This window comes from Perca fluviatilis, chromosome 8 (assembly GCF_010015445.1).
Source record: "Perca fluviatilis chromosome 8, GENO_Pfluv_1.0, whole genome shotgun sequence".
NCBI lineage: Eukaryota > Metazoa > Chordata > Actinopteri > Perciformes > Percidae > Perca > Perca fluviatilis.
In genome coordinates this window covers 20,724,191-20,775,616 of record NC_053119.1, presented here as the reverse complement: position 1 = coordinate 20,775,616, position 51,426 = coordinate 20,724,191, and the positions used below count along the sequence as shown (strand labels likewise).

Below are 51,426 nucleotides of genomic sequence, written 5' to 3'. Positions count from 1 at the left end.
AATCACTTCACATGGGTAGGCACTTGAAAATGACATTTCAAACATGTTAAGAGGCTGAAAGCACGTTTAAAACTTGCCCAGTTTCAGTCTCCTGGGTGCTAATGCTAGCAGGAAGATAACATGGTGTAGGCACACCGATTGTTTTCGTTTTTCTCGCTACTGACAGCATTTCAAATTTACAAACAACAGAGCTACGTGTTGAAATTGACCGGAATTCTCATTTAATGCAAGCAGTAGAGCCATAGCTAGTTTTGTCAAAGTTTGATTATAATACAGTCACTCCCTTTTGAATGTACCAACTAAACACTGGGCTGTCTGTAAGATTGAAAGATGAGAGGAATCACAATAAATGTGCTGCTGGGAATGTCATTTTTGACTGCTGTATGAGAAAATATAATATAATGCATCATTGCCGTGTGCGAATGTCACAAAGTGTACATAGATTAAAACACCCACACAGATGGACACCCACACACACACGCACGCACGCACACACAACAAAACCACACACACACACACACACACACACACACACACACACACACACACACACACACACACACACACACACACACACACACACACACACACACACACACACACACATTTCAAAATGCATTTGTTGCAGGCACTCTGTCTTCTAGATGTGCTCTCAGCTAGTGATTAATTATGTGTTGCTTACATTATTTAGAATCTTTAAACTAGATGCCTCTTTATTAACATGCATATTACATTATCATGTAGGTTCAGGCCACATTAGTGTCATGTATAAGCCCATCTCGGGCCCCATGAATTTAATCAAGCATGTTATCTTTAGTGTGTGTGGGTTTGCTGCAGGCTGTAAGGGCATAATTTCCAAGAATATCATTAACATTTTATGTACATCAGACAACCTATCCCATTAGATACATACAGTAGACTTGTCATTACTTAAGAGTGGAAAGATAAGGATGTAAAGTTTGTCTTTTTGGAAAAATTGGAAGACAAATGCAGTCACAGAAATGCTCATGACGGATCACAGAAAAATAAATAAATCCATGATCCATCCATTTTAAATCTATTTAATGAAAGCAAGTTCTGTTCCATATAAAGGATCCTATAGTTAGCATCAAATATCACAGGTCGACATTTAAATAGAAGATATGAGACGATACTGCGCCTATAAGAATTATTAGTTCCAGGGGCCCAGTATAATATGTCAGTGTTGTGATTACAGATTGTTCCGATTTGCCCCCAAGTCGCAAAAAACAGCAATCAATTTTGCTTTATGTATCAGTATTAATTTAATGTCAGAATAGAGAGATCAGTCATATTTTGTCTAACTGATGCCAACTACTCCGGTTTATCCTGTCACAGTAGCCAACTTTATAACACATAATAACATGGGTCAAGGTGGTAATGTGATGTGGATCAATCTTTTTTTTATTTATTTTACAACATCAGAAGCCTCATCGTCATGTGCATACATAGGCCCTGTCCCTATAAGAAGGGGATAGGGAGAGCTTACAATAATGCTATTATTCTCAGTGTGTCCTTTTAGGCTAAATACTTCAAATCCAGCAGAAAAGACATTAATTAATCTGGTTCATTTGAATGGGACAATAAACCCTGTGTAATTAACATTTTATATACAGTATGAGTGAGTGGCAGCTTGTCTCCTGGCCTCTAGGTGTGTGTTGGAGAGAAAAAGAAAGAGAGAGAAGGGGGACATATGTGCTTGTGTGCTGATGTGTATGCCCATGTGTACATGTGTTGTCTGTTTATGTGTTTATGGATTTGTAACTCCAATGGGGGGTGCAATTTTGTCTGTTGTGATCCAGTCCCAGCTGTGTCTCATTAACTGCTGGCATTTTAATCCTCTTAGTCAAATCCCATAATTTTGTCCATCAACAAAAACACAAGCAACAGGGCAACGATTAAACTACCGAGCTTCAGCCATTCAAAATGGAGAAAGTCTAGATGGGGTAAACCCTAGTTCAGTTACATCCACCCTGGTGTTATGTAAAACAATGGGGAGGACTTTCCTTTAAATCTTCATCGACTATTTGGTGCAAAGCTAATGTTAATCTGGTTTGGACTCTGCAGAATTCTGGGAGCTGAAAGGATTTGTTGCTTGTAGCTTCACTCTGCTCATCTGCAGATTCTCTGGGGAGAATGAGCAGTTTGGTTACGTTACGTACCACTCTGGATTCCTGCAGTCAAATTCTTGTTTACCCATGTGAATTTATTTGAAAATGTATGACTGATTCAGTCTCTGCCTTCCGTTGCCCGACAGTCCTCTTCCCTCTGTGATGAAAGCTATTTTCTTCTCTTTCCCCACACTGGCAGCTGGTGTGTGCTCTTCACCAGCAACACTTCAGCTCAGACAGCTCTATGTATAGATCGCCATCATAGATAAACCCTATTTCAGTGGTTCTTGCTGCTATGAATATATGTGCAACATTCTGCAGTGCTTTATTTTCAATGCAATTACCTCTTTCTCTCCAAATGAGTCCAATAATGCTGCAATGCGCAAGCTCTTCAGGGTACATAAAATCCAACTTCTTTCGTGATGAGAAACTCGACATGATTGTCCAAATGTCAAGCTGTCCCCCGAGAGGTATTGTAATGTACACAGAGCTTGTGGTTGGTTTTAATTGTGACATTTATGAGATGTGGGTGAGCAACATTTGTGCCGAATCTACCCAGAGGATTCTTTTTTCATTGAGAGTGAATCGTCCATTAATCGTGGGTACAATTGGTAAATTGATCTGTCGGGTAGTTTTTTCCCAAGCTGCAAATTAGTTTCCCTGGAAGCTGTTAGACTAACTATGAGAAGGTTGCAGTGTCTTTGCCCAGTGTATGTTAATACCACAGTGTTGCCATAGCTTCCCATGATGCCCATAAAGTTCAAATCAACACATTGCAATTCCCATCTATTCTTCGGTGTACGGCTGCCCGTAGTGACTGCCTCCACCAGGAGAGTTAGGACAAGCTTCACTGCTTTATTCTCCCGTATGTCATCCTGGGCTGAAAAACAAGATTAAATTGGTTCTGCTCAACTATTTGCTGTCAGCTAAAAGTAGATGGTTCAGCCTCAGAGAAAAAGGTATCCTGCGAATCTGCGACCAAACACTCACTCAAACAGACAATAGAGGTGTGCATGCACATATGCACGTGGAAGCAGATGCACGCGCACAACCTCGCACACAAACACACCAAAGAATTCAAAGGCAGATTCAGAAAGCACTCACGGAGAGATGCTTGCACACACTCATATACAAACCGTAAAACACATACAGACCGCAGAGTGAAATATAAGTGGTGTGTCAGAAGTCTGTCATTTCTTGTTTGGAAGATGTGAAGGCGTGGGCCATATTTGTGACCTTTGTTGTGACTGTGAGGCGTGCTTCTCCCTCTTTGGAGAAGATGATTAATTTCCGTTATTTACATTACTGCCCTGAAGGCTCCTCAATAGGCTTCACACATTTGTCATTTCCACTGCACTGTTTTTCAAATGGAAATGAAATAGAATGTACAGCCTCCTGGGTCTGCCTCACCAAGACTCTTTTAAGTAGAGAAGGAGCAGGAAAAAACTGTATTTGCTCATAATAAAACAGTCGTGTCAACATGGCGCTGCAGCAGTCACACAGTGTAAAGTCTTTTGGCTCTAGTAAACAACAAAATAATCTTGAGGGCTATTAAGTGCTATGCTCTCACCATTCCCACACTGCTCTTGCTTAATTAGAGCTCTGATTGGATGGGCACAGTTCATAAAACAGCCATAACACTGGTTCAATCCAGCTGCGGATCTGCACTGCTTTTTTAACGTTGGTTTATAGCCTGCAGGAACCATGACATCCACAGATGTCTGTCTGTGTATCCCCACACCCATGCAGCAAGCACACAAATGTCTTAGTGAAACACCTAGTGTATTAATATTCACCCTGTTCTCAGTTCCTCCTCTTCCTCTCTTCCAACTATTCAGGGCTGGTTTCTTTCACCTCCTGGGAGTGTGGCGATGGAGTAAAAGAAAAGTGAGAAGAAGAAACAGGGAGTTAAAAGGAAAGTGAGAAAGACTTGAAGGTGTCCTGAGAGCGCTTTATGGAAAACGCGGCAGCTAATCCTCTGAGTGTCTCTGCGCTCTCCACATCCTAAATGAGAACCTTTTTGTACGCTAAGTACAGACACTTCCTAAGACTTGAATATCCCTGTCCCTCACTCCTGTTTTCCGTTGTGTTCTTGGAACGACACTAACAATCAACTGCATGAGCTTTGCTTCATCATGACCATCATTGGCTTTCACCAAAACAATTAGAATTTTTATGCAGAAGCACAAAGTCACTGTTTTCATTATCAATGATTTTAACTGAATGGTCTGATTGGGAAACAGCAGCCACTGGTGAGCCACAAATGAGTTATGGTCATTTATGCTAATCGAAGCTACACACTACACACACCTCGTTCTATGCTAAACAAACACTTTATTTCCCCAATGAGAAGGGCTGGCATTTGTTCCCCGGGGTTGTTCTACTACAGCTGGCCTACAGCTGTGATCATAACTTAATGTCTCCATAATGGGCTTGGCCCTCTAAGCAAGATGACCTGTTAGGCCTGGGACTGCTTGACGGCGGTAATTACACATGTGAGCCATTTAAATGAGCATGATTAGCCAGTAACAAGCTGAAAGAGTGAAAGGAGGTGATTAGACAACTGCGCACTGATTCATCCGTCAGTGAGAAAAACCAAACCGCTGCAGGTGGATATTTGTGTTGCTTTATGCAATAATAGTTGCTCTAATGATGTTTATACTCGTGGTGGTAAGCCCAACCATGATGAGAATCTTAAATTGTTATAAAATGTGGTTTTACTACTATAATTTAGACAGAAGGCACAATAAAATGGAAGTGCTTTAATGTAGCCGTGTGTGCTCAGGCAGATCAGAAAGTCAAAATATATTTAATATCAGCAGTTCAATTTTGGTTGTTCACCTTGTGTTTATTTCAGTCTCCTGTTTAATTTATCCACCAGCTTGTGCTGTCAGTGTAGCCCCAGACTTAAGCTCAAAGCCCCAGCATTGCCCTCTGGCATTGTTTTCCCTTTGCAGATAAAGGAACCCCTGGCTTAGCATATCAAAATATTGCACTTTAATGTGGCAGGTTTATTTATAGAAGGACACATTTATAATTATTTTAGCATCAAAAGATATGCTGGATTGTGTCATTCTAAAGCGTGTATGTGCAACTCGCCATCATATCTGACAAGCAGCTCCAGGCCCTTCACTGTGTACTGTGAGTCCAATTCTGACAGTGTGCTTGTAAGATTTCAATAATGCTCCCTGTCCAAACTTTTTGCCATTTAGATATTCATGAGTTTAAAAAAAACAACAACAACATACCTTTGTAATCACTTTTACAGCCCTCACAGTTGCTCCTATGGGTGCACAAATCTTTAATTACCCATGAAACATAAATAGATTTTTACCATTTTACCATTTTAAAGGGAGTAGGCTGCATCACAGCAGCAGAACCAAAGAAAAAAAGAGCAAGAGAAAACCAGGCACATAACATCTTGAATGCTTTGGGGGGGGGGGGGTGGGGGGGGGGGGGGGGGGGGGGGGGGGGGGGGGCTTTTTTTTTTTTTTGGGGGGGACCAAATAAGATCAAATGTTGTATTAAGTACAACATGACATCAAATTAGACTCACTGATTAGGGGCCTTACTATAGGTCAGTAATAAAGCAGGACACATCTTCAGTAAACGCTTACAAATGCACATATCCATGCCCAAACATACGATCGATAATGATCCTTCACTCAACTTGAAAAACCTCTACAGCAGCAGGACAGTTCCAGCAGCCATTGCCATTAATAACATATTAACAATGTATGTCTTCTTTAAAATTATAATATTTTTGCAGGGCTCAATTTGAAATCCATCACGGGTGTGGGGGGCTCATTACTAGTATGTAGCCGCGGAATTATCATAGTAAGGCCCTTTGCTGCCTGTCTGTCATTACAACACTGTCAGATGTGCTTTGGCTAGGGGGGTGTTAAAGGGAGCAAAGGGACTTATCTGCTCAGCTGTAAAATGATTTTCTGTCTCCTCAAGAGATACCGTAAGTGTCTGTGTGGGGGGGTGTATCAGTGATCTGAGAGTAATTAAGATATGGGCTCACATCACACAAGGGCTTTGCACGTAGGAGACGAGAAGATAAAATTGAACGTGAAATAGTTGAGTTTAAAAGGGGGACTTTGATTAATTACAAAACTCTCAAAGTACGGTCCATCCCCTCTTAAATTGAACTGCCATCCAATAGCAGCTGCTCTGAAGCTGATGACCTCAACACCTCCCTTTTATCTTTAATAGGCAGGTTATCTCGTTATTCATTGCAGCTCACCAGTTCATTTGCTATATTGCTCTTTCTGCAAGACTGAAATACATAATTATCTTTGTATCAAGCTGTTCCATGTAAAGATTTTCTTTTAAGGGTAAGACAATTGTGTGCTTAAAGGAATTTCAATTGAGTTGATAGCAAATATCCATATCTACACTGGTCTTTTCACTTTTACTGCACACACTCTCATCACTAAAGATGGCGATTATAAAGTTTCGTCATTATTACATTACTCTAAAATAGCTGCTGCTGTAATTCTTAGACCTCAATACATTTAAAGGAATAGTTGGGCATTTGGGGAATTACGGGAGTTAGATGAGAAGATTAATACCACTCTCATATCTGTCCATTGACTAGTCAGCAGCTGCTTATCTTAGCTTAGCACAAAGACTGGAAACAGAGACAAACAGCTGGCATGGCTCTGTCCGACGGTAGCAAAATCTGTCTACCAGCACCTCTGGAGCTCAAAAAAGAATACGTCATAAATCATTTGTTTAATCCATACAAAAACTGAATTGTAAAAACGAAAATTCTTTGTTCCACGGGGGTTATGTGCCAAAACAAATTTGGGCTCTGTGTAGTTGCCAGGCAACCAGCAGCGACTACAGGAAGTTATTGCTCCCAGCCAAGAAATAGTCTGCTACATGATCTTTTTTTACACTTCAGTTTTTGTATGGATTAAACAAACATGTAATGTGTCAATTAATGAGCCTTAGAGGTGCTGGTAGCAGATTCTGGACAGAGCCAGGCTAGCTGTTTCCCTTTGTGTCAAATTTTTATGCTAAGCTAAGCTAAATGGCTGCTGGCTGTAGCCTTATATTAAACAGAAAGATATGAACTTCTCATCTAATTCTCTGCCCGAAAGCATATTTCCCAAAATGTCGAACCATTCCTTTAATTGTCACTGGTGAAAACATCAGCTTACAATGTGATGCCGTGTGCATTCATTTGGTGAAATTCAGGGGATGCTTGGGCTCAGTTCCCCACAGAAAATAATTGTTCATTTATAGTCTGGTGGGTTACAAAACAAAAGCAGTGGGAAGCAAATGTGGAAATAATGAAATATGCAAAGAGAAGCAGGTTGCACTGGGCTTTCTTATGGAATGATCACCATGTGCATTCCCTGTCATCGTCTATCTGCCCATATGATGTCCTGTGACTCTGTGGTTTGTGTTCTTTCTAGTACAGTAAAGCACATGACAAATGCAGCTCAAAGAAGCTTTTGATTAAAGTGCTGATGCTTATCGCAGTTTACTGATATGATGTATTTAGAGAAAGCCCTCCTTCATTTAGTCTTCCTCAAAGCTGCGATGCTCATGATTGAAAAAAACTTTCAAAGGGAGTAAATTGATTTGCCTCCTCCCAGCAGGATTAATAGGCCACACTTATATACACCTACAAAGTGTTGAGTTTTGCTTTTCAACCCTGGGCCTCTGGACTACATCACAAGATATCTGGTTCAATGACAAATCTCAGTTCCCTGGTTTTTCCACTGAATACTATTCACAGATGACTGACGATTCCTTCACATGGGACTAAGGAACACAAGCAAAAAAGGAGGGGACATGAGACAGAGAGCAGAAGAGAAACTAATTTTGCAGTCCAGATAAAGGAGAGGCGGAAGTGCTGTGTGCTGTGCCTTTAATGATGATATTTCAACCTAAACAAACAAGCTGAGCCTCACAGAGAGAGGAACACATCGATCTACCCGAGTCCAATCATAATACATCCACTTTTCACCAAGTTTACTTTCTGGCATTCTATCAGGACTTTATAAATTATTTTGGGTGACGAATCGATCTGTTGCTTTGCCCCTCTCTCTGCTGAGTGAAGGGAAACTAGATTGCAGTGTGTGTGTGCTTATGTAAATGTGTGTGTGTGTGTGTGTGTGTGTGTGTGTGTGTGTGTGTGTGTGTGTGTGTGCATGTTTGTGTGTGTGCGGATAGGCCCACATGACTGTTTGTGTGTCGTCTGCTTTGGAGGCATCATCTGCCATCTGGCCTCAAAGTACAGGGGCCACATGGTGGGAAAGCAAATGCCACTGGTCAGGCTAGCCAACGCCAAGTCCCGACAAATGACGTCAGGAGAAGCCCTCAGTGCCACTGCCCAAACAAACAACCCTGCATCAAGTCAAGTCTGATCCCCTCCTGACCCTTTGTCTCACTGTCTGTGGCTTGTAATGATGGCGATGGTTTTCTAGGAATTAAAGCTTATCCTAGCGTGGCACTTAGTGGCAGTCTCTATGGAAAAAAGCTGAATGCCTTAAAACAAGTATAATATAGCTTTAGGGATTAGAGAGAAGTTTAGGGAGTGTGGAGAAAACACTGATGGCCTGAACTGAATGGGCATTCATGGACTGTCACCCCACTAAGACAATCAAAAAAGACAACAAATTGAATATCTACATCTGAGCCAACTGTATTGAAGCCAGTGACACTTATGTATCAATCAGCTGAAATGGCAATAAAATTCTGAACACGATCCAATGAAGTGGCACCTCACATCTGCAACAAATATGATTTCAATGCTGAAGCAGATTAGATCATATTTTTTCTATCTGTGCTCCAACATAACTGTCATACAAATCTAGGTGCACCAATGATGGGCAATGAACTCTGAATGTGCTGGTTAATGTCTGTGCTGATCCTGAGCTGCACTTTACAGCTAATTTCTGCATTTTAGCCATCACTTCAGTGATTAGAACCAGCTGGAACATAAAGGTTTCAACACTGTTGAAAAAAAGAAGCGTCCTTTCAATTTGGGGGTGTGACTGCACAGACTGTGTGAACCTGTTAAAAGCGTTGTGTTTAGAAGTTCACATAGCATCTGCTCAACACCTCTGCAGTACATGGGGATTGTTTTCAACAGATGAGGCCAGTAAACAATACAATGTCCTTGGAAAATAATTACTATTTCAATAAGGGTTTGCCAGTTGGGCGCCATGCTGTCTTTGGTTTTTAATTACACACCATGAGATAAACTTACATCTGTATTTTTCTGTACTGCTACAAGGCCAAAATAAATACTACAAGGTTGAACTGACAAGGCAAGGTGAGGAAAAGTATGGTTCGGTTTAGTTTCATGGCTGCACTTTACATTTTTCAGCCGATGTGCCCGTGTGCAGAGTTAAGGGACTCATGGCTGATCATTCACTGATGTACTGTACTTGAGGAGTTCTCAAAGCCCCAGACAGATGCTGCAGTGTATGTGCTTTAGCTATAGGCACAAGCACTCACAGTGACAGACACCTCCCTTTCTGTTCTAATCCCTTCTACACCTCTTCACCAGATGACAAGAGCTACTTTCCCTATAGACACAGTGTGAACGAGCTAGGTGAAAAATAATTAAAAAGGCACTAGTGGGTGGAACACTTGTCCCCATCTCATTGTTCTCCATCCAGGATGTAATGTACATAAATGATAGAATGATTTAATGAGTAGGACCATATTTAAACAACACTTTTGTGTTTTTGCCAGCCTGTAATGGTGCTAATAACACAGGCTTTAACATTTGGCTCATCTCTGAGTTACAATAATGAATATGCTTTTAAGGCTAAAAAAACAAACACAGGTAACATTACGAGTGCTATGAACTGCACCCATATGGCCCATTTGAAGCTTTCTGACAAGGAGCAGTTGTTAAGTTACAGATTATCCCAGCAATCCTGACAGGGATAAAACTAGTCATACAGTCCTCAAGCACAAACATCAGCCTCCCACTCCTGGCTACTCCCTTCCCTGCAGTACATACAGTAGCCCACACACACACACACACACACACACACACACACACACACACACACACACACACACACACACACACACACACACACACACACACACACACACACACACACATGGACTCAGAGATGCAGACACACAAATACACCAGCTGCTATGTGCAATAAAAAACCAAGAGGACCTAGTCTATTTTACACATCCGCAGGGGTCAATAACTCATTAGGGTGGAGGAAAGGCAGAGGCAGCTGAGGAAGATGACGTGGTGGGAGATGGGCTGTGTGGCTGTGGGCTGTTCACCTGAGGGTATCAGCATGTCATTGTGCCCAGAGGTCACTAGGACAATTCATGACTTCATTAGCAACATATCATAAAACATGTCCGGGTGTTCGCAGGCCTGAAATAGGGTACTGTGTGTAATTTGCCTGTTTTATTCGTCTCTAACCTTTTTCTGCCTTTCTGGGATTTTTATTGCTCATCCTATTGGCTTTTTATTTATTACCCTTTTATCGCTTGTCATGAACTTTGCATCTCGTTGTAATGCTCCATAAAAATGAAGTTTATTATGAGGTTAAACCAGACCTATGTCCTACTACCAACACAGTGCAGAGCATTGGCCTATATGATTGTCTTTAAAGGCATTGTAGGCATTGAAGCAAATATTTGTACTGCAGATGATTCATCCTGTTGTTATTTCTGCCTTAAACTTACAAAATCGCTTCAATAGTTTCAAATGTTTTGAGTTTCTTTTTCTTGACCCGAATCAAATGGCGGCTGGCCCTTCACTTCTACCTTAACAAGCCCTGGCATGTCTCCACTGAAGGGGACTCATCTGTTTAATCATCTCAATCAGTGAGCTGGACCAGACTAAATATAGAATACAGAAAACAGGCGGCAGTGTGGGCTGCACCAGTGTACTACAGTGGACAGACTGTTACTGTCAATGGATCAAATGCAAAAAATATGTTTGTGTGTGTGTTGTGAGAGCCTGCATGAAAGTCTGAAGGTTTATCATACCGTCTGTGTGTGCTGTTTTGAATGCTTGCCTGTGAGTTACAACACTAAGCACACTTAAGGACCTGTTTGCAAAATGTATCCTGTTACACAACCTAATCCCAAAGGCTTCAACGTCACTTCAGTGCTACAAGTTCAAAATGTTGACAGTTGCTATCTGGCTGTACAGATCAAGAGCCTGGTTATGTATTATTATTACTGGAAAACACTGAAAACCATGTCTTGCTTTTTGAGATGTATGCATTTATCATCTCTACATCCAGATCAGTAGTTTCCATCTTTGAACTGATGTCCACGCAAAATACCACAAAAATGCCAGATGAGTTGTTCAACCTTGTTGAGGACACATGCTAATTACTTGATCCAAAGAGTAAATCCATAAACACACAGACGATGTAATTAAAACATCTGCACAGCTCTGTGTCAACACCAATCATCTGAAATGACCTTGGAACTTCTTGGAATGGAGCGGCGTATTCATGAAGTATGTCAGCACCTTGAATGGAGTCATTCTGACCATCCCATTACACCTTAGACCACAACCATACAAAATGACTAGCCCTATATAATGTATCTGTCAATGTACTATGAGAAAAACAAGATAAAACTGTGTTTTTTACTTGTAGAAAGATCAAATAATAATGTAGAATTAAAATTTTAGATGGCCAAATGGATGAAGAACAAAAGATAAAAAAAAAACATGTATTTTTTTCTGCCACACACCCACACTCATTTTCTAAAGCAAATATTACCATGTTTTGTAGAAAAATCTGAAATTCAGATCGTTTTTAACAAATTGCTTTTTACATTATAGGATATGTTAAGGCTCAATAACCACTTTGACTACCTTTTAAATCAAAACACTGTGGCTATCTGTGCTCTGACAAGCTTGCAACTAGTCTGGCATCCAACTCAGCTGGGACGCCTGTGTTTGGTGCCATTTGGCAACCGCTGGAATATTTAAATGCCCTGATGAATACATAGCCCCTGGGCCTGACTGCTCAAACTGAACACTGGGTGTGCTCTGACATGCTCAGCATACACTAATGGGACTTCTGACAGTCCTGTGCATTCATCCTACAAAAACTCAGCATTGTGCCAGAGGGGGCCAGAGGCTGGGTGTGAATGTAATGCACTGGCTGAAGATCTGCACAACGAAAGGCCACAGGTCTGACTCTTACAACATTTAATGTGTCCATCAGCAACCACTTATAGTGTCAAACTGTCCTTGAACAAGACACCGGGCCACTTCCTTCTCTCTTGTTGCAAATGACAGTATTTTGAATAAGATTTGTTTTTAAGAGAATGAATCTACGCCTAATTTCTGTTAGGATTGGATACTGTGTCAATGGTCAAAAAGAACGTCCATTTTCTAGAAGTTCAGCAGCTGTGTGTACTTAACCATGACTCTGAACCCATGTCTGCTCAGCTGAAGCTGAAGAAGTTCTACAGCTAAGTGACTACAGTTTAAAAGATACCAGAAAACTGTAACCTGCACGCACACAGGGGCTTAGGAAAGTGATGTATGCCAAGATGTTGAAAGCTTTGGTGCTCTCCGTGGTGCTGAAAACTTAACTGTTTAAAACGGGACCGAAAAAGGCTCAGTGGGAACGTGCTCTGCATGTCCTAATAAGTAGATCTGAAGCCAAATTCGGTCCCCGCAGCAACACATGCTTCACAGTGTACGCATCTGTCTCAAATCCCCTCGGAGATGTGTTGTGTTATAGAACAAAAGAGACATTTCATTGATTATGGTTATTTTGGAAAATGTCAGTATACAGTGCTCAATGATGTTGACCTTTCAAGCTGTGTAACTCCGTTGAGCAGCATCACGATGCAATTGAAGAAACAATATTCATCACGATTTGTTGCAGATCTGAAATCCGTATTTATGTCTCTTAAAAAAACTAATAAGCACAAATATTAAAATTAAAATACATATAGCCAAGCAACCACGCGCATGGCATCCTGTAAGAGTTTAAATAGCAAAGCAAACAACGATATTGCTCTTAACTCCCCAAACTTAGACTTGTTTTTTGTTCTCTGTATTATGGATTTTCGAAAGAAAAAATGAGGAAAACTTCAAAGGATTGTGTGCATTAATGAGGCCAGAGAAATCCCACATTCATTACGACCTCCACAGAAAACAAGACACCTTATTTATTTCATGATTTGTATCATATACAGGGATATACATTTGGGGTAAATCGAACTGTGAGGGTTCACGGTGTGTAGCGAGAGGAAACACAAACATAAGCGTTAACTTGAGGCTCAGGAGATGCCGCCTACTTGGACTACTATTACGCATTGATTAGTTTCCCCACAGTGAAGCAGCAGAGGAATTTCTGGGTGCAGATAGGACCACTCCTCTCTCTGCATATGATTTTCTCTCTTCTCTCCACAGTCGGGGCTCGGTGATGAGGAGGGGGAGGGTGGTCTTGCAGTCGACGAGAGGAACAGGAGTTTATTGAGGAGTAGCTGCAACGCGAGGAAAAACGCATGCAACTGAGCACCGTTGCCTTGCGGATGGAAAGAAGAGAGAAAAAAGATCGCACTTGGACGACTGACCACTTCGCTGAGAAACTGCTGCTCGAATTGTTTAACTTGTTGATGCGACGTTATTCTACTGTTTTTCCTCTATCGTCTGGCTGCAGTATTCTCTTCCGAGGATAGGTATTTTATTAAAATCACCGTGGATGCAGTTTAAATAGCAGCCTTTCCTAAGGTGGGTGGTTTTCTTTTACTTTCAATCCTGCTTATTGATGGGTGATGTTTTCGAAAACCAATTCATATTCTGCCGCAATTCCATAACTGAACAGTTACAATGAGGAAAAGGCTTGAGAGTGATATACTCAACAGTGCTATGCGCAGTGGCAGTATAAGTAAATGGGTTTGTGTGTTTTCTTCACATTTTGTTTAGCCTTGGAGCTTCAGAAGCCTAACCACCAGTGTCTCTATCTGCTGTTCTTCCTGCAGATGCAATTCATCTCTGAACCATAGCACTGTAATAACCGGAGCAGGGTTGTATTAAACACTATAGGCCAGCATGGCAGCAGGTGTAGCGGCATGGCTCCCATTCGCCCGAGCGGCGGCCATAGGATGGATGCCCGTGGCGAGCACCCCGATGCCCATCCCTCCGCAAGAAAAGACGAAAGGCAAGGACGGGCTCATCATCCTCAACGTGAGTGGGACCAAGTTTCAGACGTGGCGAACTACTTTAGAGAGGTACCCGGACACTTTGCTGGGGAGCACGGAGAGAGACTTCTTTTTCCACGAAGAGACAAACGAGTACTTCTTCGACCGTGACCCTGACATCTTTAGACATATCCTCAATTTTTTCCGCACAGGGAAACTACACTATCCGCGCCAAGAATGCATAGCAGCTTACGACGAGGAGCTCGCTTTCTTTGGTATAATCCCCGAAATCATTGGTGACTGCTGTTATGAGGAGTACAAGGACCGGAGGCGCGAAAATGCAGAGAGGCTTCAAGACGACGAGGAGATGGACATGAGCAATGACGCACCGCCGGTGAACCTCACGTACCGGGAGTTCCTGTGGCGGGCTTTTGAAAACCCTCACACCAGCACCTTAGCTCTGGTCTTCTACTATGTCACAGGCTTCTTCATTGCCATATCAGTGATGGCCAATGTGGTGGAGACGGTTCCGTGTGGGGTTTTGCCCAACAGGTCAAAGGAGATGTCCTGTGGCGACCGTTACGCACTGGCCTTCTTTTGTTTAGACACTGCGTGCGTCATGATATTCACGGTTGAGTATCTCCTTCGTCTAATAGCAGCTCCCAGTCGGTACAAGTTCATGAAGAGTGTGATGAGCGTCATTGACGTGGTCGCCATCATGCCTTACTACATTGGCCTGGTCATGACCGATAATGACCAGGTGAGCGGTGCTTTCGTCACACTGAGAGTCTTCCGGGTCTTTCGGATTTTCAAGTTCTCCCGGCACTCCGCGGGGCTGCGCATCCTGGGCTACACCTTGAAGAGTTGCGCTTCCGAGCTGGGCTTCCTACTATTCTCCCTCACCATGGCCATCATTATTTTTGCAACGGTCATGTTTTATGCAGAAAAGGGCTCCACAGCCAGCAAGTTCACCAGTATCCCCGCAGCGTTTTGGTACACCATTGTCACCATGACAACACTGGGGTAGGTGGCTGCATATATTGTAAGTCCATAAACTATAATAAGCTATTTTAACACCATTAATCACCGCATCAAACAGCTTATTGCCCCTATGAAACACCCATATTTATAGCGAAACACGGTACAAAGCAGTAAAGTAATACCATGTATAAATCCACAATTTCATTTCATTTCAAAATATTTTTTTCTAATTCTTGAGGAGTAGTAAATTAGAGTACAGCCTAATTAGCAAACATGTTTGGCCATTATTTGAAGTAATTCTCGTGCGGCCACAGGTGTGCGTCTAGTGGGCATATTAACGGCCTCGAGCGCGGCTCAGCCAACATGATTGCAGGAGTGGTCTGTTTTATAGAGGCTTCTGTGCTCCATTCACTGCCTATCAATGAGCCTGCACCTCACAAGCAGCCCTTATCCGAAGGTTAGGCCTCGTCATTGTCTGTTTTCAAGGTTCATTATTGGACGGGCTCTTTTGGAAAGGTTACTGCAGTGAACAAACACTGTGGTCAATAAACAGACAGTGGAGGGGTCTTTTTTATTTTTTATTTCCATGTTACATGAGACCAAAAAAAGCTCCTGACTGGCCAAGATCCTGAATACCGCATTACAGGCCACACATGTGCAGTGATTGAATTAAAGGCAGTAGTTTACAAAATGTATAGACTGCACACACACACACACACACACACACACGCACACACACACCCTACATCTCCTCTCTGCCTCTCATTCTTCTCCCTCTCTCTCTCTCCCTTTAACGAGGTATAGTAAATATTTGAATGCTAATTTCATGCTCATGAACAACGTCAGCTGTACTGTGTGCTGATGTAGCATAAAATAATTAAAAGTGGTTAAAACGATTACATCAAATTAATTTGTATTGATGAATGCACTCAACTGCTGAGATGCTTGTGTGGGTTATTATTATTATTATTATTATTATTATTATTATTATTATTATTATTATTATTCACTCACATTCTGGAGCAGTGCACTCTCCAAGGTGCTGAAAAATAGTTGTCAATGAGCCGAATGGCTGCCATTTGGTTTTTATCTATTCAAATGAATAAAGTGAATGTGGTTTTTGACTGCCTGAAGCACTATTATTTAGTTATACAGTGGGAAATAATAATCGTACCGTTTCTAATTTGTGTGTAAAAATATCCTGGTTGCTTCTTTACTCGCTGCTGCACGTATGATGATAGCCCTCACGCGCTGCTCTTCACTGATGACAGAGAAATGAGGTCCTGTTGAAATAATGTTCTAATAAGTCATAACATCACAGATCAAACATTGCAAAACAAATTGCCACCGGCTGTGTGTACTTGTGTATGTGCTTGAGACGTGTCAAGCATAATTATGTGAATATAAAGTTTAGATGCAGACATTTCTGTATTATTTTTGGTTTAACTGATACAGGAATGTTCATGCTTCATACAAACAAACTGAATTATATTCGTGATTTTTTATGTGTTTGATATTGATCCTCCCTGATCCTCATATTTGCATTGGTGCAGACACCTTGTTACCCTTCAGCTCTGCAGGCAACATATCTTCTTCTTAATATTATTGTAATAATAATAGTTATTGTTTATTGTCACTACGCCAACCTCATCTCTATCAACCCTCATGCAGCTGGTGACACTGAGTTAGTGGATTTCCTGTCTTCTTAATGGCATACAAAGCTTCCCCCTGCACTCACTCAGTACCAGTCAAACTACCACTCACCCTCGAAATGACCAATGAGTGCATAATCAGTGATATGCACGATTCGGTGATTGAAGCTGCCAGCTCAAACGTAATGCTGCATTGGTCATACTTTCCATTCAGATTCAAAGTGCAGATAACAGATGAGTTGTGTAAGAGTGTACATTATTTATCTTTGGGGAGCTGGTAATCCTCTTTGTGTTGCTTAAGATGGATTTGAAAAAGATGTTCTGCCGTGGGAGAACAAAACTGAAATGTCCTTGGTAATGGGGACGTTTCCGTCACTCCATTGTAAACCATGACAGCCAGGCTGACAGATTTGCAACCTGAACTGAAGCCTTGCAGTGGTGCAGAATGCTGCATAGTGGACCACCGATGGAGAGGCTGAATACCCATCACTGAAAGACAAAGTCGGCTCCTTCTCATGATTTTTCATTGTCTTGAGTTGTGCTTTCAAAAAAACATACAACCCTACAGTAGAGCTGAATTGTGGTTGTCATTGTCTGCTGAACACACTGAAGTGAGGGAAATATCTGTTGTACTCTCCTCCAGTAACCTTCAAATGGTTGTCTGAACAGGGGAAATGAGGTATTCTTATGGTTCCTTTCAGATCTCAGCATACAGAAAAATGTATCCATGTCTAACAAATAGTTACTTAAGTCAGAAATGAATGGGGTAGTATTTCCATTCCATCGCAAATAAGCTCTTTAAAGACTAGCGGGGGTGCTGCTGGCTGTAACCTCCATTTGAGGCATTTGATTTCATTCTGATAGTCAATGATGCTTTATGCCTGCATGGTATCATGATGCCTTTCCACTACATATATTTTCAATTTCCCTGACTCACACCCTGTGGAAGTAAAGACAGTGGCATGTGTTCTCTTCCCCGTTGATGGTCCATTGATTGTGCTTAAGCAGACATGCAGACATTGGGAGAGCAGGGGATCCTGTTCAGAGACACTTGGCAGGCAGCCTGAATGAAAAGGAAGGGTGCCTGGAGACCAGCGGAGAGTCAATAGCACTGTGCAGCTGCGTGTCACGCCTCTGTGTGTCTACTGCTCTGTGCCACCAAACACAGGACAAGACCACTTATCCCTCTTTATTTATTGAGCCTAATCTCTGTGGCTGCTTTCGGAAACCTAACAAAGAGGAATCTGTCTCTGTCAGAATGCTCCTGCCAAAATCTTCAAGAATTGTGTGACTGGGTGTAAAATATGAGATTTTTATCCGTGCTATTGCGTTTTGCAATAGCTCTGAAAACTGCACTAAGGTCTGAGAGTATAATTTTGTGACTTGATTTAATTCTGTCCATTTAAGGCAACGAAAGATTCCAATATAAAGATAGCATTCCACTTTGTCAGGCTGGAATCAGGTGTTGCAGTGTTTTCTTGCTCTTGTTTTCTCTGGATGATCCACACAGTCAGGGTAAATTAGCTGCAGAGGATTTTTTTTGTTGCTTCAGATCTTTTAAGTGATTTAAGGTGTAATGGAGTGCACTGCTGAGAGCAGCTGTGAAAACGGTGGAAGTCAAGCAACCCACAAGGGAAGAAGAATGGGGAGGACAGGGTTTAGTGTGGCACAGAGGCACACACGTTCCTCTGGACACAAACAGACATTACCTTTGATAGATATAATAGACGTTAGCATCCGACACAAACATTTCTTTTTCAAACACACAGACTTTTCTCCCAATCCTCACATCAATATCCTTCTTTCAGCCACTGCCTCCGAAATAATTCTGAGAAGAATTATTATTCAAATTACTGGCTTGTCATGACATTTGCTATGTGCATTCTCCTGTGGTGCAAAAAACCCCGGCTGTACATTGTAGTCACTCAACAGATGCAGAATTTATCACCATGTCGTTTGTCTGTGCTACAGCTCCACCCACCAAATACGACTGGAAAGGCCTGACAAGTGAGACCTATAAACCTCTCAGGATAGGATTTATAAGACAGAGGAGACGAGGTTAACAGACATGAGGGTCACTGTCGGCCTATAAACCACCAGAAGTATAACCATTATCTTGCTTTCCAGTTTTGACACCTCAACCCCATTTCAATCAAAGCCTTCAATGCAAAGCATTAACTTCATGCTTCGATATAGTGCAGAGCAAATCTTTTTGAAGTTCAACCCCTTTACTACATGTCAAATGTAATGGAAATGTGCAAGAACAATCTGGAGGGCCTTTTACTGTTTCTGTACCCAAGAGATAACGAATGCATTCTTGATGATATAGTACTTGTGTTGTTGGATAAGTTTTCATGCCCCTTGCAGCCAATGCAGCGGCTTTTCACTCTGTTTTTTCTTCTTAGCACGACAGTCAGCGAGAACATTTGGTGCGTTTGATTATGTACTGCAATGGGTGTAATTTTTGTGTTCAGCAGAATACATTACACCACTTGGCATTGTGTATGTTATGCACATTATGAAAATCAGCAATCCATTATGAGCAATGTGATGAATTACTGTGTAAAGCAGAAGTGGCTGATGTGAGATGTGTAGGCTGCCATTAGCCTGCAGGCTCAGAGTGCCTCTCCAGGTGCTTTATTGGGGAGGAGAGGTGATGCTAATATGAGGCTGGTATAATGGTCCTGAAGTGACAGGTGACTTAATGAGGGGAACCTGGCACTGAAATGTGTTCTGTGCAAGCTACTTTCTGCCCATTCAAATGATTGCGAAATGAAAGAGTAAAAGTGAGGGCTGGAACAGGCAGCCTCAGAGGAGATTACGATCATTGTGAAAGACAGAATCTGTGAAAAAACAAACAGATATGCTCTTTCTTTCTGCTAAATTGAAAATATGCAAGCCCCTGCATCTTCTTTATTCCCTTTGTTTTCATCACACTGAAACAGTTTCACACTGGCAGCTAGAGATTTAAAAGGGTATTGTGGAGGTGTGAGTTGAATGATTGATTAACATTTTATAGGCATTCATATATTACAGATTTATTACATCATATTAATAATAGGTAGAAATTCAAAGACTTTCATTTGCACCTTAAATAACATTTTAATGGTAGTACATATATATATTTTTATTGAATAATACAATGTCAAAAAGAAAATGTATTTGTGGTCAGTCAACCCTGAACTGAAAAACAGATTATGGCCAGCTGGTAGGTTGATGTGAGGATACTGTGTGTGTGAACTGACTCTAAAAGCAGGCATGCGTCACTGCGGATGGTCAGATTGATAAATAATCTATATGGCAAGGACAAAATGCCTGTCCCTCCATTTGATTTGATTTCTTTGACAACCTGTCTTTGAGGCAGCACCAATAACACTCATTCCATGTGGAGGGTTTTTCAATAATTCACTTTGAATGTGCTGCATTAATCAGGGAAATAGACTAGCATGTTCTGCACTTGGGTCAGGGTAACGTAGTGTGAGGACATAAAATATGGTATCATTGTTTTTTCCACTGCTCAGTATTTGTTACATTCTTCTTCGTATTGCAAGCAACGTCAAAGATTAATGGAATTTTCCAGAACAAGATTAAAGTTACTCTGAATGAATGCAGCATTACTGCATTAGGAAATAAGGAGATATGTGAGAAAACACATTGCCTCGATTTCATTGTTGTTAGAAAGTATTCGCTCTGCCTGATTCCACTTCCATCCAATCTAACAGCCCAGAAACCCTGACCCAGCTTGAGAGAATGAATGAAATGGGGAAAAATTGCCTATTATGTGACTGTGTCCTATCTTGAAAGTTGATATGTTGTAAAAGATACTGAATGTAAAGTGTACTCCCTGAGATCAGTGGATCAAATGGTGTGCAAATGATAAACCCAAGCCCAACAGCTATCTTCTCCTCTGGTGCTGCGTGGCTTATTTACATACTCAGCATTTACATACAGATGAAAATGGCTTGTCTGGGCATGGAGATTGGTATGCAGCCACACATAATGCCTCCTCATCACTTTGTTGAGATGTACAACAGTATTCTAAGTGGATAACACTGTGCTTAGCATTAGATCCATGCAATTGTCGTGTCAGGATCACAATAAATGCAATCTACAAAAATTACTGTCAGACTATATGCTGAGTTCGTTATTCTAAACATTTATTATTATTATTATTATTATTATTATTATTATTATTATTATTAGTCTCCATTGACACAGGTGCATACTTTTTTAATTGTCTACAGAGGCTATGCTGTGGTGACTGAGAGATACACAGTGGGTGACACCACACAATTTGGTTTCAATCAAATACCAAGTAATACCAGGGCCAGAATCACTGATATTGAAATCTGAGACCTTTCATTATTAATGGTGGGAATGTAATTTCATGTAGGGGAGGATCACGTGCCGTGATTTATGAGGTGAACATTATCATCATATCGTCATCAATAGGCTACTTCTGAATATATTTCCATCAGTTTTAATGGTAAATAAAAACGTGTGCTGTGTGAATTCTATAAGCTAACAAACTGTTCACCATATGCATGCACACAACAACAGCAGAGAATCAAAGAGTCTATGCATTAATAAGAGTGTTTATTCCATTTTCCTTTTGTATCAATCTTATTTATGATACCCAGAGTAAGACTTCATTAGTCAGTAGACTGTCGGTATTCTCAATCCTTTAGGTGCATCGATACCTGTATGGTGGGTGACCCCACCCTACAGTGCAAAATATCTTTACCACACTACAATACATGCACAACATACAGAAATGCACAATTGCAAATACAGAAACACAACAAAAGTGATGTCTTTCGAAATAACAAAAAACTGACAAACACAAGAATTATATTTATTTTAGTATAAATACTGTGATATCACGATTCAAATATTATTGGAGAAATTTGCTAAACAACTTGCATCAGTAGACAATTTGTTAATTTTTTAACAGGGGGGACCAGGTTCATTTTGTTTACCCCCGACAAGCGAACCGCCCCATGAACGACTCTCTTGGTTCTGTATTTTTTAATACCACCCCTCTAGCTATATAGTTTAAAGAATATTATAAATCTAAGATGAATTTGGCAGAAGGGACTCAGAGAAAAAGTCGCAATTACAAATCTGTCTGCTATTTCAGCACCACAAACAACGCCATGGATTTCTCAATACACATTTAGAATACTGATATTTCAGGGCCATGGTCGGGGTCAAACTTCAGTCAGATAAAGGATCAATGAGTCAGGCAGACTAGACTAAATTATTCAACTAAAAAACCCCTCTGCCCCTAGATGATGGCAGACTAACAAGGGGTAATTGTTTTGTTTTTTTCATTTGCAGCACATTTCTTTATATAAATGATGTGTCAAGTTAGTGAATGAGTTTCTTGATTTGATTGTGTCTATTTGTTTGCAGTGTCTTTTTTTGTTTTTCTTTTCTTAATGCCGCTTACCTGTTGTCAATATGGAAAAAAGTATTTTTTTCATTTGCTTGTGTTTCGTTTCCTGGCACTGCGTCCGGCCAAGAAATCGTTTAAACCTTTCGTACATTTTTACAGTTTTTGTATAGATTAAAGCTCCATTGTGTAATTTTTTAGTTGATTTTTAGCAAAAAATAAAAACTTTGTTCTTTCACAAATATGTGCTCATTCATGTGTAATTACTTCCACCAACTAATCAAAGTATTCTCGTAAGCGTAGAATCTGCCATTCAGAATCATTCAGAATATATGCAAGCGACTCGCGTGAATGACGGCCGCCATGTTGCGCCTCCATCTTTACAATACATTAGCCAAAGAGGGACAGACCTCCGCCTTTCACGCTTTTCACTCAGTGGCACCGTGACAAATGCCAGGGAGGGAGGGGGAGAAGATTAGCCTACTTGCGACTGCCGGCAGATTTGAAGGAAGTTAAAATTCTGCCTATTTGTGTAAATTCGAAGTTTTATAGTTGCTACTTGCTTGACTAACTATAGCATGGTTGTGCATAAGGCTAGAACGACATCTATGATACTTTTCCTCGCGTCAATGATTGTCTACCTTGTAACATAAACATAATCATATGTGTTGTGATTTCCCTGCCAGACAACTCGTGTCATGTGCAGCTGTAACACAGACTAGCTACAGCTAGAACAGCCGTGTGTAAACGACGGAGATACTAAGAGCTAATTTCGGTTTCTTTGATATGATGGTTCATACTGCTCAGAAAAATATATAAAAAAACTCAAACCTCCGTTGCTTCTCTCCTACGCTGTAAACATTGCCTTACACTATTAATCTCGTACAATATACAGAATAACGATAGCACTGATACTTTACATTAGCTTGCATATGTTTTGGAACCTGATAGCTAATGTTAGCAATGAAATGGTACCAATATAACGTAAAACTATTATTACACTTGAAGGAACACTCACGGACGAAGTCGTCACTAATTTCGGGTTCGGCCACCGTAGGAGTTACAACGCGCTCGGAATGGGGGGGAGGGGCTAGAAAGTAATATTCAGTTGGTTGTCATATACAATTTCACCGCTAGATGGGAGAAATTCTTACACAAAGTAGCTTTAACAAACATTAGTCAGCTTTATGCTAAGCTAAGCTAACCACATGCTTGCTTTAGCTTCCTAGCATTAGTCGTTTCAGCAAGTGCCCCAAAACAATATACATTCGCGTTCGAGTGACAAAGCCCTCTGGCACCCATAGTAATTATGACAGGAGAAACAGAGGAAGTCAGGTGACTAGCATAGGCTGACAAAATTCACATAGGGAGGAGGTTGGGATGGATTAATGGGTCAACACATTTTTTTTTTTAACCATGACCATGATTGTTTCCTAATCTTAAATAAGTAGTCGTTTTAACCCAAACCACAATGTTTCTATAAACCTATCCAAACCCTTATCAGAGCATTGTTAAATCGAAAATAAATCTTTTTTTTTTCAATAGGGATTGAGTGCTCTCCCTCTTATTAATGTGAAGGTTATGATCTCATGTCCTTTCATTTTAGTCAGGCCTCACTTTCAGTACAACATTTTCACATACTGCAGAAACCCATTTTATAAGTTCAAGTTCAGCCACTAAAAGTTTCCTTGGAGAGAAATACTGTAGTCACACTTACCTGTTTAAATTTTCAAGGTTTAGGGTTTCCCTGTAAGGTCAGAAAACTATCAACTCAACATGGTTTTGAAACAACAGAGGAATGAATTGATATGAATAATTCCCACACGGTCAGCATTAGAAAAAAAAAACTTTTTTAAACATATGCAAGTCACTGGCCTTGCATTTGTTACTTCTGTGTTACACTTGAGCTAATCGGCATACAAAGAACAGGCCAACATTTTAATGTCCGCTATGCCTGTCTGAACATTACGCTGCACCCCGCATTGGAATGTTATGAGTGCTGGTTGAGGGAGAAACAGTTGTTCTTTTATTTTTAGATGCCACTGTCACTATGGTAAACATTGACCTAGCATTCATAATGCTGCATTTCCCAGACTCTATACAGCCTTTGCCCCCTTCCTGACCTCGAAATCCATTTATGCAGCACAGATGTGGGAACAAAAGTTATGAGGAAGGTGATGATAGTCCAAACCGTCAATGTGAGGAGTTTGGGAGGGTTGAGTTGCACTTTGCACTGATTTTTTTCTCTCAGGCGCATGGGACAGCATAGCAAAACACAATATCTTGAAACAGTGCCAGCTTTTATAATGCCAGACTGTGAGTATCCCTCCCCCTGACATTTGTCTCTTTATCAAAAATGCCCCTCAGCCAACATCTGTGATCAGCAGAGATTGAGAGATTGTAGCTAACAGCAATCGTCAGTGTGCTGTGGGAACTAAAAAGAATTCAAAGAGTGATGTAACTTCTGCTGGTCTGACACCTCATCTGAAGAGTGATATCACTAGATAAGGCTTTAAAATGAAAGTTGTGCTGTTTTTAAAACCGCTCAGCAAATGAGAGAAATCCTTTACCTTGTCAGTTACCTTAGTTTTAAAGTTTGTACCCTTAAATGTGTAGCATACATTTAATTCACTGTGACACACTTTCATTGTATGATAGTGTGTAATGTTACTGTCTCGTATCCTGTGAGAGCGTTGAAATCAATATAGACTTTCATGCACCAAAGACAAACAGAAGGCATAGCTTGCCATCAGTTTCAGAGAGAGCAGTGAAACTTTGATGTGAACACATTAATTGAAATTTGGTTTACAGCCCATTCATAATATGTCAACGTGAACAGCTTCACAACAAAGTCATGACTATTGATTCAGCCAGTTTGTCAGCTTAAAGCTCAGTTTCACTGATGAACCGTCTCATTTTTTGTCAGAGCGGAGGCATCTTGTGCCAGTTTACAGTGCCAGGATACTACAATAAAAGCTCCTCATGATCAATACTGATCCCACTTGAATTAAATCCACAGCGTTCACTGTAAGGCAGAATACAGATCTCTGTAAAGCACACAAGTGTGGCTTCAAGTCGAGTTGCCCATACATGCCACTGTTAACCCAGTTTCATTGTTGAGTCTTTGCCACAGGCTCCATAGAATATTAGTTTCTGTATGCAGTCTGAATGATAAGAGGCTATGTCCCATTTCAGTTGAGGTATAAAGAGCTTCCTCCTGCCTGGCAGGGAGGTCCTGCTGAGATGAGGGATGTCAGCCTGTCACCCTGACGCATGGCAGCTGTTTCCTGTCTGCCCCAGCTTCTATAAATAGCTAAATATATCACTTAATGTAGGCCATTTGGTCAAACAGAAACTAAACAGGGCATGTGATCCAGGGCTATATTATTCTCTTTCACCTCAAAGTAATTTCTGATGTACAGGTGTATCAGCCTTTCTTGAAATTCTCCTCTTCTTTACCTGTCTTCATGCGGTCTCAGATGGATTCATGACATATTAATTGGCGATCATATAGTGCTATTATGTTATGTCAAGTTCAGACCTTCAGAGACCATTTCTGCTAATCTAATGCAAGTTCAATAGACTTTGTAGAGATAAATATAAATATATGTTATTATTCTGCTATCAATCATCATTACAACTATCAGTTGCTATTATTACAGTTACTATCATATGCTACTGTATATTGGTGGTGGACACAATACACCCTGTACAATATAAAGCATTCCAATACAATAGCCCTGCAATAACTACCTGCTTGTGAAAAGTGCTCTTTTTTAGCTGTTGGTTCTTGTTATGGAGGTATTCAAAATGTCAATCACACACAACCATATGATGTAACTGAATTACCACAAACTATGGTCTTAAAGAATTACCACAGTGTTAAATCAATACTTCACTGCCAGAGTCTCAACAGGGATTGAGCATTAAATCTTCACAAAGGGAAATGGTGATGATGCTTTTATTGTGCCCGCCACCTGTAAATTCAGAGCCACAAGGCAGGTTGAAGGCTTCACATATCAGTGTCTGTCTTTTGTCTGTATTTCAGCATAATTTACTATCCGACAGTGATAAATCATAGTATTTTTCAGGGTTTCTGCATAAACAGCAGCGTGGTTCTATGAATGGCAATGTTTCTGTCGGCTGGTTGGCCGACCACTTTGGTCCAGACTGAAATATCTCCACAACTATTGGATGGATTTCCATGACATTTTGTACAGATATTTATGGTTCAGAGAGGATGACGCCCCCTGACTTTGGTAATCCCCCGACTTTTCCTCTAGCGCCACCAAGATGTTGACATTTGAATTTTTGGAACTGTTGGATGGCTTGCCTTGAAAGTTTGTACAGACCTTCATGTTCCCCTCAGGATGAGTTGTAAGAACTCCATTAATGTTTCATCAAGTGGCATCAACCGGTCAAAATTTTAATTTGTCCAATTTATGTTTATGACCAAATACCAGTACTTTGTATTTAGTGCGAATTAGCAGATGTTTGCATGATAACACACTAAACTAAGATGGTGAATATGGTGAACATTATACCTGCTAAAATCAACAATCTAATATTGTTAGAATGCTGATATTTGCATTTAGTTCAAAGCATCCCTGTGCCTGAGTACAGCCTCACAGAGCTGGACTGTCAGTAGTAGTAGTAGTAGTAGTAGTAGTAGTAGTAGTAGTAGTAGTAATAGTAGTCTATATCCTTGACGTTCCACTTCCGGGATTGCTGAGGTGCCACAGGAAATGTATGTTCATTTCATTCCGCTTCTTCAACTCCGGTGGATTTATGATGACTATGGTCCTCAGATCTCTGTAGGGTAAATTTAGACAGCTAGCTAGACTATCTGTCCAATCTGAGTTTTCTATCGCATGTTTTTCTCCTATTCCAGAATGCTATGTGGACTGGCAAAGCGAGACTATAGTAGTCTGTTAAGGTAACTGTACGACAAGTCTAAAAATGGTAAGACCTACTACGTCTTGCTCTACCATTACACTGGATGACTTTCACATTTGATGTACTATCACAGATCATATTATATCACTTCCAAAAAGTAGTTCAGCTTTCCAGTTTTATCATTTTGTCACACAGCAGGATCTTGTGGTGGAAAGTAGATTATTTTATTATTATACTCAATTCAATTCACCCAAGTACAATTTTGAAGTATTTATATTATTTATGTTGCTTTATACTTTGACCCCACTACATTTCAAAAGGGAATAGGCTTAGGGTTAGGGTTATCTGACAATCATTTGACAGCTGTAGTTATTTTGGAGATTTGTATTTTACATACAAAACATTTGATCAACAAATAAAATATGATACACTAGTCTACATTAAAATACTCCAGCAGTACATACAATAGTTAGAATTAGGCTTACATTAACCAGCATTGTTAAAATACTGTTTACACATGAATGCATGATAATAAAAAAATTCAAAGGGGCCATTCTGAAATATGAATAATTATTTTTTTTTAAATAAATTTTGTTGAAGCAAATTTTGAATTAACTTTTACTTGTACAGAGTATTTTCCATTAAAGTATTACTACTTTGACTTAAAATAAGAACCTGAGGCCAGATCCTCCCAAGCCGTACTTATAATAAATAAAATTAAAAATTAAAATAATTTGTGTATTCGGTTCAGGTATTTCTTTTAAAGCCTATATGCAGGTAGTGAATACACACTACAAGGGGGGAAGTTAGGCTACCAACTAACAAGGTCATACCAGGTAAGCATATTGAAGCCTTGAAATGACAAATCCTTATCCTGTCAATGCCTTCTAATGCTGTAATGGTGGTATTTCATTGACTTAAAAATGGCAAAAAAAATAAAAAAAAAGCTTTATTTAGAATGGGATAGATGATAGTTACTGTAGATTGATATGTTCACTGAGGTGTTATTGAGGTGTGGGTTTGACTCTCATCTAAAGGATTTCCTGCCTGTGTGTCTGTCTGTAGCCATCCTACACAGGAGTATCTCAACTGCTTAAGGATTGCATTTCCATGTGGGGATTTTCCCTTCTTTTTAAAGCTATTAGTGGAAAACCGTAAACAGTTGATTATTTTTTGTATTTTTCTCTTTAGCCAATTGTGCGTAATCCCTGTGGGGGAGCTTAAGAGTTAGATTTCTGGCATAGCTTTATCTTTACATAACGGCCACAGACAAATGGTGTGTGTCTCATTATGACTATAAGCCACACATTTGGGTCAAAAGGCAAAGACAAGCAAGCGAGTTGAGAGAGAAGAAAGCAGACAGTTAGCATTAATAAAGCCAGGCAACGTTAGTTGATCAATTCCAGATCCAGCTTAGTCTCATTTACTTGCACATGCAAGGAAACACACACTATGTACATCTGTGATGCTGTTAGCATGTGTGGTGATGTTTGATCCCCGGTCCTTGCTGTCCTCTGGAGGTCACAAGGGAATCCTGCCTGAGCTTCCTGGTAGACAGATCCATCAGCTTCTCTAATGTGACATTCAATTACCTCCAAAGGTGAAGTAGTCTCATTCAGATGCAAAAATCCATTTTGCATGGACTTTGCTACCATTAACTTTTTGTGTACACATGCTGGTGAGAGAAAACAAGCTGCGTCTCCGCCATTCCACCTCCCAATGTCTTTTCTATGAAATGGCATCCATCAAAGTTAATGGGCTGTAATCATCACCACAAATACACTGTCACACATCCCACTGCTCACTCCTGAGTATTCAACTCCCAGTCAATGGGACGTAAAGAGACAAGCGTGGGGAACACAATTTCCCATATCATTAACGACTCCAAGTAAGAATTGGAAGAGAATCCAAAAACTTCCCATTTTTAAAATTAAAAAATATTGTCTTTGGGGACTGCAGAGGAGAAACATTTATGAGATGTGCACGAGACATATGTCGATACTACTGACATTTTATTTCAGGAACCTTGTCATCTTGTGAAATAATTCTTATTAAAGTATGTCACTCAATTCTGACAGATAGACAGATTGGTAGATTAATTTTCCAAACACCCCAATTTTTCCAGCTTTTTTTTAAATTCATGCAGTTCAATGTCTTATTGTACTCTGAAATAAAAGAATAGAACAAATAAATAATTGAAGTTAAAAAATAAATGATGGTATCAATTTATAAACCAAAATGTATTCTAAATTTTTGACTCATCAAAGTAGCCCCCTTTGGCAGATATAACAGCTGAACACACTCGTGGCATTCTTTCTACAATGGAAATCAAATATTCTTCAGAAAGTTCTTCCCAACTCTGTTGCAGAAGTTCCCATAAATGTTTGGCACTTTGCTTTCACTTTTCTGTCCAGTTCATCCCAAACCAGCTAAATGGGGTTATAGTCTGGTGACTGTGCTGGCCACTCCATGTTTTTAAGCTTACCAGCTTGTTCTTTTTTCCTAAGGTAGTTCTGGCATAGCTTGGACTTATGTTTTGGGTCATTATCTTGCTGTAGGATGAACCCCTGACCAACTAGGTGCATACCAGAGGGTACTGCATGGCGCTGCAAAATGCTGTCGTAGCAGTTTTGGTTCAGGGTGCCTTTCACTCTGTACAAATCACCGACCCTGGATCCAGCAAAACAGCCCCAGACCATCACGCTTCCTCCTCCATGTTTGACAGTTGATGTCACACACTGAGGAACCATCCTTTAGCCTACTCGACAGCATACAAAAATCCTGCGTGATGAAACAAAGATTTAAAATTTTGATTCATCAGTCCATAACACTTCTTCCAGTCTTCAGTAGTCCATTGGCAGTGTTTCTTGGCCCAGGCAAGCCTCTTTTTCTTATTCTGACGTCTTAGCAATGGCTTTCTTGCTGCAACTCAACCTATCAAACCTGCAGCTCGAAGTCTTCTCTTTACAGTTGAAACTGAAACTTGCTTATTACGACCACTATTAAGCTGTGCTTGAAGCTGTTGTTCTGTGAGCCGCCTATCACACAAGCTGTTGACTCTCAGAAACTTGTCTTCTGATTCTGTTGTGGCTTTGGGTCTGCCAGAGCTCTTCCTGTCAGAGTTTCACCCAGTTTCTAAGTGCCTTTTGATGGTGAAGAATACTGTACTCACTGACACCTTGACTTTCTTCGCAATTTCTCTGTAGGAAAGACCAACGTTCTTAAGTGTTATGATGGTCTGTCTCTCTTCCATTGTTAATTGCCTTTTTCCTGCCATTTTTATGACAGAAAAATGACATAAATATATTATATTTTTTGGGTAACCTTACTTTTTTTTTTTAACCTCAGGCAGTTCACCAATTACCTTTGTACCATTTCAAGCTATTCATTGGACTTGAACTTGAATTTCAATAAAAAACTAGAAAAAAGTGGGGTGTTCTAAAACTTTCGACCAGTAGTGTATCTACTTATCTCCAAGTTGTATGCTGCTGGACATCTGTTTATAGGCTACAACACACAGCAAATACACACGCACACACACACACACACACACACACACACACACACACACACACACACACACACACACACACACACACACACACACACACACACACACACACACACACACACACACACACACACACACACACACACACACACACACACACACAATAACACACACGCACACAAAGACTACTTTTTCAGTGCCTGGTATGGCAGCACTCCAAGAAGTATGTCCCTGAAGTATTTGTGTGTTTGATAAGATGTTTTAGCTTTAGCATCCCCAGAAGACAATTTGTAGACCTCAACAGATGGAGAAGTCCAATTAGAAAGCGAGTGAATGAATGGGAGAGATAGGAGACAAACGTTTCAACTCTTTCTCTCTCCCTCAGGAAAGACTGCTAATCTTAGAGTACAGGTATAAAACCAACATCAATTCTGTTTTGGAGGGGACACATTTAAAAAAATAGAAATAAAAGCTAGAAAGCAGGCTGGAAAAAAGCACCTGTGATTTGATTTCTTAACACCACACAGTCAAAGAGGAACGCGTTGAATTTGATACAGCTTGCTCTCACTCCACATCTACAGTATGTAAAAATATCTCCTTCTGTTGTCTGATTCTTCAAGGGCAGACGTCCCACAAAGCAATTGTCTTGCCATCAGCCAAGACCAAAAAAAGGAGAAGAAATGAAAAAGTGCTTAAATATAGCATTCCCCAGGGATAGTGGGAGGGAGGGCGTGCTGTAGTGTGATTAAAATGAATAACCTTCATTCAGTCACGATTGTTAACGGTACATTCAAATGCGCTGTCTGTGGTTGAGCCAAAGCTGTGCCTTTACACCACCTAACTTCAGAGTGTTACTGTAACATCATTATTCATCAGGAGGCCTGTCCTCTGCAGTGACGAAGACGTTATAAATAATGGGAGTTATGTTATTAAATGCACATACTTTCTCCTGCTGGCCCAGGCTCAGTTTACTTCAGGCTTCAGCCAGCCCCGCTGTGCAAGCAGACATAGCTATATAGGCCCGTTGATGACTGATAGATTGTGTGGATGCAAGACCAATTTTCATTGGCAAAATGACCTTTCGGTTGTGTTGTTCCGCCCATGGCCCTGAGTTATTATTTTTTGTGTCATTTTTTGATTTGACAGGAGAAGTCTCGTGGAGTGAAATGGGAAAAGTAATGATGTCCCCATGTGCATGAAGTAGCGTGGTGCAGGTGGGGAGATGGTGGATATGGCTGCAGCTAGCAGCTCTACTCTGCCCTAGGGGCCAGTCAGCAGCTGTTAGCAGAGATGCTGCTCTTCCCAATACTTCCCCACAGATTCTCGTTGGTTCCTAGTACTCGTTGTTATCTGGGCTCGCTGCTGTCACCAGCCTGGCTGCTGTCCACACTCTCTGAGAGAGCGCTCAGTACATTTTTACGCTTCACTACTCTTTCTGTCTCATCCCAACCTCTGCCATTCCCCTCAGCTTCACTGTGAGATTTTGAAGTGTTCCTTTGAACTTGCAGCTGTTTTTTTTTTTAAACGGCTGGAATTTATACCTTGATGTTTGTTTCAAAGACAGGACTGAGGAATTTAAAATTTTTATTTCACTGGTATGACAAATAATCTGAGGCCATTTCTGTGTTGAGTTCTGTATCTACTTTCTGTACTGTATCCCATGTGATGCATTACTGTATACCTGCATGAGAGTGTAGTTTTGCATTTACAGGAAGCAAACACGAAGATGAGGGGCTGCAGCTGTTTGGTGTAAAAAGCTGATGTAGACAATTTAAAGTTGCAACTTAAACAGAATCTAGAAGTTTTCTGGTGTTGAGCATGAGTAAAATCGATCCTTTCCCCTCAACATGTATTATCCTATATATTTGTCTGCTGGGCATTACTTTGTTTGCTTTTTTAAGCTTTTATAGTAACATTGACCTGCCCAGAGATTGCAGAATGATAGTCAAGCAATCATGAAAGTTAATTCTTGACTTTGGGAATAGTAGTTTGACTAAACAATTCCATATGATGTCCACTTACTACTTTAGCTTTTTTCTTCATCAGTGGATGGAGTTTGCTCAGTTGTCTGAGAGATGAATCTGTTGGCACGCAAGCTCAGTAGTTTTGATATCAAAGCATTCACAGGTTCCATCTTCTCAAATGAGAGAAAGTGGTGCTTTTCTTTGTCTTCTATAATTCGCAATTAAATAACCTTTTAGTTTTGATGTTGGTCAAGACATCAGACTTCAGGTCTGGTGATGGGCATTTTCAATTATGACATTTACATGTAATAGTTAAAACAATTAACAGATTGAAGGGGTACTTCCGCGATTTATTGTGGCATTTCCATACAAGTATTGGTAAGTGAGAGACAAAAAACAAAAACCTTCCCTGACTGGTGAATGCCCACTTCTTTGAGACTCCACACTTCTAGTTTGTAACTCAGGATGTGTGGTTTCAATTTAAAGACTCCATGCACAGATAACCCTGATGACCCTATGACAGCATCAGGGGTTATTTTCTTAGTCTTGAGAAAGCTCCTCCAGAGCCACAGAAGACATCATACCGTATGGTGTTTTTGTGAGGACTCCTCATCATGAGGAAACTAATCTTCATGTGTAAAGTTGGTGGGGTGCCCTTTTAATTAAAATTGGCACTCAATAGATGAATCGGTACTGAAAATAATCAGTAAATACAGCTCTAAATGCTAAAACTGGCACATTTGAATTAAACACCATGTAAATGTTTCTTTACGGTAGGTGTTATATTACCAAGAGCACAAATTCACTGAGTCCAGAATCCAGTGACTCTGTTCTGTAGCCGTTAAAAAAGCAGATTTTTAGATACTGTTGCTGAATGCACATGCCGCAAACTCAGAGTTAAGAGGCCATTTGGTGGAGGGAGCTGATATCCAGCGGCTGCTCTGTGTGGAATCGCACATCAAAGTTAATCTTGCACCGTCTGCTCTGGCACTGCGGAGCACTAATCTGCTGTCAGTGTAATGAGGCTCCTGGACCAGTTCTCCTTTCCAATGCAGAGGCACTAATCCGCAAGAACTTTCACATTTTTCCTCTCCTCCATCACCTGAACACACAACAAAAGGTCACAGGGGTCACTGTGAAATCTCATGTGGTCAATACTAGTTGATCATTTGCATTGATCCTTATGTACAGCATGCGCCAGTAGGAGGCCAGTTTGGTCCTTGGTGAGGAGGAACATTGCACAATACAAAACAGAAACAACATTATGGTAAACTCAATATTTTTGAGATTTGAACAAGTCACATTGGACCTTAGGAAACTGTGATGAAGTTTTTTTTTTTTTTTTTTTTTACCTTTTTTGGACCAAATGATGAATTAAATATTTGAGAAAATTATGGCCAAAATAATTGACAAAAAAATGAACTATTTTATGAGTTGCAGTCCTAGGTGTGATATCTTGACTTTTAGTTCCTCAAGATGACTTTAGAAATCTCCCTTTAAAGCCATAGACTTTAGACAAATAATAATAGCATTTATCAACTGCTTTGTTGGCGGAGTGGAAGCATGTTGTGACGAGTAAACTGATCTTGTAAAATAGCCAAGGTGCCTCTTTAAGAATGAAAAGTAAGAACATCCCAAAGTTAGAATTGTGTTCACAACTAGCAACATGGTGATGACTTCACTCCTCGCTGTCAATCAGTAGCTCTGACTCAGCAAACAAAGCTATAATCAAATCCCCACATCAAATCCTAACATATTACTGCAGTGTGCCAAAATTAGGTACAATTCCATATAAATGAGGTTTATTGACCATGAATTCCAAATAATAAGAGTAAAACTAGTGGTGACAAGTTGGAATGAAGTTGGCTAGAAGATATTGCACAGAATTGGGTGATCATTTAAACCATATGCTTCATAAACCAGCAAAACAACAAGTGCATGGTGGACGGCATAAGACAAGGGTTACATTTTTTTAAATTTTATTTATACTTTTATTTACACTGTTATAGTTTTATTTATCCATAGCGTAACTTGCGTAAGCTTCTTTCACAGACGACACAATGTTCTCACTCAGGAGAGGTGTCATACATAACTAATGCTGCTATTAACACAGATGTTTTTCTTATTGGTCATCTATAAATGTCAGTGATTTCACCTTTAATCCCACCTCATGTGAGGTAACTCGCCGCCTGCTTGATCAAAGCTTTCTGTGTTCAAGATAATGCCACCACTCTCTCACCCGCGTGCCGATTAATCTATGATGAATACGGAATGAGTTCATTAGCATAATCGCTTGAGTGTCTGATGATTTCATTTTATTATCACGTTCTCTCATAATCCATAGCTCCAATCCATTCGTGCTTTCAGCCCCTCTTTCATGTTCCTTTGCCCTCCCCATTCAGCCATGAAGCAGTGTAAATGCATTATCAAAGTATTATACTGACGTTATGGGAATATATTTTTAGCCCCTGGCTTTCTAAACTAATGTAAGGAGGATAGCAGAAATCTAAACATGGAATGACAAATTAGACTGTGAGCAATGCTTGACTCAGTTTACCTAGTTTCATCATGTCCTGACTGATCGAAGACTTACATCATCCCGACCTCCCCCTGACGCACACAAACGATTACTCTCACATATGCTGTGTGCAGGATAGCATAGTACAGTATTTGATGGGTCCATGTGGATACTTAACCCTTGTAAAAAACTTATATTCATACAGAACAGCCATTTATCTTGTAATTAAAAGAAATTGCCACAAGGAATTGGTTGTAATCATGACGATGAAGAGCTGAAGTAAATGTGACTTGGCACAAAATAGCAGTGGAATAGGGCTGGTTTTTTGCATAGGACAGCAGTTGTTTCTCAAGTGTCAGCAGGTGTACAGTAGACTGAGAGACTAGAGAAGAGCAGAAGAAAAGAAAAATGTCAAGCAGGGCTGTGCTAGCACTGCAAGATAATAGAAAAGGAGGAGAAAAAGAAAGAGAATGAAGCGTTTCATCTCCATCTCATAGTTAGAGGCAGACAGGTCCAGGCAGAGGAAGGGTGAGTCAAAGTCAAGAATGGAAGAGCGCTAGAGAGGAAAGCTTTTTATCATCCCTGACTCTTAAGAAGATCTCCCAAATGAGAGAGGGCGTGCATGCTAATGTCAAAGCTGCGGTGATAACTAGCCGCCTGGTTTCGCGGGGTGAGGGTTAAGCTGGGATTTGGAGGGCTGAGGGAATACATGTTTGATATGTGAGCGAGAGAGAGATGAGGTGCCTTTGCCAAAGCTATACGTGGGGGATTATTCTATAGGGTTTATCTGTGTGTGCAAAAAAAAAAAGAGGAATTTAACTGGCCTTTATTGGTTCTGTGTAGTTCCTGAGACTCCATGGTGAACCTCCAGCTGGAAGATCAAAGCCACATTGACACTGCTGCATCACAAAGTCTTCATTTACAATGCATTAACACCAACTGGCATGTAGCCGTGCATGCTAGAGCTGTTTCCTTGAACTTCACATGCTAACCTTCAGCTCTACCCATCACCTGTGATCACAAATCTGCAGAGACTGATTCTCAGCTGGACTGGGGTGAGCATAACAAATAAATCTCTTACTTCTGCTCTGCACTTCATTTTTCTGCATTTCAACATCCAGTCAGAGCACTGTAGTCTGTGCATTTTTGTGATGTTCACCTATCTAAAAGTTGTCCTTCCCTGTAGCTATTGTTCGCAGTTGCTCATACTTGAGTGCTCTGTTTTTCCTACCACACGTATTACACCAGGCAGTGCTGTCCTCCGGCTTCCTCCTATCTCTGCTTTCCCATCTCCCCATTATGTTGTGTAGTTCTGCCAGCCTCTCCTTCATTCCCTTATCACCTGCAGTGAAAATCTAGCAGGCTAATCCCAGCGCCTGTGGGATTCCCCCCTCTATAATGATGTACAGTATATCTGAGGGATAGCATCAGAGCAGAGTCCTATCAGCCCACACACTCTTAATCCCATCAGTCTTTGGTGTCCAAACCCAAGAGAGGCAGCGTTTTGGATGCTGCGCTCCCGGGCTTCAGCCAGAGATGCAGTGCAGAACATCAGGAATGATACGCGGTGTTTAGGGATCATGTTGGAGATCATGTTCATTTATTGTGCTTCTGATTCTTGAAACCTTGTGGTGTATCTCCCCCAAGGATTGTATTGCAGTGGTACATACTGTAGCCGTGGCACTGCATTGAAAAATTCCTGCAGGGTGATACCCACCAGTGATGCTGCCAGTCTCTCTGTCATTACACAATTTTATTTTACAGTCTGTTTATGGTGGAGATAGATAAATACAGAATGTGCTTAATATTTCAACATGCTGACCAAAAACACAAAACAGATTTGCATTTGCTTCATCAATAATATAGATTTATGGTACACCAGAGAAAGTTTTCCTTTACTTACCCTTGTTTATCTGTAAATGCAGCATTTCTCTTTTCTAACTCTGTGGTCAGATTCATGATGCCTATTGGCACAGAAAAGAACGATCATATAGCCTTTCCTTTCTTGTTTTTACACACTCAATTTTTTATGAGAGTTCTTAATATGACACAACCCTCAAGACCTCTCCTCAATACTCCATAAATCTTGCGGTCTTCACAAATACACCCCAGAAAATTGATATCTTCTTGTCACTCATGTTAGTATGCCTCATGCTGACATACAGGCAGAGTAATCTGTTTTTTTTCTTATTCTTAGTTCATAGTTGTATGAGCATGATGGAATTCAGGAGGAAAATTACATTTTTTTTTTTTGGTACATCTATTATTTAACTGTCAGCAAGGATGAATATTGTGCTCTTTCAGCCTTGTGGAGAAGGAACAGAGAACCGTCTTGCCTTGGAGCATTGCTCCATTTGCTCCTTGTCATGACTCGTAAAGAAATGGAGCCTTTCTCGGTTGGTCAGTGTAGGGATCCATCACTTCTATGTCAGGTCCTCAGATAACATTTTAATGTTGTGTCCACTCTGACACTCTTTGATCCTCTGCTGTGGCTTCACATTTTGCATCACGTCAGCAGGACATCTCACCAATTTGAAGGATATCCAATACTTCCTGACCTTGCCACTCTCCCGTTGTCCCTGCACTCTTTCAATGCCTCTCTTTGTCATTATCAACTTTTGATTGGTGCAGTCAGTGACAGTATCAGAGTTTCAGGACAATTGACAGGTTTTGGTCTCACAGGTTTGAAAGGCTTGTCTGTGCTGTAGAAACCACTGAGCTATGAAACTGAGCGAGTGAATTACCTCAGGAAGCGCTGATAGGGAGCTTGTGTACGATTGGATGGTTGGTAAAGGTCAAACAGGAAATCATGCCTTCACCGAATTATCAAAGACATGCTGATGACATGTTTAGTCTGACAAATGCTAAAGCCGTGTCAGACTAAAAGTGGTTGACCTTGAAATTGTTTTCCACAATAAAGTTGTTTTTTCAAATGAATGTCTCGTTTTAGCATCTCAAAGAGATGTAAGTCAGTGAGGCCACTGTGACACAACACGCACAACAGATGCCAGCGAGTCCGGTTAATGTGCCTCACGGCGATTTCCCTCGCTTCCAGATAATAAGAAACAAACGCAGAGTGAGGTGTTAATTCAAATCAGTCTCATGGAAGAAAGTGAGATTAAAATTAATTTGAGATTCAGATTATCTGATGACAGGCCCCTGAGCAATTATTGGCATGAAACAACTTATATAGATGATGCATGAGATAGTACAGTGTGCTTGATTCATCTTGATTCTAATCAGCTGACGAATCAAAATGCTTAATGTATTAATCAAATTAATTTCATTCCTTTGCTTCTCATTGAAATATCAAAGTGGAGTAGATCAAAGTGCAGTTTGATGAGATTCAATGTCTTTACCATGACGGATTTAATAGAACATCACTACACAGTTCAGCAGCTCCAGTATCTTTATCACAGGGTTTTTCTTAATTTGAACACTTTGACCATCATCGCTCACATCAGTGGAATCAAATGTCACAAGGCCATTCCTTCCCTTTGCTTTTATTATTGCATGTTACTACAGTGACTTCTGCAAGAGGCAAGTTAATTTCACGGTAAAACCCAGGAAGTGGAAGCTAGAAGTAACATGACAGAGGTGCCAGTGGATGATTGGATTTTAATGCTGGTGACAAAGCCCTCTCAGCTGAAAGATCTGCCACAATCCTTCTTAGATCCTAATTGTCAGCCCTGCTAAGCTGTTGGCGTTCATCTCAACTGGGGTGTGGTTGGTGGGACAGAAGGACAAAGTTTAGACCTCGATGATTACATCAGAAACTTAAGCCTGTGCTCTCCTCACTTAAGAGGGTTTTTTATGTAAGTGTTGCCTTTCTCCTGCCAACCCCCAAACTCTTTGATAGGTTGGTTTATTTCTTTGCAGCAGACGCAACAGTGCAAATGATCAGATGAGGTCAGATTTTACAATTTAGGCTCCTGGAAATATTTCATTTCATTTTGTTTGATTCAAGAAAAAAGAAAACCTGCCCTGTCTCTGAGAAGAGAAATAAACAAATGACGTGTCTGTAAAGTCATCCAGATTTCTTTTTTTTTTCTTCTTCTTCGCTCGCTTCCCACTAACCAGATGGCAGTCAGATTTCAGACACAGGGTTCTGGAATACAATCAAGGAACAAGATTGCTTGTTTAGGAAGGGGGATTGGTTTAACTAGATGTCAAATTAAAGGCCTCTTTACTCACGCACGCACACACACACACACACACACACACACACACACACACACACACACACACACACACACACACACACACACACACACACACACACACACACACACACAAGCGTATGTTCTTGTGACTACTTGTGACTACACATGTGTGCGTCCGTGCATGTATGTGTGTTTGTTCCTGTGTGTCCAGGCGTGTCCATGTCTTTTGGTGTCGCCACTCGCTGTGAGGCGGTGAGGTCATGTACAGAAATCTGTCTCAGAGCACCCCCTGATGGAATACCACACCGTTTTTAAGGTCAATCGCACAAACTCTGCCACGCAGGTTGATACAGGGACTCATGAATGTTTGATTGGTCTATTATCTGAGCCGGGGCGGGGAAATTCATCCCCCGCTTCTGGAATTCAAATATTCCTTTAAGTCTGACATTTCTCCCACACCGTCTGAGGCGAAACCCCAGTTTCCGTCTCTCTCTCACTGCGCCGGGCTTCATCTGCAATGCTGTCATCTCACTGTAGGACAATTGTACAGAATGCGCTGTTTTTAAGATCGGTGCGAGTGCGAGCGCAGTATGGTTTCAGGTGGGTGGAACTGGGGAATTGATACTCAGTCATTCCGACACTCCTCTTCCTCCTCTGCAGGGTGGATAAGGATCTGGCCATCCATCTTTGTGTCTCACCCATGTCAGCTCAGGGTAGCAAACGTGGGTACCTGGTAGTCAGAGACAACAAGAACAAAGCAGCAACATTACTTTAATCTCTCGTTGCTGCTAATTCCTGCCTTTGCCGTCATCCAGGAGGCAGAGCTTTGTGCATCTCAGCTTCCCCCATATGAGCAATCCATCACTGTTAGGGTTTCTCTCCAGAGTGTGCTTGCTCCTTTCTTTTTTCACCTGCTCACTGCTTTGCTTTCAAAAGAAAGGACCACAATGTACTGCATTCCACAGATGACTGTTCAGACATATTTTTACATCCAGCAGCATCTTGCCTCTCCTCCCATTAGAAAAAAACACACATGTGAGCGGTCACCTTTATGTGAGAGAAAGCTTTGCTGCATTTTTTATGTGGATCTCTTAATAAGTTTTCAACAGTACATCCGGAATCTATAATGGACACCTGCTGTCAGGCTTCGTCGGTAATTACATAGGAAAATGACTTGACCTGTAATGAACTGTAAAACAAATGACATCTGTGTAAGATTACTCAACTCGAAAGCAAACTGTTGTACATGAAGTCCCATCAAGCATGATATTAAAATGTCCACTTTTACATCTTTCCACCCAAGCTCTGTAAAAGCCCAGGCTGTTGGGCCCAACGTGATGGAAACCTGAGGCTAATGACTCAAGCAGACGGCCGTGGGCATTAGACAACTTCATTTATGAAAAAGTCAACCTCCCGTGTAGCGATACATTCACATTACCCTGCCTCACTTGAGAGACACGCGGCTGTCACAGCAACTGAGCAATGCTGATGTCCTTTCCTACCTGCATTCATCTTACTCTCAGGAGGTAATGGTCTTCTCAGGTCATTTGCGCATTAGGGTCTCGATCATTCATCTCACCCACCTGCAATCCTATGGATTCATATGGATTGCAGGTTCTCAGCAGCACATAGAGGGAGGTTTAGAAGACAAGGAAAACATACACGCTCTAAATCATTTATTTACTTACTTTCTAAAGTCCCAGTGCTGCCTGTGGCCTACAGTGTCTGCAGAGGGCTATTCATGAGCATGCAGGTTATGTTCAAATGATTTGTGGGTATAATTTGCTTTTTTGTGCCTTGGAGAAGTCAGGGTTTGTTTTCTAATTATTTTGTGATGTTGAATGATAATCACCTTTCTATGTGGCAACAGATTGTCTAAATGCAGCTAAGTGTTATCAATGTTATGTTTGTTAGTTTTGCTGGTATTGGCTGGTAAGTGGTAGAGGTGTTTAGTACATGTACGAACTTAAACACTGAAATTCAAAACCAACTTAAATTTAATCAGCTTTACTGAATCACCATTGGCACAAACAAATCAGTAGCTTTTAGTATATTTAAAGACCACAAAGTCACAGAAACAATCACAGTACGATAACATTGTCTCACGTAGTTGGCTGCTTCGCCATTAACCTTACCCTAACAGTGTCTGTATATAGTTTTGTACTGAACTGAACGTATAAGTTTTAACCAGCAACATACAACGAATATTACTACTGAACAGAATCAGTGCTGAACGTTGTGTCACTACGAACAGGGATTGGTTCATATACTGTTGTATGCACTGAAGTGCATTTTAGCGGTATTACAAGTTCTTAGTGAAGATAAAGTAAGCGAACTACAGTATAGTTAGTCGCTAAGAATCTTTGAAATAACGAGTAAACAAAAACAATTCAAAGCAGGGGTTTTGTAATTTCCACCACTAGAAAGTGGTACTGGACGTGTCGGCAAATGTAAAGAAAGTAAGATCATGAAGACAGTTTGATTTTAGCTTTACCTTGAACGCAGACAGGTCTGACTGCCTGATAGAAGACAGGCACATTAATCTCTTTAATGGGGATGATTCAGTCCCATCTGACATATGTACAACCATTAATCTGCTCATGCTGATGTAGCCTGTTCAACATTTGTATAATGCTGAAAAATGTCATGCTTGTGCTTGTGCACAATTTCCAAAGAGCTGCTTTTCGCTTTATCTCGAACATTAATTGTTTTGATGGTTTCACTGCATATCTGCATTCACTATTCAAGGTCCATTTTGATGTGGGAAGAAGAACAAATCACACGAGTGCCTGTTACTGAGGCCCACACATTTAAAAACCTTTTCTCCAAGGTTCGGCATCACACTGTTCCCTTCCCCTTTTTTTTTTACTTTATGTGATACTAGTCCCTGTATCTTTCTCAAGCTGTTTTGCTTACAGAGGTCACAGGGGATATGTTGCGCATTTGGTCATGATGTGAAAGCATTAGTCGGTGCCAGCAGGTGTGTAATTATATATGAAACAGGGTTTTAAAAGAGGAACATCACGATGGCATGTAGAAAGTAGGCCAGGAAGAAGAGACTTCAGAAAAGTCCTATTTATTCCTCACCCACTTCAAATGTGTGACTTTGTATTTTAAGTTGTGAAATAATCCAAGGTCACTTCAACTATTTCAAGACTATTAAAAATAACATTAAACAGACAACAACTTAACATGATGAAACAAGCCTCCAGGGCGGATTCTTTCAAAGGAATATTTTTTTTCTTCTTGTTTTTCTACTCAGTGTGCTCACTGTTGTCTGTTTTATGTATTTCAGGTATGGTGACATGGTGCCAAAAACAATCGTGGGGAAGGTGTTTGGGTCCATATGCTCTCTGAGTGGGGTGCTGGTCATCGCCTTGCCTGTCCCTGTCATAGTGTCAAACTTCAGCCGTATCTACCACCAAAGCCAGCGGGCAGAGAAACGACGAGCCCAGAGGGTACTTACTCTCCCCCTCCCACGGCCTCTCTCTTCCCTTTTCTCTCTATCTCTCTTTATTTTGCTTCTGTCTGCCTCTTTCCTCTGCCCCTGTCTTATCCGCACGTAACAGAATGACAAGGCAAACACTATCTTCCAGAATATTAATTTTTTTATTGTGTTTCTGTGTATTGGGTGGGCTCAGCTTCCTTGAATGTATTTCAGTGGGAGAAGGAAATAAGAGAGGGAATGACAATGACTGAACAAATGATCTTCAGAGTATAGTGTCAGCAGCTTTTCAATAGCAATATGTGCATTTCTTTCTAAAAGTGTTTGCTAAGGCAAAAATTCCTAATCACAGAGTTAAGCATGGCCTCTCCCTACTAAATACTGTGGCTGCCAGAGGGGGACAGAGTGAATTAGTGTGACAGACAAACCGTCAGAGGCTAAAACAGAGGTCTGTTTTTTCAAACAGAAAGCTCGGCTTGGTAAAATCCGCGCTGCGAAGATTCGAGGCACTAATGTCTATATGCGCTACAAACAAAATGGGCTCCTGATCAACTCACTGGAGGAGGTAACGGGACCAAGCACCGGCTTGGGGGCTGACTGACCGGGGCCATGCTGACGCTTGCATGCCGCTCTGCTCGGGGGCCATGCCACCACACACTGGGGAGGGGGGGGGGCTGTTCATGCTGTAACACAGGGACTGCTGTCATTCCAGTGCTTCAGTGTATTTGTCCTCTCTCTTACATCACACCTCTTAGCTGCAGCATTGACATGCTTCCTCAACCCTCTCTTTCTATCCAAACAGCAGGAGGGCCAGGCAGGCACACTTGCCTTCTGGCGGAGCACAGCCATTACAGTCACACTAACTCATGACCAAGCTCTGCATGTCTGTCCAACAGGGTTTGGAGGGGAAGGAGGGAACCAAAGGCTTACTGGACAGTAGGTTGCCTATGGTGGCTGTCTGCTCGGCCCGCATCTCCTCTAAACTCTGTTTTTGATCTGCTGTGTGTTCTGTGTGTTATTTCTAGAGCATCAAGGTTGTAACTAACATAACATACCTTCCATCCCAGAGCTGTGCAGAGCTCCATCAAAGTGTGTAGTGTTGTTGTGGTCCAGAATCTGTGATGTGTTTGGTGCAATCTGTTCGATCTGTGTCTAAGTGTGCCACTGCTGTTGCACTGAAATGAGCTCTAATTTGACTTTTTTGGTTATTCTCACCAAATCAGCGAAATAATGGTAAAACCAGCAGTCAAACGTGTTGTAGTCAGCCACTGTCTCTATGCATCTCTAAAACATCCCCATCTCACTAGGTTGTCAGTAGATTGGCTGCCGTGCTACAGATCAGCATTTCAACCCTCAATGCTTTGCGTACTCTCCACTACATCACAGAGCTAACTGTTGCCTGAGACTATGTTTCTATGTAAAATCCAAACCTGTTCATCTATACTGTTGTTTTTTTTTTTTTTTACTTTGTGTTCGAAGGCCTCCAAGGAGGCAGGACGAGCCCTGGTGGCGAAGGCCCCCAGCCCTCCCTTTGAGAGCCAACATAATCACCTACTGCACTGCCTGGAGAAAACCACGGTAAAATCTATTTTATTTCTAAAACTTAAAATCTCACTTTGCCACTCACTTTGGCATCTTTCATTCTCATTATCTTGGTAACAGAGTTTAGACAGTTTGAAATAGCTCACTGTGAAAAATTGTTTATTTTATGTTAAATTGCATCACTTATGTCTGTGCTGTATCATCAGTAGTGACAGTGTGTTACAGTGTGTTGCAAATTGAAACAAAGTGAGTTTTTTCATCCATTCACAAACTATACTGTACTGTACAATCTATTCTATATGCAACACGAGTTAAAAATAGCTGTAAATGGGGCTGGGAAATGTTGAGTCCCCTCGCCAGCATTACATGCTAAACATAACATAACTCAGCCAGCCATTAACATTATTCCTTCCAAACAAAGCAGCATACTTCATTTTAACACTATCTATAATTTAGAGATACAGTAAGAGCCTCTTTAATGCTTGGCTGTGACATGAGTTCTACACTCCAAACCCTGCACAGAGACATGGACAGGCAGTAAATCATTATCCCTCCTTATAGATGATCCTCCCCCCAGTGAAAGGCTTGCTGGTTGTCTGGGAAAATATATTAGGTCTCTCATGGTGTGCCTTATAGATGGCAGGAGTGACAGAGGGGAGGTATAAGAAAGGAGTCACGATGCATCGGATTCTGCGTAGTGTCACTCTGCCACCTGCTGGCTGAGCCTGAAACACACTTGAAGCCTGACCTTCAAGTCATTCTCATTTGTCACAGGGATAACAGTTGTGAATGTTTTCACAGATGGCACTTAATAAGAACATCTGGGCCAATATATTTCTATTCTCTTGATGATTCATTTTCCAATTATTAAACAATTTTGCTGTGGATTCTGTTCAGTCTGTTTAGTCTTTACTGTGAAACATCTTTAGTCATTATTTAGCAGAGCCAATCATTGATGTAATAGAGTGATTCATGAGCAACATTGAATCCAAATGTTCCACCGTCTTCCTCTGCAGAACCACGAGTTTGTGGACGAGCAGACGTTTCAGGCTAACTGCATGGAGATCTCTGTGATGAACAAGTCGGGGTCTCGTGCATCCTCGCTGTCCTCGTCTCCACACGGCCTCAGCTCGTGCTGCTCTCGGCGCCACAGGAAGAAGAGCAGCTTCAGCCTGCCCAGCACAAACAACCAGGAGCTCAGCACCATACAGATAAGAGAGAGGCCTGTGGCCAACAGGTAGTATCTCAGTCTAGCTCTTTTGTCTGTCTCTACATATCTGTCTCTCTCGACTCACAAACACCAAATACACACATATGCATGCACATAGCTGATCCTGTATTATAAGACAAGATACACTTTATTGAATCCACGCTGGGAAATTAAATCATGGATTCATTTATATAGATATATAAGTATATATTACAAGGAAGTAAAAAACAACATATTGTTGCTATCCAATGAAAAGTATCTCCATATTTAGTTTTTAGGGTTTCAGGTAAACAGAAGTTTTTTTTGTGGATTCTGACATTTCTCTTAGTTCTTAGATTGAATGATGATGAAAATGCTTTGTCATGAACCTTTAAACAAGGCTGTTTTCTTATTTAATGAAATGTTTACATTTTGGAGATACATGGTTTTGATTGGACAGCGAATACATTCAAGTTCAAAGCAAGTGTGACTTTTTGACATGTTGGGTTTCATAAGTGAGGTACTTTCACATTGCATGTGATAGTCAAGTTCAGCCAAATTATTTATTTATTTTACTTATACCTCTACCTCTATTGGTATATTTTTGGTTTTATTGATTAATGGTTGTCTCTGGGATTTCTGCTTCCAAGACATTAAAAGTGAACTGAATTGTGTTTGTTTATCAAAGAAAAATAGAAACAACAACAACATGTCCCATCACTGTTAATCCACAGACATTGCAGTTTTCAGTGGAACAACTTTCTACCAAATAAATAGTCCTTTCTCTCTGTGAAAACAGCTTGTTCTGTGGATAATCCACTGCAATTAGGTCACTGTATCTGGTGTTGCTGTTGAATGTATTTTTTTTTATGTTGTAAGCAGTTCAAATAAAATTCGGTTCACCTCTATTATATTGGGGCACAGCATATTTCTCAGAGATGGATATCTCAGAACAGGCATGTGCCGTAAAACCAAAACTATTATTTCTTGATACCACGAGCGGTAAGTGAGAAAACTTGTTACTTCATAAATTAGGTGAACTAACACCCATTTATCATAGTGTGAAAGATTTCAGAAAGGTGAGGATTCTTTTGTTGTATTTGATATATATATATATATATACGTATATAGTCTTTAGTCTCAACCTTTATATGCACAGTCCTCCTATACAGTATTCTCTTTAGACTGACAAAAGCTGAGGAGGTTCACACTGAAAACTGATGAGCAACATAAGGCAAAGCTCCTTTATATTTTTACTCTGTACAAAGAACGTGAATCTTTCTGTATCGTGGCTTTTATACTGTACAGTATAAGAACAAAGGACTCTGTGAAATAAAGTCTTGTGTAATACATTCACAAGGTCAAGCCTCTCACCCTCTTTCATCCTGTGTTTCTTTTACAGCCGCTCCAGCCTGAATGCCAAACTTGATGAGACTGTGCCCTTGAAATGTGACAAACCTTACATCACTCCTTCCATGGTCAGCCTATCTGCACCTGTGGTGACCTCATCGGACGGACACGGCTCCATCACCACCGCCGCATACTCTCAGAGCAACATTGTCCGAGTATCTGCCTTGTAGATGTCATGCTTATCTGATCAGCTAACTGGTCTCAAGAAGCACCAGATGCTGAGGAGAGGGACCACCTAGCATCAACCTGCCATAATTTAGAGGGATTATAAATATAAAATCTGGGTTTTTGAAGTAGTGATCTCATCTGATGTCACACTCTGCATGGTATTAAAATGATGTGGACGGCTGCCTTGGAAATTAAAGCAAACCAGCACATCTTGCGCCATTAAGCACAGCAGAGCAAGGAAGTGTTGGTATTGCGTGGTTATCGTTGTTGCCTAAAAATACTGAGAAAAATTTATTTTTGAACATGTAATGTAGTTTTATTTGTTGTCTTCTGATACTTAGGAGGAAAGGCAGATGTTAAAAGGTCATTCTTGATAGCCTCTGATGACAAAGCACACGTATTCATTAACTGAGGACCATCTTTGTGAATATTAAATCATCTACTTACATATTAGAATCACTCACCACCCAGTTAAATACATTGTTTTGAAACCCTTCAACTACCCTGTTTCTAATAGTCCCCTCATTGTTGTAAATTCAGAAAACATGCATCCACTGGAATGGATAACTGTTGTGAATATTCATTAACTGACTCATTAACTGGTTGATTTCATAGCTTGATGAGTAAAAAATACAACGCATCCACATGTTTCTGAAATGTGCAAGTGAACGTCAAAATGACAAAATCTTTGTTAACTTACATATTTGACAACCTGGTATGGATCTATGTGAAAGCCACTGTCATTAATTAACAATGGACATTGAGAAATATGCAGGGTACATATTAATTAGGTCACAAAGTAGAAATCTAAGTGACTGTTCTCCACAACACTTAACTAATACTAACCCTGATGTAGACACAGACTGACCTGGAAAACCATATGAAAGAGTGTTGAACATCAATTCCATTGCACTGCTCTTAAATTATAATATTCATTATAATAAGTGAGACTTGGTAGATTTCACTGTGTTAAAGGGCCATTTTGTACATTTTTCATATTGTAAATATCTCATTTAGAACTTTATCAACTGCATTTGAAGTTGGCTCCTCTTATTTCTAGATTTAGTTGACAGTTGTTGGCATACTATTTCTGTCTGTTAACTGGTTGAATTAAGGATTTGCATGCTGTCATTGCAGAATTCTGTTTTATTAAAAGTATGTCTTCTTGTTGGAGGTTTGTCAGTAAAAATGAGATTGATGGAAGGAAACACAAAGAGACTGGTATATTATGATGTAAATTCTGCAAAGCTTTGCTTTTAATGAAATGCAAACCTTGTCATGGAGTACATATATAAGAGGTAAGGAAAAAGGACAAATGATCACACATTGTGCATTTGGTGCAGTGGTTAGAATAAATACTGTAGCTCTACTGAAACATCCATTAAATGACCAATGTCTTTTGTTTCTTATGAGAGCACAATAAGGTAGATCTCATAACGTTTTGCCTGATTACTCAAAAATCATCACCAATGAGAGGATGGGATAATAATTAGGTGCTGCCAGGACACGTGAGGACTTGACTGGCCCAGTGGTGGGTCCTGCCTACAGGGTCTCTGGAGACAGACAGGCAGGCCTCAGTGATTGTTTGACAACGAATGCTGGCAGCGCCCCCCTGCTGAGCTGATTGCGTCGGCCCAGGCTGTTTCTCGCAGCATGCAACACCTCTGCTCTGCAGTGTTAAGTAACTGCTGCAAAGTCAGACTGCATAAAATCTAAGATAACACAGCGGCATATAACATAATATACCTCCTATACCCAAATCAAAATTCACACTTTGACATCTGGGGTTTCTTATAGTTAATATTTTAACAATGACTAGAAAAATGTTAACGATTTTAATATTCAGTTACATAGTGAATATTGAATATGGTAATTTGGTCTAGTGCCACTCAGAAGGAGGTAGAAGTAGAAATATTATAATTCTTTATTAAATATGGACAAAAACCTTTTTTTAAGCCTATAAAACTCTGTTCGAAACTGAGGGTTCACTGCAGCATATATTATTGGGTCACTTAGTGATGTGATGCAGGCGATAGAGACGGACAGAATCTGCATGTCCCGAATGATTGTTATCTGAAAAAAATCATAGAAAATGAAAAAGAACATTAGAGAAGACTTTGTGTAATGGCTATCAGTATACAGTTTATTACACAGCTTTTAAACCTAGTGTTCAGAAAATTAGTTTGATATAATATATATATATATATATATATATATATATATATATATATATATATATATATATATATATATATATATATATATGATGTATGTTTTTGGAGCCTAAAGGTGAGTTCAGGGGCCAGAAACAGTTGAGAGGCCCTACTACACAATACAGTTTAAGGCTACGTTATACTGCAAAGAAAAACTTTACATACAAATTCCCAGTAAAATTTGCATCCTTGTCTCACAAATACTTACCTGTGTTCTGTGAACAGCATTCATCAGGATAGTTGTGATCAGTGGTAACCAGAATAAGACGAAGGTTATAATAATATAGCCAGCACGCTTCGCCATTTTACTTTCCTTCTTTTTTTTCGCTCTCTCTTTACTTGCTTTGGAAGGCATCATGCAAACAGCACCTTCCACCTCCATGTTTTGTTTTGTAGCTTCTGTTTCAGGGACATTACCAATGACGGGAGGTAAAGAAGACACTTGATCTACAGTCAATTTTTCTCCTCCGTTGTTGCTCTTAGCTTGATTTAATTCAATCATTAAAACAGGAGTGGATTCTGTATTTTCTAACTGTGCAGACGAGGGAACATGGGGGCTGGTTTCTTTCATTTCAGAGGGCGTTTTGTCAATTTTAACTCTCTCTTTGGACTGCTTTTCTATATCGAAATTGCTTGACACCTTCTGCGGCTTTGTGGTTGAGCTCTGAACACTAGCAGCAGCATCTCCATTTGACGGGTTTGCTTTAACGTTCGTGCCACAGGGATTGGACTGCTCTGTTTTAAAAGGTTTTTCCTCAGTCTGCACTGCATCCGGCATTGCAGAAGGGTGATGTTGTTCTGTTTTCAAGTCAGTTATCGCCAATGTATTTTTTAATTCTTTTTTATTCTCTGAACTGATGAAGGCACATTGTGGAGTTTTTGTTGAGGCCAGTAGAGCAGCCGTAGAATCTTTCTTCGATGAATTTGGTTCAGCTTGTGTCACTAGTTCCACCTGAGCAACACTTTTGCTCAGGGTCTGGTTTTGCTCTGATTTTCCGTGTCCATTTTCCACCGCTGTGGTTTCTTCTTTCTTCTGCTTATCTTTTGTTTTGTCTGTTTTTGAAAGACGAAAAGTACCTCTGTCAAATATTTTGCGATTGTGTGATCTCACAAGGATAAATATGCGAGCATAGAATCCAGTGATAACACTAAAGCAAGCTGCCCAAAGTGGGAACAACATGTAAAGTCCAAATGTGTCATAGGAAGAGGATGTTACTCTTGATAATCCTTTGCATTTTTCATACACGGGTGAGTCCTTCACAAATATCACACACAAAATAGCCACCAGAATAGCCAAGGCCCATGTGAGAGGAATCAGTACCATAATCCGTCTTCGCCTTTGATTAGTTTTGGAGGGTTGGGCAATGGCCTGGTACCTTTCGGCACTTATACAGGCCAGTGTCAACAGTTGGATGCAGCAGCTGAAAGAGAAAAAGGCCACTTGTGTATCACAGATCAACTCGTCCACATATCCTCTTTGATACACAGTTGTGACGATGGTTAAGAGAATGGGGCAGTCAACTACACATCTCAGGATGTCTATGACTGCAAGATTCACCACCAGCACATTATTCATAGTTTGCAGTGATTTTTGGTAATGAACTGCCAGTAAAACAAAAAGATTTGCTGCAATCCCCACAGCAGAAGTGATCAATAGAATCAAGCTGTTTGCCACAACAAAGGCGATGTCAGTGTATTCCTCCCAAATGGTGTGGTTCCCAGAGTCCCATGCAGGTGTGGGCTTGTCTCTCATCTCCAGGTTCAAAGAGTTAACATGTTTAGTTCTTCATTTCAGTATCTTCATTCTCTCTATGCCTCCAAAAACATACAGTAAGCCTAGCTTCGCTTGTTGGCAAGAGATTCTCCACTGAGTGAATAATGTTAATGGGTGAACCTGTAGCTTGGACAAGTATCCGCCCTTTTCATTATCACTTCACTGCAGCAGCACGTCACCTGGGAGTCCTCACTGTTCACATTCATTAAAGACTGTGCAGTGTGTTCACAGCATAGACAACTGGGAAAAAAGGATGGTTGTTAATTGAAAAGTATTTACGTCACTATTGTCTCAATCCTGATTCCGAACTTTAAAAAGCCAACAAATGGCTCAGAGCAGAAATG

At 40.6% G+C, this 51,426-nt stretch overlaps 2 protein-coding genes across 4 annotated transcripts; one reads left to right on the top strand and one right to left on the bottom strand.

Moving 5' to 3' along the window:
• The first annotated feature begins 13,427 nt into the window (after positions 1-13,427).
• Positions 13,428-48,476, top strand: kcnd2 (potassium voltage-gated channel, Shal-related subfamily, member 2). Of its 3 annotated transcripts, none has more exons than XM_039808569.1 (7): positions 13,428-13,851; positions 14,047-15,284; positions 42,637-42,799; positions 43,253-43,351; positions 44,266-44,364; positions 45,345-45,565; positions 46,920-48,476. In XM_039808569.1, exons 2-7 carry the CDS (start codon positions 14,173-14,175, stop codon positions 47,095-47,097), a joined length of 1,872 nt encoding a protein of 623 aa, XP_039664503.1. In that variant the 5' UTR covers positions 13,428-13,851; positions 14,047-14,172; the 3' UTR covers positions 47,098-48,476. The 3 variants fall into 3 exon arrangements, with proteins under 3 accessions (XP_039664503.1, XP_039664502.1, XP_039664504.1); XM_039808568.1 differs by having other exon boundaries at positions 13,429-13,851; positions 14,103-15,284; XM_039808570.1 differs by lacking the exon at positions 43,253-43,351 and having other exon boundaries at positions 13,430-13,851; positions 14,103-15,284.
• On the bottom strand, positions 47,460-51,061 carry LOC120563797 (octopamine receptor 2-like). The gene is made up of 3 exons (XM_039808205.1): positions 49,494-51,061; positions 49,041-49,223; positions 47,460-47,475 (listed from the first exon to the last, which is right to left on the bottom strand). The coding sequence occupies exons 1-3, from the start codon at positions 51,059-51,061 to the stop codon at positions 47,460-47,462; spliced, it is 1,767 nt and encodes a 588-aa protein (XP_039664139.1).
• Positions 51,062-51,426: the final 365 nt, after the last annotated feature.

Bases quoted from the DNA above. Each gene is read 5' to 3' on its own strand.
- kcnd2 (XM_039808569.1), top strand. From the start codon at position 14,173: ATGGCAGCAGGTGTAGCGGCATGGCTCCCATTCGCCCGAGCGGCGGCC. The intron at 44,365-45,344 runs GTAAAATCTATT...CTTCCTCTGCAG, and splicing joins ACTGCCTGGAGAAAACCACG to AACCACGAGTTTGTGGACGA. The intron at 45,566-46,919 runs GTAGTATCTCAG...TTTCTTTTACAG, and splicing joins GAGAGGCCTGTGGCCAACAG to CCGCTCCAGCCTGAATGCCA.
- LOC120563797 (XM_039808205.1), bottom strand. From the start codon at position 51,061: ATGAGAGACAAGCCCACACCTGCATGGGACTCTGGGAACCACACCATT. The intron at 49,224-49,493 runs GCAAATTTTACT...GTATACTGATAG, and splicing joins AGTATTTGTGAGACAAGGAT to CCATTACACAAAGTCTTCTC.